We start from the raw sequence: 68,929 nt of genomic DNA on the forward strand, positions 1-68,929 counted from the left end.
CTACCTGTCCACTTGTCTGTCTCTCTTACCTCTCTTTATATGTTCAGGTCATACCTGGACATGATGAAGGTTATTATCTTCAGCTACATGTTCTGGTTTGTCCTCACCATCATCTTCATCACTGGGACCACCAGGTGAGTGGGTGGGGCCACACTTACCTGTAGAATTTTTAGTAGTAAAAGTAAAGTTTTACCGCTCCTGAAAAACTCTTGAGATTAAACCAGAGAAATTTGTGTTTAACTGTAAAATTCAGGTTCACAAAATATGTAATTAAACCTGAGGATAATTTCAGATTGTACCCAGGGATTTGTGCAGAATAAACAAACACAGGTGTGATTTGGTCCAGGATCAGTATCTTCTGTATGGGTTACCTGGTGGCCTGTTTCTACTTCCTGTTGGTGGGCGGAGAACTGCTCCTGAAACCAGTTAAATCCATCCTGGTGTACTGGGACTGTCTGATTGGCTACAACGTGTTTGTCATCACCATGAAGAATATTCTGTCGGTGAGATGCACCATCACCATCATCATCATCATCATCATCATCATCACACAATCATTCGTATTTACTAATATATTTAGTCACATGGTGGAGTCTCTCTTAATACCTGTCTCCCTACCTGTCTGTCTCCCTGCCTGTCTGACTGTCTATCAGATCCTGGCCTGTGGTTTCATTAAATCAGTGGTGCTGAATCACTGTTGGCTTATTCAGCTTTTCAGTCTGGCTTGCACCATCAAAGGATACACCAAACGTACGTAAAGTGTGTCTACCTGTCTGTCTCTCCATCTGTCTGTGTAACTGTTAGCCAACAGTTATATCAGTATTTGAATGATAACTTGAGGTCAATACTAGTTCAGTTCAGTAGAGATATCAAATGTGTACCTGTCTACAGTCAGAGACAAGTTTGAGTCAAAACTGGCTCAAGACCAGGATGTCAAAATCAAATTTGAGTCAACACGGAGACAACTTGGAGTCAGAACTGGTTCAATAATGAGATGAAGCCGAGTCAAAACGCCCTGGCTACTGAGTCAAGTCAGAGTCAAACGGACCCCAAGAGTCAGAGTCGAGTCAGAGACGAATCTAAGTAATTACAGGCTCCAGACCAAAAGTCAGAGTCAAACGGATTGAGAGTCAGAGATGAGTCAGAGATAAGTCAGTCAGAGATAAGTCAGAGATGAGTCAGAATTGAGTCAAAGACGAGACAGAATCGAGTCTGAGGTGAGTCGGAAACAAGTCAGAAACAAGTCAGAGACGAGTCAGAGTCAAGTCAGAGACGAGTCAGAATCGAGTCAGAGACTAGTCAGAGTCTCAACACAAAGACCAAGAGCAGTCCAAGTCAAAATGGACTGAAGATGAGTCTTAGTCAGTAAGGTGCAGAGAGCATGATCCAAACCATCTTTCTGTCTACCTGTCTCTCGGTGATCTCAGCGGAGCAGCAGAGCAGTAAACAGTGTGAGTTGCCAAGTGATGAGGCGGGGATCATCTGGGACGGCGTCTGTTTCTGTTTCCTGTTGCTGCAGAGGAGGGTCTTCAGGAGTCACTACTTCCTGTATGTGGTCCTGGACCTGCAAAATACTCAACTCTTGGCCTCCAGGTACACATTCACAACACTCATGTATGATAACACTCATTAACACACACACAGTGACATGATGTAAATATGTGTGTCACAGGGGGGCGGAACTCTTCGAGGCATCCACAGTGAAAGCCGTCAGAGCAAGACTGGAAGTGGAGAAGACTTCCATGGACCTGCTAAAGAGACAGTAAGACACAAACAGGGCTACAGTCAAGACTACCATGAGTCAAAGTCCAGCAGCTCAGAGACTCTGAGTCAAAATGTAGACAAGGAAAATCCAAGTAGTGATCCAAACAGGCTCAAAGCCCAGAACAGTCAAGGTAGAGACAAAACACCAAACCATCAAGATACCAAAACACAAAGACACCAAGACACTAAAACACCAAAACACCAAGATACCAAGACACTAAAACACCAAGATAACAACACACCAAGATACCAAGACACTAAAACACCAAGACACTAAAACATCAAGACACTGAAATACCAAAACACCAACACACTAAAACGCCAAGATAACAAAACACCAAGATACCAAGACATTAAAATACCAAGACACTAAAAAACCAAGACACTAAAACACCAAGATAACAAAACACCAAGACAATAAAACACCAAGATTATTCCAAGTCAAAACAGGTTTAAGACTGAGACAAGTCTGAGTCACAACACCAGAGAGGCAAACTCAAGTCTGACTCATGACATCCACGAGACAGGTTCAAGTTCAAAACAAAACTGTTTTGAAAAAGACTTGGACTCCACCGTCAGGCGTCAAGTCACTGCATCAGTTAATCATGTTTTGTCTGTCAAACCCTGGATCAGGTGATAATGGACACATCTGTACTATGTTCTAACCTGACACACTGACCCAGACCTGAATCAGTCTGACCTGTGAGTCACTTCCTCTCTGTATTTCCTTCAGGATGGAAAGGATCAAATCTCGACAGCAGAAGTTTCGCAGAGGAAAAGAGAAAATGTTGAGTTTGACCCAAGACAGCTTCCACACTGATGGTCTGTGAACAAACATCTGTTGTCACAGTAACAGACTGGGATACACAGCTGTCATTCAAAGAATCATGTGAGGTTCTTCTTTTTTAATGTTTTGTTTTGTAGGTCAGGAAAGCAAGAAGGGTCAGCAGCAGGAGTGGTGGAGACCCTGGGTAAACCATGCCTCCAGTAAGTCACATGACCTCTGACATCACCACTCTCACCTGTCAGACCCGTTCATTTTCATTATTTTGTCTCTCTGAGTAACTGTTTGTCTGCCCCCAGTGGTGAGGAGTGGTGACTACTACCTGTTTGAGACGGACAGTGAGGAGGAGGAGGAGGAGGAGGAGAAGAAGGAGGAAGAGGAGAAGAAAGAGGAGAAGCTTCCTGACAAATCAGCCTTTCAGGTGAGAATCTCCATGACTGTGTACCTGAACTCCAAATTTTGTAGCACAGTTAGAAGACTTCATGAATTGTCACATGTAAAACTGTCAGAAAGAGAACGTTTCCGTTTTAGTACATTTATGAGAGTCAATCAGAGAACCGATGAAGTGATTGATTTCTGCTGTCTATTTGCATGTCAGTTTGTCTACCACGCCTGGATCACTGATTCCAGAACAGCCATGAGAGCTCGCAACAACCAGGAGAAACTGTGGAAGAATACGTCCTCTGAAAGAAGGAGCAGGAAGGAGGAGAAGAGAGGAGGTGAGGAGGAGGTTTCACACCAGCATCAAACAGTAACATGGACAGGTCTCTTTGCTGAAGACAGGAAGTTTATTCATACAACACAGTCTTATATGAACAGATCCAAAGAATCTGTAAAATGACAACCCTGCAGAGGTTATAAGTGGAGTGACTACAGGGGCCACACTCAGTAGGGGCCTCTCAGTAGGGGCCCCTACTGAGCTAGACCACAGCAGTGGATGTCTGTCCCTGACAGACTGACGCTGACTGAGGGATGAAGTCACAGAGTAACATTAACTGTAAAATCAGGCTCAGCTGTGAAGTGGAGAGAAAATAGAAATTGAAAGAGGAGAGAGTTTAACTGCTCCTCTAACGTCTTCTTGTTCGCCTCAATGATGGAACTGATAATCAAATCCAATGTTACTGCTAGCACCAGCCTGACACTGGGACATAAATACTGACATAAACGTAGGTTTGCACCATGAAGCAGAGGTGAATGAAGTTTTAAAAAGAGAGTGTGATATGTGATGGAAAATACAAGTAGATCACAGCAGCTGAGTAGGAACAACAGTGAGTCAAACATCATTCGTTGTCTTTATTAACCCCTCAGGTCAGGAAAACCACTCGTCTAATTTAATTAATATTTCTTTGACAGATTTGATGTAGGGACTTTAAAAACTGTCCTGCAGCGTATGAGTCCTCATCTGTGATTGTCATCCTTCGTAATCCATCATAGAAACTGGCGTTTTTTTTTATATTTCCACAAAAAGACAAAAATCAATAAATCAATAAACCCTTGAGAATGCTCTGCCCCCTCTGTGCTGAGAGTCTAGCTCCGCCCACAGGTGAGGACTACCTATCAATCACCTTCAGTAGAAGATAATGAAGAATGTCAGCCTCCTCTCTCTGTAACTCCAGGAATGTTTGTGAGACTGATGTTTTCCAGAGTTAGTCAAATGTAGAGTTGTGTGTCGTCTGCATGTCAGTGTTGCCTGAACCAACTAGATACCTGACTCCCTCTCTTCAGCAGCTGGGGTCATAGAAGTGACAGAAGAGATGGAGGAGTACAGAGAGGAAGAGGAGGAGAGAGAGGAGGATCCAGGTAGGAGGTCTCAGATTTCACCCCCTGAAACAAATCAAACACCTTAACAGTCCCTTTGAAAGGTGTTGGTCAACAGAGAACAATGAGGACAACTATGTTGTGATGTTGTGTGTTTCAGACACTGTATTGCATCGGTTCTCCAACACACTGCGGTTCTGTTGGGTTCTGCTGTCGGCTCTTCTGGACTCTCTGACTGCCTGGCTCAGCAGCTTGTGTCAAGAACACATTGACATCTCCACTGTCCTCCGCATTGAGCGCTGTATGCTAACACAGCAGGCCAAACAGGTAAACAACCAAACACTAAGGACTACAGTTCCCTACTTGGGGCCATGTGTTAGAACTACAATAAAGATGGAGGATCTGCTTCATGTTTATTTTTGTTTTTGTTTGATCAGGGAAATTTGCCCACCAGAGAGGCAATCAACATTTACTACCAAGAACAGATGATGACAACATCCAGAGAGTTTGGTCTGGACTACAGTATCCATGAGGAAGAGGGGCAGTCCTCAGCAATGAGAGGAGAGGAGGAGGAAGAAGAGGGAGTAAGGCCTGGTACAGACAAAGAAGAAGCAGGAGGTCAAACAACAGATGACAAAGCAGAAGAGGACCCACTGTCATCAAACAAAGGTCCAGAAGATCCACATATTAAACCACAACCAGAGCCGCATTTAGGAGAGGATGATTCAACAGATCCACATACTGAAAGAGTATTAGGAGACGATCCTTGTGAACACACCAAAACACACATATTAGGAAGATGTTGTTCATGTAAAACAAAACCAGAAACTGTTCCAGGAATAGATCCACTTGATACAGAATCGGGGCCAGATGGTCCTCATGTACTAGATGAAACCTCAGGGGCAGCAGATGCTCCAGCTTCACGAGTTGAAGCAGAGACAGTACCAGTAAAAGGTGATCCAGCAGTGGAAGACTACCCAGAATGCATGGTTGCAAAAACTAGCCAAAAAGCACGACCCAAACTGTCCAGGATGGAGAGAGTCCAATCTTCATCTTCGTCTTCGTTTTCGGCCCCGGATGAAGAAAAGATCAGTGGAACACAAAGGTTGGTCCTCCTGAAGCGACATAATAACTTCATAAACACATATGATACTTCATGTTCATTATGTGCACGTGTCAGTGTTGTGTTTGTCCGACAGAAGCTCAACAATGACCTTTATCCAGTTTAAAGCATATTTTTAACAGATGAAGGAATTTAGTCATTGGACGTCTGGATCTTAAGTTATTAGAGAAACAAACTGAAATATATTAAATATTAGACAGCTCAGCTCCCAGCCGCTGAAGATGTCCTGTGTCACTGAAGAGCATCAGTGAATCACTGACTTTAAACATCAAACTGTTTCATTCAGTGTTTTACTGGTTTTAATCCCCTGGTGTGTTTGTTCTGGAGGATAATTCAGCTGCTGGTAAAAACCTCCTGAACCACTGACACTGAAGGAGTCCAGTGTTTACCTACATGCAGACCAAAGTGATGTAGCATTAAACTGTGTTTTTGTGAACAGCTACTTTTATCTGTCAGTAGTTTGTTGAGCCATGATGCTAGCTTGGCATTAGCTCAGCCGTCTGTGGTGTCAAATATGTCTTTGTCTGTCGAACAGTGATGAAGAATCGAACCAACAACTTCTTGTTGACACACAGCCAACTCACACCTTCACCAGCACCTCTCCCCCCACCTCCCCCTCCTACCTCCTCCTACCCCCCTCCTACAGCCTCGTTCTTGGGCTGGACCTCCAGGAGGAGGAGACAGGGGAGCATGAACAGGGGAGGAGGAGGAGGAGAAGGAGGGCAAAGGCGGAAACAGGATCCAGGAAGCGGCTGCTGGTTCAGATTCCAGGGAAGAGAGGCAACTTCCTGTCTGACTCAGCCTCCACTTCCTGTCCACCAGTGTCTCGCACTCAAGAGCTGACAGCGAGCGAGCTGCTGAGGAACAGGTGAGGAGAGGGGAGTCACAGAGATCACTCATATGTCATCTGCTGATGGTTCACACTTCACACTTCTCTGTTTCAGGACTTTCTACGACGAGGAGCTGGAGGAATCGGACCATTTCTATGGTAATCAGCCACAGCTGCTCCAGCTCTGCTACGCCCTCTATAACATCCTCGCAGCTAGGTAAAGTCTGCACACCCACAATTTTCCACTGCATAATTTAAACCACACCTATGAACCCCTCTACAATGCAGATGATACTTTTATCTGTCTATGCAGATTATACTTTTAGCTCTATATGCAGACAACACTTTTATCTCTCTATGCAGACGATACTTTTGTGCCACTGAGTGAATATCACTAAACGTCAGCTGAACAGACTGAGATAAAATGTTTGGTGTGGAGACTCAGAAGGAGCAGGTTTTCAGCACTGAGATCATATGAACATGCCTCCCCCAGGTCAGAAACGGTGTGTTACCTGGTAATTGTGTTGAACCACATGGTGTCGGCCAGCTGTCTGACATTGGTTCTTCCTGTTCTGGTGTTTCTCTGGGCAACGCTCTCCGTCCCTCGACCCAGTAAGACATTCTGGATGACGGCCATAATCTACACTGAGGTTCACACCACTCTTTTTATTTAACTTTAATTTATAACTATTTGTAGTTCATAACTATTTATAACAGACTTATCCATCTGGTCAATTGATGTTTAAGCTGTCTGTCTACATATCTGTCTCCTCAGGTTACTATCGTGATTAAGTATTTCTTCCAGTTTGGTTTCTTTCCATTCAACCAGAAGCTGGAGGTGGACCGATCCAAACCGTTCCATCCCCCAAACATCCTGGGGGTGGAGAAGAAGGAAGGCTACGTCCTGTATGACTTGCTGCAGCTGCTCACTTTATTCTATCACAGAGCCACACTCAAGGTACAAAACACTAAATTGTGCAACACCTATTTTTGATTCTATTTGTAAAGCATTTTACCTTAATCACTTCACCTCAGTCTCTTCAACTGCCTTTTCATATTCACTGGATGAGCGAGTTAATGAATTGCCTGCTTCTTGAAAAGATCAGATGTACATGACAGAGCAAGGCAGAGAAATTGAATTGTACAAGTCTAACTCACTCTCGACTACACCATGAACTCAAACCAATGTCATACAAACATCTAGAGATGTCATCTTCCCCATTTTTTATTTATTAATTTAACTAATTGATATATTTATTATTTTATTTTGTGTTAGGTGTGTATATTTCTCTGTTGTGATATTGTCTAATTCAGTTGTTGCTGTCTAGTGGGACATAGTGGGAGGGGGAGGGGGTTATATCACTTGTCTTTGACAATGAAAACAAAAAAAACAAAGTATGAAAAGAAATGATATAACAGCTAACTCCACCTTCCTCCTCTTCCTCTGCAGTGCCATGGACTCTGGGACCAGACTGTTACCACGGAGATTGACACGCTCCAACAAAACGACAACCAGGACAACTCCGCAGACGGTACCACCTCGATTGACATGGCTGACTCCGCCAATACACTGCGACGACGAGGCAGGAGACGGACACGCTCCAGCTCCACCCAGCTGCGCTCTCCTGCAGGTAGAATCAAACATACCCTAACACAACATCACTGAATGAAAGGTTCAGGACTGAAGAATCATAAAGAGTCAGAAGACTTTGTTCTCAGATGATTCTGGTCCCGGTCTGTAGGGTTCATTATAACACTGGGCCGACACTATATCAGGGAAAGTTCCCAATCGGTCTGATAACACAGCTGTTTGAAAGGTGAGGGGCCATCTCATAGTCAGGGTGGTCTTATATTATTTATTTATATATATATATATATATATATATATATATATATATTATTTATATACGTATATCTAAATCATAGTGGCCTACGTTGGGAGCCCTGGAGCACACCACACTGTGATCTAGGGCAACCTAGATCATTCAAACAAACTGTTCTGTTAGAAATATGCTGGATATTCTAAAGTTAAAGACTGAGCCACTGAGTCACACAAAAAAACATTTCTTAATAAAAGGACATTACTCACTTTGAAAAGGGGCTTGGTAAAAGTGAAAGACTATTGTAGAAATTAATGTAAGGTTGATGTTTTCTTCTTGTGTGTTCAGGCAGTGTGAGTTCCAGACCTCAGCAACCCAGCAGGTTTGATCTGCTCCTGGAGAAACTCAGAGAACTTTCCATCAGAGCCAAGAAGTACTCTGTTAGCAGGTTTGCTAACACTAAAGCTAACTGACCAGTGAATACTCTTTTTGTTGACAAACCAACTCACCAAAAGATCCCTCTCTCTGTCAGGTGTATGTCTGTTTACCATCCAGTATGTCAGTTCTTCAGAGCTCTCGTCCAACCAGAATACAGCGCTGTCACCGACGTTTATGTCCTCATGTTCCTTGCAGACACAGTCGACTTCATCATTATCGTGTTCGGGTTCTGGGCCTTTGGAGTAAAGTTTTATTTACTGACCTGGTTGTTTACATTTCACTCTGAGCTGAAACTTTATTCACATCTGCTGACTCTTATTATTTTATTCTAATGATTTTTAGAAACACTCTGCAGCTGCTGACATCACTTCTTCCCTCTCAGAAGATCAAGTTCCTGAAGCATTCTTGGTGATGGTCTTGATCCAGTTTGGTACGCCAACTGTCTGTCTAACTGTCTGATTGTTTACCTTTCAGTTTACCTGTTTACTGTTTACCTGTCTGCCTGTCTGTCTGTCTGCAGGTACCATGGTGATAGACAGGGCACTGTATTTGAGGAAGACTGTTTTGGGGAAGTTGGTATTCCAGGTGATTCTGGTTTTTGGGATTCACTTCTGGATGTTCTTTATACTGCCGACAGTCACAGAGAGGTAACTCACCTTTACCTGTCATTCATTAATATTATAAACACCTCTTTATCTGCTGTCAGCTGCATCTTAAATAGGGTTATTGGCCTGGCAGATTATTGGGTTTGACATTCAGGATTTTTACAATCATTGAAAATGTTATTTGTTTTACCAATTGCTAATTAAATAAATAAATTTTAAAATGCTCTACTTTGGCTCTGATTCAGCCGCCTGTCTATGTAGTCACCACTCTGTAGTCTGGAGCAGTGTCCCACCCACAACACCAACTGATTGGTTACATGTCATGAATAACAGCCTATCAGGCTGAAGTCTGATGTGTACACAGACAGACAGATTAGAACTGAGTGTCAAGGGACAGTCTGTTGAGCTGTATTATACAGAGAGGTGTTCAGTTATTGAACCTACTTTCATTGATATAAATGGGGTGGACAAAATATTAGAAAAACTTAGACACCACGGTGGGTGTCCATTTTATGTAGCTGTAGTTTTGTCTTGGTCTATCAGTTTCAGATATCGGTTATCAGTGTCTTTAATTACTAATTAGTATCAGAATTGGCCCTGACAAAAACCTTTTGGTCGACCCCTAATCTTAAATAGCTTGGTAACATAAATTGAGTTAATCAAACTGAGTCAAGGTATGTTAAGTTTGGATAAGTCAGTCTGAAACCCCACACTATTACACTAACACAGCTGTGTTGTTTCTCCAGGCGTTTCAATCAGAACCTGGTGGCTCAGCTATGGTACTTTGTGAAGTGTGTATACTTCGGTCTGTCGGCCTATCAGATTCGGTCTGGTTACCCAACACGTGTTCTGGGAAACTTCCTGACAAAGAGCCACAACTATCTCAACCTTTTCCTGTTCCAGGGGTGGGTCACCATCAGAGTCCAACACTGACACAAACACAACTGTCCAACTGTTAGCTTAGCACTAAGTATGGAAGCATGGGGAAACTGTTAGCCTTGCTTAGTGCTAAGACTGGAATCAGGAGGAAACTGTTAGCCTAGTTTAGCACTAGGACTAGAAGCAGGGGGAAGCTGTTAGCCTACCTTAGCACTAAGACTAGAAGCTGGGGAAACTATTAGCTTAGCTTAGGACTAACGATGGAATCAGGGGGAAATTGTTAGCGTAGCTTAGCACTAAGACTGGAATCAGGGGGAAACTGTTAACCTAGCTTAGCATCAAGACAGGAAGATGAGCTCTGTACCAAACTCATTGATATTTTAATCAAATAATTTTCCCAGAGATTACTATTGGCTCCCTACTTGTGTTACTGTCTCTGTCTGTCTCTCTACCTGCCTGTCTCTCTACCTGTCCATCTTCCTGTCCTCTTGTAGTTTCCGTCTGGTTCCCTTCCTGACAGAGCTAAGGGCAGTGATGGACTGGGTGTGGACTGACACCACCTTGTCTCTGTCCTCATGGATTTGTGTGGAGGACGTTTACGCCCACTGCTTCGTCTTAAAGTGCTGGAGGGAGTCTGAGAAGGTGTGAGTCCATCCATGTGTTTATGTGTATTCGTGTCATTGTGTGTGTATTTGTACACAGAGGTACCCATCAGCCTCAGGGTCAGAATAAGTGTGTGTATTTAAATGTGTGTATTTGTGTGTATTTGTACACAGAGATACCCTCAGCCCCGGGGTCAGAAGAAGAAGCGGGTTGTGAAGTACGGGATGGGTGGTCTGATTGTTCTGTTACTGATCTGTATCGTCTGGTTTCCACTGCTCTTCATGTCGCTCATAAAATCTGTCGCTGGAGTAGTTAACCGACCGCTTGACGTCTCTCTGACCATCACATTAGGAGGCTTCCAGGTAAACACACCTGTGCTGCAGACACCTCGACAGTGGCAGCAGAAGCAGTGGTAATATTGGTTAGAGTAGAAGTAGGAATAATATGGTTGAAGTACCATTAGCAGTATTAGCACTACTTAAATACGTTGTTGTTGACAGTATTAGAGGTAGTATTAGCAGTATTAGCAGTATTACAACATGTTTTTGACAGTATTAGCAGTAACATTAGCAGTATTAGCAGTACTATAACATGTTGATGTTAACAGCCCATCTTCACGATGAGTGCACAGCAGAATCAGCTCAAAGATCTGACTGAGGAAGACTTCAGCTCCTTCATCAGCTCCTATAGCTACACACCTGTAAGTTTTCTTCAGTACTTATACAGACAGTTCCTTGTATTAATTCTTGCAATAACTCTGTTGCCTGTGTTTCCCAGAGTGCTTTGCAGTTCCTGGAGGCATATAGTCGTGAGGATGTGACGGTGGCAGAGTTGCAGGGCAGCAGTAACTCTCTGTGGACCATCAGTCCTCCCAGCAGGCAGTACCTGAGTCAGGTTCTCAACCTGGACCATTTCCCCCTCACTGTGTCCTGGACTGTTCAGAGGTCAACTTATCCTCCTCATCAATAATCAATCATCATCACTTTAATTGATACTTCTAAATTACCTCTAATCAGAAGCAACAGTAGTAGTAGTAATTGCCACAGTAGTACAAATAGCAGTATTACTAGAAAGTGCAGTCATAGTAGTAGTATTAGGGATTTTAAGCAGCGGCAGTTGAAGGGATGATACAGTGTGGTACGCTGACGTAGATTCTAACCCTAGGGGTTAGGGTTCTAACCCTAACCCCATGATTTTCCAGTTTATTCATGGAGATGTCAGACAAACCTTTGTTAATGTCCATCCTCTGTTACTGAGGAAACCATGATGCTGTCTGTGGTGCTGAGGTCAGTTCTAAAGCAAATATCAAGAGCTCTCATCTCATTTTCAGAGACATGTAGCAACATTCAGAGAGACCTCGGTTTCCTGAAGTAGTGAAGTAACTGTTGTTAGAGTTAAATGTTGGTTGGCGATGTTTGATTTCCATCACTACGGCAACATGTTGGGATGTATATAGGCGCCGTAGTGTCACTTCAACTGTCGCTGCTTAAAGTCCCTATTAGGAGTTACTGTACTGCTACTGCTTCTATAGTTGTGTTAACAGTATTAGCAGAAGTGTCTGTCCAGAGTTCAGCAGCTTGACTTCACTGATCAATAATCAATCAATCATCAGTTAATTAAACAAATTAAAAATGTTTTTTTTAAACAGGAACCTAAGTCTGGGGGCGAAGGCGGAGCTTGCATCGGGTAAACATGTGACCTACCTGGACAATCAGACTCGTCTAGAGCTGATTGAGCTGCTGAATGGGACGAGGACTCTTCCTGTGTGAGTACAGGGGCCGGAGTTATCCGGGGTGGAAGGGGCTTGGGTTCTAAAGCGAACTGTAACCCAGTTATTAGCCAGCAGCTAGTGGAGACCAAAGGAAAGGTGAGTAGCCTGAGCTCCAGGCTACAGACTAAAAGACTACAAAAACATGTCCGCCACTGTTCTCGCTGCTCTCTGCTAGGCTAGCTATGTTAGCTTTGAGCCTTAGATAGGTGGAAACTTACAATAACATCAGACTCTATTGGATGGTTAATCAACATTACAGACACATAATTATATTTGTAAGAGTAGGTGTGTTAACTATGATTTAAATCACTATCTGACATTTTAGAACAAAAATAAATATATAATATATATATATATATATATATATATACATACATATATATAATATATACATTGTAAAATGAAGTAGTATTGTTAGATATATCAATGCTACTGATGCAACTCCTCATAATAACTGAGGGTGGTGTGCAGGTGTGTAGTTGTGTAGTTGTGTGTGTTTTTTTTCAGGGTGATACAGGAAGTGTTTCCATGTTTCATCCGAGCTCCCAGTGACTCCAACGCCAAACCCATCGAACAGCTTTACACAGGTTCAATATGAATATGATTTAATATTCACAGTCATGGAAACACGTTCATGTGTGTGTCTCAGTCATGGCTGAATATTTACTGTTGTTTATTTGTTTATGGTCCAGTTCTCTCTCCTTTCGTCCAATCAGACGACCAATACAAGGACATTCTGCTGGCTCTAGAAAGGTCAACCAATCAGAGCAGAGAGATCCAGGAGTGGTGGATCGTCGACCAACCGGCTGCCAGCCTGCTGCAGGTCGGAGCTTCCCTGAGTGACAGGAGGGAGGCAGGGCTTCAGCTGTTTGTGTTCAGTGATAAAGTCAGTCCTCCAAGTCTGGGCTTCCTGGCTGGATACGGGTAATCATCACCTCCAAGTACTGCAAGTTCTACTAGTACAGCTAGTATTTGCGGTTCTGCGAGCACTGCGAGTAATGTGAGTTCTGCAAGTACTTGGGGTTTGGCGAGTACTCCAGGTACTACAAGTTCTGCAAGTACTGCAAGTACTGCGATTACTGCGGGTTCTGCAAGTTCTGTGAGTACTGCAAGTAATGTGAGTACTGCGAGTACTGTGAGTTCTGTGAGTACTGCGAGTTCTGTGAGTTCTGCAAGTTTTGCGAGTACTTAGAGTACTATGAGATCTGCGAGTACTGCGAGTAATTCGAGTACTCCAAGTAATAACTACTAGTAACTACTGCAGTAACAGGAGTACAATCACATTATACTCACCGCAGTAACCATGACTACAGTAGTGAGTAACATGAATGAAGGTCATAGAGGAAGTGATATTAGTTTGACTAACAATTAGTAGATTACAAATAAAGTATTGTCCTTCCCCCCCAGCATCATGGGACTGTACGCCTCGGTGGTGCTGGTCATAGGGAAGTTTGTCAGAGAGTTCTTCAGTGGGATCAGTCACTCCATCATGTTTGAGGAGCTGCCGTGTGTTGACCGCATCCTCAAACTCTGCACAGACATCTTCCTGGTAACAGCTCCATCACCTTCATGATCAGATTAGTGGAATACTTTGATCATCTGATTAGTTTTAATGCTTAAATCTGATTGGCTGGCATTCTGTGATTTGATTGCCTATTTCTGTTTCAGGTGAGAGAGACAGGTGAGCTGGAGTTGGAGGAGGAGCTTTACGCCAAACTGATCTTCCTGTATCGATCACCAGAGACTCTGATCAAATGGACACGACGCTGACCTTATTGATCATCACATTCCTGATCAGAAACATCACACACCTGACAGTGAGCAGAGCATGTGTTTCCTTCGGCGTTCTCTAAATGTTACACAGGGAGCCTTCAGGGATTGTTCTCCAGACATTCTCCAGACGTTATTGTAAAGGACAAAGGGACATCAGTGATGATGGTTGTGGAGGATTCATTGAGAGAACATTAGTGGAACATTACCTGTTTGCTAGGTGACCAATAGGAGCAGCTGGGAGGCGGAGCTAAGGCTGACAACAACTATCTAATGAAATCCAAACTGATCTCCGTGGACAGTGGACAGTGTAATGGGAATATTGTAATATTAAGAATTGATTACTGATCATCAATAACTGCAGGGACATGTCGCTTCCTGGAAAACCTGGAATTATATAATGTGGTTTTCAGGTCATGGAAAAGTCCTGGAAAAAATTCGACCAAAAAGTCCTGCAAAATAAAGAAAGGACTGAAACTAGACTACAACTAAATTTACTTAATGTTATAAGAACGCGTATTCCAGGACCTTTTTCATGACTTGATGTTAGGGGACTCAATAAAGAGGGAGTGACATCTATAAAGACTGATGTGTGAATTGACAATAGAAGAAACCAAAGAGTGCCACAGCTGATTTCATTTATGTTTACAGGAGTATTTATCTTAGTACTATGTTTATTTTGGCTGTGACTAGCTCTGTGTTAACATCAGCTGTACTTTAAAGTTGTGTTTCTTAAGCTTCTGTATAGCCTGCTACTTCTCATTGTAAAATTAACCTTGGCCTCAACTACATCATGTTGGGTCCTTGATTTTGAGGGAATTTGGCCTGGAAAGTCTGAAAAGTCCTTGAATTTGATGTTTAAGAAGATGTGGGAACCCTGTTTCTGCATAAGGTCTATGGGTCCATTCTATGTTAGATCTATGTTAGCTTCACTTTAGATCTACATTAGCTCTATATCAGATCTATGTTAGTTCAATGTTCGTTCTATGTAAGTTCTGCAACAGATCTATGTTAGCTCTACATCAGACCTATGTTAGCTTTGCCTCAGATCTATGTTAGTTCCACGTTAGATCCATGTTAGCTCTACATTAGATCTATGTTAGCTCTACATCAGATCTATGTTAGTTCTATGTAAGTTCCACGTTAGCTCTATGTTAGCTCTACATTAGATCTATGTTAGCTCTACATCAGATCTATGTTAGTTCTACATCAGATCTATGTTAGTTCTATGTAAGTTCCACGTTAGCTCTATGTTAGCTCTACATCTACTAATGTTAGCTCTACATTAGATCTATTTTAGTTCTACATCAGATCTGTGTTAGTTCTACATTAGATCTGTGTTAGTTCTACGTTAGTTCTATGTTAGCTCTACGTTAGGTCTATGTTAGTTCTACATCAAATCTATGTTAGCTCTACATCAGACCTATGTGAGTTCTATGTTAGTTCCCCATTAGATCCATGTTAGCTCTACATTAGCTCTACATCAGATCTATGTTAGTTCTACATCAGATCTATGTTTGTCCTACATTAGATCTATGTTAGTTCTACATCAGATCTCTGTTCTACATTAGATGTAATGTTAGCTCTACATTAGATTTATGCTAGTTCTACATTAGATCTGTTAGTTCTACATCAGATCTGTTTGTTCTACATTAGATCTATGTTAGTTCTACATCAGATCTATGTTAGTTCCATGTTAGATCTGTTAGTTCTAGATTGGATCTACATCAGATCTATGTTAGTTCTACGTTAGATCTATGTTCTACATTAGATCTATGTTAGCTCTAGGCTAGCTCTACGTTAGCTCTATGTTAGTTCTACATAAGACTGTTAGTTCTACATTAGATCTATGTTAGTCCTACATCAGATCTATGTTTGTTCTACATTAGATCTTTTACATCAGATGTTAGTTCTACGTTAGATCTAAGTTAGTTCTACATTAGATCTATGTTAGCTCTATGTTAGCTCTACGTTAGGTCTGTTAGTTCTACATCAGATCTATGTTAGTTCTACATTAGATCTATTCTAGTTCTAAATTAGATCTATGTTAGCTCTATGTTAGATCTATGTTAGTCCTACATCAGAACTATGTTAGCTCTGTATTAAATCTATGTTAGCTCTATATTAGACCTGTGCACAGGTGGAAGATGAGCAGAGCTAACTCACTGAATCAGTAGGAATGATCAAGGTGCAAGACATCATGCCCTTACAGTAGGATACAGGGAGCTGTCAATCAACCCAGTGTCGACACAATGACCAATCATATGAAGATAAGTGGAAACAGCTGTTCAAGTCATCACATGACACTGGAATAACATACACACAAAGGCCCAATCCCAACGTCCCCCCTGAACCTTGAATCCTCCCAGACTTCACTGACGTCACTTGGTGAGTGATTGAGTGTGAGAGGCTGCAGGGCTCAGAGTGGTGTAAAGAGGAATGGGACAGCACTTATATCACATTACCTTGACAACACCAAAACATTTGCTTCCATTGTGGGTTTTGGGACTTTTGTTTTGTACATGGGACTGGGGCTTACACTTAGTTCACATTTCCTTCTGGTGACAGAAAACTGGAGGTAAATCATAGATGGAGAGGAAATACAATGAACCCTGTTGTTTTTGAAGGTTTTCTGACTGACATCAAATGTAAACTCAGTGTTTTCTGTGAAGATCTGAAACAAACAGTGAATATGTGAAAATAAAAGAGTTCTGTTGACCTGACTGAGTCAGCTGTTTGTTTGTTGACAGTCCACAACAACAACAACAACACCTGAGGCCTGTACTATGAAGCAGGATTTGAGGTTATCGAGGTAACTTCAGGTTTAACTCTGGGTTTTCAGTCCTACAACAGTGGTTCATTTGTTACCGAGATAAATCACCATGGTAACTTAGGCTGAACTCTTAACCTGCTCCGGCGCAGGTGTCAACCTGTCAACAGCCACACTACTGACCAATCAAATACCTGGAAAAACTGAGTCACAATAAAGTGATCAATAATAACGAGAAGTAGATATTGTATATAAAAAAATGTGGAATAGTTTTCCTGTTTGAGTCTTTCCATGTGTCCACTCTGGTTTTAAAACAAAGCTTCTAAATCAATGCACAGAAAGTTTATTAGGCTAAATAGCCTATATAATAAGTATTATAGCTTTATTTTAATTGATCAAATATTCTTTAATTCGACAGGATTCCTGACAGTGATGAAGCTTTTACTCTCCTCTTCATCACTGCAGCTCAGAACAACATGAGGAGACTCTGTGACCACAACTGGAAATAAAAACTAGACCTCTGATGTCTTTGATTAGAACAATTAGCCTCACACTGTTAATTATTTCATGATTATAAATGAACATTTTAGTCAGACTGACTCATCAGACATCAACAACTCCTCTCTTCTTTTCTTTCTCTCATCTCTGCAGCAGAAACAGTCTGACATTAACTGTTATATCTGCATCACATGTTCATAAGTTTGTTCATCACCAGACTGAAGAGCGAAAATACTCAAACATAATGATAATTCATTCATTTATTTACAATATATCTTTAGCCTGAATTTAATATAAATTATATTTAGACATGGAAATACATTTTTTTTATTCCAGTCATGTGATCATATTATTTACATGTCACCTTGTTGAATGTCACTGTTGGACGTTGCTATAACAGAACTTACCGGCAAGTATCAGAGTTTCTTCTCATATCATATCAAGAACTTAATTCATGGTTCAGACGATGTTGCTTATAATTAACAAGTCCACCTCTTTCACATGAACGTGCTTGTATCTGGACAGGTAGACCCAGGGTTAACTGAGCCAGTAGATAACCAGTTTAATAGTACAGGTTATCAGGACGGCCAATGTTAGGTTCAGTCAAGCCTGTTAACTAAAAGTTATCCTGGGTATATTGAACTTGCTTTGTAGTACAGGCCTCTGGGGTCCGTGCCATCATTGTCGCTCAGGTAATCTGCTCTTACTTGAAAAAGTCTGGTCAGAATTAACGTCCACTTTCACTTCAGGCTCGTACAACATGCGCACGCACAGACTATACAAGCAGTCCAGAATAATCAATCGTGGAAAACAAGATGACATCACAGAAAGAAGGAAAACAAGAGCCGCAGAGCAGCTCTGTGTTAGAGTCACCGTCCTGTATAATACTTATCAGTAAGCGGTAACTGTGTGAGAAAATACACCTGTGCTCACCTTCTTCATGTGAGGGAAGTGGTACAGCGCTTTGATAGCTCACCTGTCAGAGGACACATCATCAGTTTACTCATAACTGCAATGTTACAGGTTCATGGTCCTTCCTGCATGTCATCCTCTCTCTTACTGTGGCCATCAGAATGAAGAAGTATGTCATTAGTAGTATATTGCCAACTGCAGCCTATATAATAGTCTATGTTAGCCTATATTATACAACAACCATTATAGGTAACAAGGAAATAGTCAGCAGATTGATCATGCTAATATTCCATCCATTCACTTAGATTTGGGGCTGAAGGTTAAGATAGTTATTCATTTTATAATTCATAAATATGATTGATAGCCTACATTATTAATATGACACTGTATCTACATAAATATTCATATCAATTTGTCCTGTATAATTGCATATAAATGCAGGGTTGACCCATGTATATCAATCCCACTGTTAAACACAACCTAAGTTATAACAGAGCTGGTTGTGCACAGAATCCTTAACCTTAACCTTGAAGAATTCATTATAAAAAATAAAATTATTGTTATTTTGTCTTATTAGCACATGAAAGGGGGGGGTCGACCCAATTTTCCGAACACGAACAAGAAAAAAGTGATGCGAGTGCAAAACACTCTTTGACTGTCTTCTGGGATTCTGTTTGCGGCCAGCCTGCTACGGCTAACAGGCTAGTTCAGCTGTATCAGTTAGCATGGTTACTGAGGAGGGAAACCTATAAACCACAGTGATGTAACGGAACTGTGACTTACATTAGCGAGACTTAAATCAATCAGGACTTTCCTTTATCTGCCTTAATGGAACAGAATCCTGTTCTCAGATCAGTTTTGAACTAAATAGTGAAGCTACAACAACAGAGGAAACTGGACAAAGAAACAACAACAACACAGAAGTGAATGTGCTTTATTGGGATTCACTGATGAAACAGAGGAAGCAGATCAGAGTGAAACTGTCTCTCTGTCTTTCAATCGTCTGATGGTTTTTGTTTTTGTGCTGTTCAGACGAAGCCCCCCCACCCCCATCCCCATCACATTATATTAACAGTTACATTCCAAAAGTAATTTCATGATTTCATTCAAATTTACAAATGATAAACTGATAAATTCAGCTCTTCAACAACTGCTTTGTTTTGGGGGGTAAAGGTCAAGTGAAGGACTTTTTATTACTAAATTTTATAGTCTATAGACTGCTTTTAACGCCCCCCACCCCCCATCCATGTCATGATTCCATATAAAAACATTTCCAGTCTGTGTGATCATTTGATTAATGCAAATTAAAAGAATTAATCAGTTCATTACTGTTGTGCTGTCATTCATTCATTCATCTGGAAGACTCTTATTGCTACATGTCAACGACTTCCTGTAATGTCCGTGGTCCAGCAGCATTTTTATCATCATCTTCATCATCTCACTGTCTTCATCATCATCTTCATCAGCGCAGTCTAAATAAAGGATCTTTACCATCGGTGACTGTTTTGAACATCCTTCAAGTTTAAAGTGAATCTGTGATGTAACGCTGATGTCATTAAAAAGTCATATGACCTGTGAGTTGTGCTGTCACTCACTGAGTCAGTTCTGATTGGTTATCCCACTTCCTCATCCCTCCTCCTCCTGCCTTAGACCAGAATCCACCTGTGAAATAATCCTCAGCTTCTCCCTGTTCGAGTACTTCCTCTGTGATGTCACTTCCTCTGACCTCAGCCTGCTGGCCTGTGATGTCACATGTGATGACGTAATCTCAGTCGACTCAAATGATTCGTCCTCTCCATGCGTCAGTTTGCTGTAACCTGTGATGACGCTGCCGGTCGGCAGGCTCCGCCTCCTACAGGGGGGTGGTGGCATGGATGAGGAGGAGAGGAGGTGAGACAGGGAGGAGAGAGACAGGTGTGAGTGGGTGAGGGAGGAGGAGGAGAGGAGGAGTAGGGCCTGGGAGCCTCCTGATGTCACCTCCTGGAAGGATCTAGGTGGGGGCGGGTTGGAGAAGCACAGAGGATGTGGCATACATGAATCCTCCTGTATGCTGCCTCCCCCGACCCTCCCCTTCACCTCTCCTCCCCCACCGTCCCTCCAGCTCCGGCCCATCCCAGCTCGAGCTGAGTGCCTCCTGCGGGGGGCAGGAGGGCGGGGGCGGCGCAGGGGTAAGGTGAATGAGCTGAGCTCCTCCTTCTGCAGGGAGGTCCAGCAGGTGGAGAGGAGGGGTGGGCTGAAGCTCGGGGGGAGGGACAGTCTGTGGGAAGTGGAGGAGGAAAGGGGAGGGGGTACATCTGGATGCTCCTGATAGATACTGAATACTGTGTCTCCTCCTCTATCACTGCCCCCACCTCCATCTCTGCTGCTGACATGCAACTGTTGTCTTGACAACACCCCACCTCCTTCCTCCCACCTCCCTCCCTCCCTCCTATTCATCAGGGAGGTGGGGTAAACCCTGGGTTTAGACTCCAGGCTCTTTGATTGGATGTAGTTAACGAGGCCATTGAGTGGATTGGTTGAGGAGCGGCGGGCGGAGCAGGAGGTGGAGCTGTTGGGTCTGCGGAGGCTGTGGAGGTCGATGACAGTGGAGTAAATGTCCCGCAGGTTTATGACCTTCGTCTTCTTGTCCCGGTTCTCGTGCAGGACGGCGTTTGCACAGATGAACAGGAAGATACCAATGCCCATGATGAGAGGACCAAAGACCTTCAGCCTATCAGAGTACAGATACCTGCAGAGACATTTAATACAGCCAATCAGAGATTATCTGTGCACACAAAGAAAAAAGTAACTGCTGCCACTATGACCTCCAAAAGAACCATGATAACTTCCTATAGGTCTTCTAAAACCTCCCAAAACACTACTAGAACCTCTTAAAGACCATCAGAACCTCCAACATAACAACTAGAACATCATCAGGGCCACTAGAACTTTCCTGCAGACCATTTCAATTACCACAAGAACCTAGGATTGCCGAATGTACTATGAGGCCAATACAACTAGAATCACTTGATATACCACTGGAACCACCTAAAGGGCCACTATAATGCACTAAAAACTAGCTGAATGATGTTCACTACAGCTTCCTTAAGGATCCCACCAAGAACACAACTAGAACTTCTCAAAAAGCACTAGAGCTACCAAAATGAGCACTAGAACTTGAATGATTCTTAGAACAACTTCAGCTACAAGAGGCTAATGGAACCCTCACTACAACCTCCAAAAGACCACCTCACTTTCTACAAGAACCACCTAAAGGACCACAAGGACATCCTAGGCTCACTAGAACCACCTAAAGGACCACTATGTCTCTCTCGCTAGTAGAACCTCACAATAATCATGGTAATCTCCTACAGGATATTTAGGACTACCTTAATTAAAACAAGAACCTACAGAACCAGTAGAACCACCTACAGGAACTCCTGAAGGACGATTACATCCCACCAAGGGAATACAGACCACTACAACCTCTTTCATGACACTTCAGAACTTCAGGGCCCCTCGGTTACAAGAACCTTAAGAACCAGTAGAACCTCCTACAGGAACTGTGCTGAATTTACTGTCATGTGTAGATGAGATTGTAACAGAGTTTACCTGTCCAGAAAATCCTCCAGAAATCCTCGTGAAGGTCGTCTGGTTGTCTCGTTGAGAGTTTCTGTGTGGTTAAACATGTCATCACCTCCTCCTCCTCCTTCATCCCCTCCCCCTCTGTCGTCTCCTCCATCTTCTTCATCTCCTCCTCCTCCTTTGTCTCCTCCCCCTCTGTCATCTCCTTCTTCTCCTTGGCGTTCCTCCCCCCTTTCTCCTCCCTGGAAACAGATGGACATTCACCAATCAAATTCAGAATTCAGCGAAGCAGCCATCAATGATGATGATGATGATGTCACTGTGATGAACCAATGTGGTCCACTCATCTGCCCCCCTGCTCTGTTGTGTTGAGCTCTACATGTGCACCTTCCCAGGTAAATAACTAACTGCCGATTGGCCACACACCTGATGGTCTGACAGATCTGAGTCCTCTGTTCTGTAAGGTGTCTGTGTCTGGAGCTCACCTGAGTGCCAGCAGGTGCAGGTGTGGAGCTGATGGATGACACTGAGGCCATCGCAGCGCCCTCCTGTGGCTGAGACCTGAAGAACAGTCCATCTCGAGGCCAGTAGCCCAGAGCCGCCATGACCACACCAACGAGCAGGACCAGGATACCGAGCGCCGCCACGAGACCCGAGACTGAGCACAGCTTCAACTTCCCCTTGACCACCACCACCTCACTCCTTCTGGGGGGGGGGGGGGGGGGGGGGTGTAACGTGTAAGTTCAGACTGACATGGTACATCATTACATTTTGTGGGTGTGGGTGTGCAAGTGGGTGTGTGTGTGTGTGCGTGTGCGTGCGCGTGCGCGTGTGCGTGTGCGTGCGTGTGTGTGTGTGTGTGTGTGTGCGCATGCGCGCATGTATGTGTATGTGTGTGTTACCTCTTTTTGCTCTTCTTCTTGTGTGTGTGTGGTTTCTGAGGTTTGGACCTCAGTGAGTCTTGTCGCCGGGCGTTGATTCGCAGGAGGCCGCCAGTCGCGATCATCACCACCCACTAATCACACTGTGGCTCAGCAGACTAAGCCCAGCCCAACGCCACCTCACCTGGACTCATACACCAACTTCCTGTAAGAGAGACAGGTTGAGAGACAGACATTTCCAATACTCCCATTATCTGCTGATGAAGACTCTGCAATAAAGTCAAAAGTTCTGGAACAGGAGGAGTCAGATTTTGATCCAGATCCCCAAGAACCAGGTCCTGAAACATCACATCATAATACATGAACTGCCACAATTGACTGCTCCCCCTCTGACAGACAGTGGTGACCTCTGTCTTGGTTCAGTGTTTCCAGTCAGAACTGCAGGAACTACATCCCCCATCATGCACTGCAGTTCCAACACAGCAGAGCCTGACTGGATTCTACTCTGAGTCTGTTCTGTCTGTCCAGACTCTCATCTCTGCTTCCTCTATCAATACTGATCAATACTGATCCATACAATGATCACTTTGCTGTGCAATACTCATCAATACAGTTTGTTATTGATCATTTCTGTTCAATACCACCAGTCCGTTTAAGTATGACAAACACTGATCAATACTGAGAGTTTATCAATCACTAATGTAGAATACTGAGCAATCCTTGATTAATACTGCTATCTATTAATCCATACACACAATACAATCAATACTCAAACACCAAACTGTTCACTTAGTCAATCACTACTGCTTCATACTAATCAATACACTTCAGTTCTAATCACTGCTGTCCATCCTGTTCAGTATTGATCATCAATAATGTCAGCATAGGCCAATACTATTGATCATTAACCATCAGTATTGATCAGTATCTGTCAGTATTGATCAATGTTGTTATCCTGTTCAGAGCAAATTGATCAGTACTGCAGAATACAAACCAATACTGATCAATAACACCACACAGAGACCATGGCACCACAACACACAACAGAGCAGAGGAGAACACAGTAGAACACAACAGAACATAATAGAAAACAGTACATCAGAATGGAAGGTATTGTTCTCACAGTTGGAGCTCCTGTCGGTTCATGTTTCTTGTCTTTTCTCCTCATCTTCATCGTCCTCCTCCTCCTCCTCCTCCTCCTCCTGCTGCTCCGATGTTTAAATCTCCTCCCCTCCCCCCTCTGCTCCTCCCTCCTCTCTCTCTGTCTCTCTTTGTCGGTTTAAACCTCTCTCACCCCCTCTATGTTTCTGCAGTGATGTGGAGTAAATGAATCTCCTCCTACAAGAAGGACAGACAGGCAGAGAGAGAGACAGGTCCCTCCCACTGACGCTGCTGAAAACACCTCACACTACCTGTCTGTTTGATCCTGTCTCACTATTCTCCTGTCTGTCTCTCTGAACCTGTCTGACTGTCTACCTGTCTGTCTGACAGTACAGTAATCCGGTAAAGACAGTCTTAGACCTCCTCTGTCCTCTGATCCTGGACCAGCAGTGATGGTGATTCTGGGATGTTGCTGTTGCTAGGAGACAGAGGCAGAGCAGCTCAGCAGCATCTAAACAATTAGTGTCTGTAGAAACTGAGGAAGTTTGTCCCTGCTGAGAGCCCATACGTCCAACATCAGAAACTCTTCATCATCAGAGACTCTTCGTCATCCTCACTCACACTCACCTGCTGTGAATTATGGGTAAATTATAGGGAGATTGCTCTGTAAAAGTCATTTATGGTTAAAACCTTCCTGCTTCAATCATCAGAACAAAAGAGTGAGGAAATACAAACTCAACTACATCTCCCAGGGTGCATTTCACTGACACAGCTTCACTTACTTTGCTCAGGTTGTACTGAAGTACTGTAAATGAAGTACACTAAATGATGAAGATGATGAGGTCATTAAAGATCAAGTCAGAGATCAGACAATGGAAACATGATGCAGTCTGATGTTTCTGTTGGTTTCATGTTGTTGGAGCTGTGGGATTTTCACACAGGTGTAAACAGGTGAACAGACTTTTCAACTGGGTGCAAATACACTGTATTATTAATTACTATTATTAATTATTGTTTAAATGGAAATCAAAATATATTCAAATATTCAAACTTGGTTTTGTTTGCCGGTGTGTGTGTGTGTAGTGGGAGTGGGGGGGTTGGTGTTGTGTTTGTGGTTTCAACCACTGCTGATTGTTGATTATTGTGAAATGTTATATAACTAATGTTAAATAACTATTGGAATCAGTCAATCAATTAAGGCCTGTGTGACTCACCTGGTTAACAAAAGAACCAATAACTGATCAGATCAGAAACTTTATTGATCTCATCAAACACTGACAGAAGCAAATATAAATATCAGCAGGTTGTTGAAAACATTAAAACAATCTGGAGGCTTAAATTCATCAGCTGTTACCGTGGAAACCTGAGGGAAACATATGCCCCGCCCCTTGCAGTGACATCCCAGAGGAGGAGGTGTCCAATTCCTGTCAGACTGTCTGAGTAAACTACAAATATAGATTTTTGATTTAACTTTAAAATAGACTTTTATAGATACAGTAGATAACAATAGATACTCTTCAGAACACAAGAATAAAATTATAAATATAAAACTAATGTACAACCACAGCAGAAGGGGCGGGACTTATCACGTCACTGTTTATGGTTAAAACCTGAAGGGGAGTTCACCTGACAGGTCTGAAATATTAAATCCTCAAAGACTGCAGTGGGGGCGGAGCCACAGTGTGATGTCATCCTGTGGTAATTTCACAGAAATTCATAAAAACAAAATCAAACTTTGATAGTCACAGAATATTCACCAAAGAGAAATTATCACATCTGAATTCATGACACTTATATGTTTTATGTATAAATATTCGTGTGCTTTTAATTGACACTTTTTATGGAAATTAATAGACTGTTACTTTTTTTTTTTAATATGTCATTTTAAAACTTTTCATCACAGTTATAGAATGTCTCATAATTTTCTTGTTTGTAGTGGTTAGAAAATCTTGAAATCAAAGATCTTTTTCATAATGGTGAAATTACAAAATGTTATCAGTGTTTTCACATCATGAGAAGAAATATTCTTCTTTGATTTGACAAAATCTTCTCTTGCAGTTATGAATTTTTCATAATTACAAGCAGAATCTTTGGTGAATGTGGATCTGTCCATGCGTCCTGCTTTCACTGACATTTTATTAATGTACTTGTGTCGTTTTATTGACAGGAATTAAGAGTCACTTGTGAATATAAAGAAGTTTATAAAAATACATCTGAAGAAAGACAAACACAGAAAAACATCAGCTCATCAGCTCAGGAGTTCTCAGTTTTTTCCATGATGAACATCACGACTGACTTCTACATGCAGACAGAAACACACCTGAGATCATTGTTGTGACATCATAAAGTTAAATTTGATTAATGATTGGATGGAAAACATTCCCTTAGATTGGGGGAGGGGCTTCTGACATGGGGGTGGAGTTTACAAGTAGGTGTTTCTGGATTGTCTCAGTCATGAGCTGCAGGTGTCAGTGGCATGTGACTCATGCCTGTCCTCAGCATGTGATTGGTTCCCATCCTCATCGTGTGATTGGCTCCTGTCCTCAGTGTGTGATTGGCTCCTGTCCTCATCGTGTGATTGGCGTGTGTCCTCACCGTGCGATTTGCTCCTGTCCTCAAGGTTTGATTTGTTCCTGTCCTCAGTGTGTGATTGGTTACTGTCCTCAGAATGTAATTGGCTCCTATTCTCAGCGTCTGATTGGCTACTGTCCTCGGCATGTTTGAACATCAGGATGGAGTTGTAAATCTTGAGGGCAGGACCAAGTTTGATTGACATAATCCTCACAATGTCCCGCTGGGTGAGAAGGAGGAGGGCTCGCCCATCAATTTGCTAAAAGGCAGGCAGACAGAAACAAAAACCAATCAGATCACAGCAGGTTCAATGTGATGTCATCAAATCTACAGCAGCTGATTGGTCATCTCACCTCATCTCTGAACTGCTTCGCCTGTTCCTCACATCCGGGGAGAGACTCAATGAAATCTGATACCTGCAGAGAGACAGACAGGTCAGAGATAGAGAAAGGTCAGAGGTAGAGACAGTGTGACAAAATATATTTATCAACAAGACGAGGCGTTGACGAGACATTGATGAGAAGTTGACGAGACACTGACGAGATGTTAATGAGATGAAACAAACATTGAGGACACATTGAGGAGATGTTGAGGAGATGTTGAAGAGAAGTTGACGAGACATTGACAAGATGTTAACAAGATGAAACAGATGTTGATGAGACGTTGATGAGATGTTGACAAGGAGCCGACAAGATGGACCAACATGACCACCATGTCTACAACATCACAGAATCATCATCAACAGATTTATGAGACAATCCTGTTATCACCTCCTGAAACTAGACTCTAGTCTCTGATCCGTCTCTCTCTCTGACTCGTCTCTCTCTTTCTCTCTCTGATCTGTGTCTCTCTCTCTGACCCGTTTCTCTCTCTCTCTGACCTGTGGTACTGGCCTTTCTCTCTCTCTGACCTGTCTCTCTCACTCTCTGACCTGTCGTACTGACATGTCTCTCTCTCTCTCTAAACTGTGGTACTGAGCTGTCTCTATCTCTCTCTGACCTGTCTCTCTCTCTAACCTGTGGTACTGACCTCTCTCTCTCTCTGTCTCTACCTCTCTCTGACCTGTCTCTTTCTCTCTAACCTGTGGTACTGACCTGTCTCTCTCTCTCTGACCTGTCGTACTGACCTATCTCTCTCTCTCTCTCTGACTTGTCTCTTTCTCTTTGACCTGTCGTACTGATCTGTCTCTCTCTAACCTGTCTATCTCTAACCTGTGGTACTGACCTGTCTCTCTCTCTCTCTCTCTCTGACCTGTCTCTATCTCTATCCTGTGGTACTGACCTGTCTGTCTCACTCTCTCTCTCACTCTCTCTGACTTGTCGTACTGATCTGTCTCTCTCTAACCTGTCTATCTCTAACCTGTGGTACTGACCTGTCTCTCTCTCTCTCTGACCTGCCATACTGACTTGTCTATCTCTGACTTGTCTCTTTCTCTTTGACCTGTCGTACTGATCTGTCTCTCTCTCTAACCTTTGGTACTGACCTGTCCCTCTCTCTCTCTGACCTCTGTCTCTCTCTCTGACTTATCGTATTGACCTGTCCCTCTCTCTGACTTGTCTCTTTCTTTTTGACCTGTTGTACTGACCTGTCCCTCTCTCTCTCTCTGACCTGTCTCTCTCTCTGACCTATCGTACTGACCTGTCTCTCTCTCTCTGACTTGTCTCTTTGTTTTTGACCTGTTGTACTGACCTGTCCCTCTCTCTCTCTCTCTGACCTATCGTACTGACCTGTCTCTCTCTCTCTCTCTGACCTGTCGTACTGACCTGTCTCTCTCTCTGACTTGTCTCTTTCTCTTTGACCTGTTGTACTGCTCTCTCTCTCTCTCTCTCTCTCTGACCTGTCTCTATCTCTATCCTGTGGTACTGACCTGTCTCTCTCTCTTTCTCTCTCTCTCTCTCTGACCTGTCTCTATCTCTATCCTGTGGTACTGACCTGTCTCTCTCTCTCTCTCTCTCTCTGACCTGTCTCTCTCTCTCTGACTTGTCGTACTGATCTGTCTCTCTCTCTCTCTCTAACCTGTGGTACTGACCTCTCTCTCTCTCTCTCTCTCTCTCTCTCTCTCTCTCTCTGACCTGTCTCTCTCTCTCTGACTTGTCGTACTGACCTGTCCCTCTCTCTCTCTCTCTCTCTGACCTATCGTACTGACCTGTTGGACACTCCAGTGTTGGACGGTCTCGGCGTGGACCCCTGCGACCCCTGGCAGCAGTTTGCGGTGTTGCTCCCAGCAGAGCGACAGGTCTCGGCCGGGCTGCGCTGACATTGCCGACAGGAAGACAGACTGGTGGAGGGCAGCCTGCAGACTGGACTCTGCTGCCGGAAATACAGGCAGGTTAAAGAGAAACAGACACGTCAGAGAGAGACAGGTTAGAGACAGAAGACATTATCATACAGAGAGGGTCTGAGCTGGATCTGATCTCAGTGTAGACACACCGATACCAGGACTCGGTGGAGGACTGTGGTCCAGTCCTGGTCCAGTCCTGGTTCAGAACAGGTTCAGACACACTCTGTTTTCAGACCTGTCTGTAGACTGACCTGTCTCACCCAACTGAGCAGTGAGACAGGCGTCACGTGATCAGAAACAGGAGGAGCTGACAGCCTGCAGTCCCTTAGACTATAAAGCACAGAGAGCACAACCAACACGGCTGTTACCATAGTGAGCTGTTTCCATGGAAACAGCCACTTCATCTGCCTGCTGTTTCTATGGAAACACACTGAGGCTGGAGAGGGAGGAGGCTGAGAGAGACAGTGGTGCAGCAGAATTTACACAGGCTGTGTTTTCATGTAAGTGACCATTTAAAGGCCTCTGCTCACTTTAACCCATCACTCGAAAGCTCTGGTTAACGCTGAAGCTGAATCCAAGCTCAGGATATGTGATGGCAGATAAGTGACTGAGTGACTGTTTATGATCCAGGTGTTTATGATGCTGGTGTTTATGATGCAGGTGTTTATAATGCCAGTGTTTACAATGCCAGTGTTTATGATCCAGGTGTTTATGATGCAGGTGTTTATGATCCAGGTGTTCATGATTCAGGTGTTTATGCTGCCGGTGTTTATGATGCAGGTGTTTATGATGCCGGTGTTTATGATGCACATGTTTATGATGCCGTTGTTTATGATCCAGGTGTTTACAATGCCAGTGTTTATGGTGCAGGTGTTTATGATGTCGTTGTTTATGATCCAGGTGTTTATGGTGCAGGTGTTTATGATGCCGGTGTTTATGATCCAGGTGTTTATGATGCAGGTGTTTATGATCCAGGTGTTTATGATGCTGTTGTTTATGATCCAGGTGTTTATGATGCTAGTGTTTATGATGCAGGTGTTTACAATGCCAGTGTTTACAATGCCAGTGTTTATGATCCAGGTGTTTATGGTGCAGGTGTTTATGATGGAGGTGTTTATGATCCATATGGTTATGGTGCAGGTGTTTATGATCCAGGTGTTTATTATACATATGTTTATGATGCAGGTGTTTATGATCCAGATGGTTATGGTGCAGGTGTTTATGATACATATGTTTATGATGCAGGTGTTCATGATACATGTGTTTATGATGCAGGTGTTTATGATCAAGGTGTTTATGATACATATGTTTATGATGCAGGTGTTCATGATACATGTGTTTATGATGCAGGTGTTTATGATCAAGGTGTTTATGATACATATGTTTATGATGCAGGTGTTCATGATACATGTGTTTATGATGCAGGTGTTTATGATCAAGGTGTTTATGACAGTGACGATCATGGTGATGAATATAAGTGGCTGCTGAGCTCAACAAACATCAGGTGTGTTCACTCTGACATCATGAACCTGCTTCTATGGAAACCATCAGGTAGCACACTGTACCTGGTCCCAGGGGTCTCAGGTGAAGCTCCTCCTCTTCCTGTTTCACACAGAGGAATTTGGTTGGCTGAGACAGTCTGGGGGTGGAGCCAAAAGAGAGGAGGAGGAAAAGTGAGGTCAGACATTTACACATGGAAACTAGTCTAGTCTAGTCTAATCTAGTCTGTCTGTCTGTCTGTCTGTCTGTCTGTCTGTCTGTCTGTCTGTCTGTCTGTCTGTCTGTCTGTCTGTCTAAGCTGCTGTCGGTCAATCTGATGTTTCTTCTTCTTCCAGCAGCATTCAACAGCACTGTGATTTGAGTCAAATGTTCCCACCAACATGCCTGTTTTTATGACACTATCAACACACATCGGCCTGTTTGTGTGTGTGTGTGTGTGTGTGTGTGTGTGTGTGTGTGTGTGTGTGTGTGTGTGTGCGTGTGTTCATGTGTGTGTGTTATATAATCCAGTTTTATATAACATCCAGAGATAATCTACTCTCAAAAAACACCCACACACACTTCACATCATCCTGTACTTTATTCTGAAAATCTGTCAGCTGAGAGACAGACAGGCAGAGAGAGAGACGGATCCGACTGTACTGATTCAAACCTACAGAGGTTGTAGTGAGGAAGACCATGTTTGATGGTCGAGAGTTTTAACTTTGAACAGTCTGACACCTAATCAGAGTTAAAGAGCAACAAGCCAATCATAGAGCTTCTTCACCCATAGACACTCAACAGGTATTTATAACTGTCTGTCTGTCTGTCTGTCTGTCTGTCTGTCTGTCTGTCTGTATGTCTGTCTGTATGTCTGTATGTCTCACCTGTCTGTCAGTCTTCTTCTCTTCCCCAGTGGAAGCAGCAGAGTCTCGTCTCTCGGCTCCGTCTTCAGCTGAATACCTCTCCTGTTCAGCAGACAGACAGGTAGAGTTAGTGAGAGACAGACAGGTAGTGTTAGTCACAGACAGACAGGTAGAGTTAGGTAGAGACAGACAAGTAGAGTTAGTGAGAGACGGACAGGTAGAGTTAGTGAGAGACAGATAGGTAGAGTTAGTGAGAGACTGACAGGTAGAGTTAGTGAGACAGACAGGTGGATGGGTAGAGATAGACAGGTAGAGTTAGTGAGACACTGACAGGTAGAGTTAGTGAGAGACAGACAGGTAGAGTTAGTGAGAGACTGACAAGTTGATGGGTAGAGATAGACAGATAGAGTTAGTCAGAGACAGACAGGTAGAGTTAGTGAGACACAGACAGGTGGATGGGTAGAGATAGACAGGTTGACAGACAGATGATGAAAACAACCAGCAATATAAAATATACTGAGTCTGTGTTCATAAATAATAAACTGATAAATGTTAAGAAAGTAATTTAAAAAGACAAGTGTGAAACCTTCTTTCCACCTGTCTGTCTTTACCTGTCTGACTGATGCACGGTGACAGGTACGAGGGTGACCACTCTCTCTCCTCCTAGCCTATCAGGGAGCACCACCTCCTTACGCATATTAATATCCGAGTATGGACAGCCAAAGGCACTGGACGAGAGACACAGAAGGAGATAAAGAGACAAGGAGAGAGAGATTTGAAAAACACAAAACACTAGTGAAGACGAGAAAGAAACAGAGACATGACTCAACAGAAAGACATGACTGAGTAGAAAGAAATAGAGACATAACTCAGCAGAAAGAAACAGCGATATGACTCAGCAGAATTAAGACATGACTCAGCAGAAAGATATGACTCAACAGAAAGACATGACTCACTAGAAAGAAATAAAGACATGACTCAGCAGAATTAAGACATGACTCAGCAGAAAGAAATAGAGACATGACTCAGCAGAATTAAGACATGACTCAGCAGAAAGAAATAGAGACATGACTCAGCAGAATTAAGACATGACTCAGCAGAAAGGAACAGAGACATGACTCAGCAGAATTAAGACATGACTCAGCAGAAAGAAAACATGACTCAGCAGAAAAAACAGACACGACTCAGCAGGAAGAAGATATGACTCAACAGAAAGAAAACATGACTCAGCAGAAATAAGACATGACTCAGAAAGAAACAGAGACATGACTCAGCAGAAAAAAAACAGACACGACTCAGCAGAAAGAAGACATGAGCCAGCAGAAAGAAACAGTGATGACTCAGCAGAAAGAAACAGAGACATGACTCAGCAGATATAAAGCTTGACTCATCAGACAGGAAAACAAGACTCAGCAGGTAAATTTATCAAATTGGTCTGTATGAGACAGGTGTGTGTACCTGTGGTGTCCGGTGTATTTGGCTCCTTTGATGTGTCCGACTCCTCTGCAGCCTGGAGTGGGACATACACCCTGAGAGGGAGAGGAGAGGGGGGAGGAACCTGTCTCACACACAAGGAAAATGATAAACAAAGTTAAGATAATTAGTGATACTTCTACAGTATAGCTGTCTGTCTCTCTCTGACCTGTCTGTCTCTAACCTGTCTCTCTGACCTGTCTGTCCGATGTGTCCCTCTCTCTCTCTGACCTGTCTGTCCAACCTGTCTCTCTCTGACCTGTTTGTCTGACCTGGGGGAGGTTCCAGTGGGTGTCCTGTGCGTTGACACCAGCCGACAGGATGAAGGTCACAGAGGTCGCTGTCACACCAGACGTCAAACTGCTGTGACCAGCCGTCATAATGAACCTGCAGGTACAGACACCTTTATGACATCACACAGGCATAAAGACTATTACATAGAGACAGGTAGATGGGCAGGTAGACAATACCTTCACCCTGTAGTCTTCTGTATCTGTTACTGTGGCAACGCGGATCAACATAGGGTTCCTCCTGTCGACAGCCTCCAGCCTGTGGTTCACCTGGAAACCATGTGGAGCTCTCTGATTGGACAGAGGCACAAAGACAATTCTTAATCATTTTATCCAGCCTTCTGACTGGACATGACAGCTGTCAGTTACACCCTTCCTAAACTACCTCCTTCTCTACCTCCTCCTCTCCTCCTCTACCTCGTTTCCTTCTCTACCTCCTCCTCTCCTCTTCTACCTCCTTGTTTCCTCACCAGTGTGAAGGCTGAACTGGGAGCAGCAGTGGAACCGGTTTCCTGCAGGTATTCTTCCCACAGGAAGTTCTCTGGGTTTGGATGACCTGAAAAACAAAGTACTGATTACCAAAATACTACAGGTTAAATACTGCGTGTATAAATACTGTGTACAATAAATACTGTCTGTATAAATACTGTGTGTACCCTGGGGGGCGGTCAGAGGTCGTCCCTGTTCTTCACACCAGCCGACAGGATGGATGTACGGACTGCTGCTGTCACACCTGATCAATAAATACAACCATCAGTTCATCAATACTGACATGCAGCAGTTCATCAAGTTAATCAATAAACATCTGATCACATTGAGTCAACCAGATTGATAGAAATACGGTGAAAGCAGCTCCACCTGCTGCTCAACATCACAACATGATTTACTGCAAATACTACACTGTACTGTAGTATTACTAATAATACTGATAGTACTGCTATTACAGCAACTGATACTGCCACTGCTGCTCTAATTAATACTGATACTACTACTGCTACTGCTTCTACCGCTGTTCATAGTACTGCTGGTGCTGCTGCTACTCCCGATTGAAACAGAAACATCGGCTGCTACTACTACTTACACTACCGATACTACTGACACTACCAGTGTTGTTCATTGAACACTGATTCATATTTTTAGTGAACGCTGAACTGAACGAATCAGTTTACAAATGATCACGAGCAGCGCTTTACATTTTACAACAGTTTAACAGCATATGGCCGATATACTACTACTGATACTACTGATACTACTCCTGATACTGCTATTGATACTATTGATACAAGTGATACTACTCCTGATACTACTATTGATACTACTGATACTACTTCTGATACTACTACTGACACTAGTAAAATTACTCCTGATACTACTCTTGATACTACTACTGATACTACTGATATTACTGATATTACTCCTGATACTACTCCTGATACTACTACTGATACAACTCCTGATACTACTCCTGATACTACTAATGATACTACTAATGATACTACTGATATAACTGATATTACTCCTGATACTACTATTGATACTATTGATACTAGTGATACTACTCTTGATACTACTGCTGACAGTAGTGATATTACTCCTGATACTACTCCTGATACTACTACTGATACTACTCCAGATACTACTATTGATACTACTGATACCACTCCTGATACTACTACTGACACTACTCCTGATACGACTATTGATACTACTGATACTACTCCTGATACTACTACTGATACTACTATTGGTACTACTCCTCATACTGCTAATATTACTCCTTGTACTGCTTATCTGTCACCTGTCTGTCTGTGACCTGTCTGTCTCACCAGTAGTCGTACGTGTCGTCCCAGTTGTCAAAGTGAACAAGGAAATGATCTTCGATGACATCGGCGACGGAGGCGACGCAGACAAGTCCGGGGTTCTTCTTGTCGACAGCCTCCATCTTCATCCCCAGCCTGAATCCACAGCCCTGAGAGACAAACAGGCGGAGAGACAGACAGGTGGAACAGGTGTATACTGACTGCAGTGCAACAGGTGAGCGGACAACAGGTGAGACAGGTGTTTAATGGCTGCAGTGCGACAGGTGAGCAGACAGACAGGTTAGGCAGGTGTATACTGACTGTAGTGCGACAGGTGAACAGGGATGGAGGCGCCGCATGAGAGCCTGTGGACTGAAGGTAGAGCTGCCATTCAAACTGTGTCTCACTTTGACCTTTAAAGAGAGAGACAGACAGGTAGAATGATGTCATCTGTGTCAGGTGATTACCTGAGAGGGTGTCAGGCTACTTGTGCTCACCTTTAGGTGGGTGGAGCTTGTGGTTGTGGTCTCTACACCAGCCTGCCGGTCTGATGTCTGCTGAGTCAGCGTTTACCCAGAAGTCATAGCACTCTGAGTAGCCATCAATATGGAGACGCAGCCGATATCCGATCACCTGACAGAGGGACAGGTGAGTCCTCTGACCCACCTCAGACAGTTATGTGTGCCTGTGTGTGTGTGAGCGTTACCTCGGCAACCGTCAGCACACAGAACATGGAGGGGTGCAGTGGGTCGACGCCTTCCAGCTTCATCCCAACTTTAAAAGCAGTTCTCCTACTGGGAAAGGACTGAGACTGAGAGACAGAAGGGTGAGAGAGAGACAGGTGAGAGAGAGACAGGTCAGAGATAGAAACAGGTCAGAGAGAGACATGTTAGAGACAGAGACAGGTGAGAGAGAGAGACAGGTCAGAGAGAGAGACATGTCAGAGAGAGACAAGTCACAGAGAGAGACAGGTGAGAGAGAGACAGATCAGAGAGAGACACATGTCAGAGAGAGAGAGACGGGTCGGAGAGAGACAGTTCAGATTCATATTCATGATTGTATGTTAATAAACTTTTAGTGTCTGAAAGTTTTACACAGGACAAATACCTTTTTTAACTAGTGTGTGTGTGTTACCTGTGTAAAGAGTGTCAGTGGAGCAGCTTCAGCTTTCTGTTCATTCAGGTACTGCTGCCAGGACCAGGACCATCGCTTTACACTCACTGAACAGCCACAGCCACAGCCACAGCCACAGCCACACACACACACACACACACACACACACACACACACACACACACACACACACACACACACTGTTGGTACCACGGTTACTACACTGTTCTGACCTACATTCGGTCACGCAAAGACTATCACAGACCTGCAGGTTTCATGTTTCTGATCTAGACTCCAGTCTATATTTTATATCCTGTATCAGTTCACATGTAGTGAGACTGAATCAGCTGTAATCAGCTGTGATCACTTCCTGTATGCAGTGTTCTACAGACTCTGTTTCTCTTGAGCTTTATGGTCAGAAGTGATGACATCATCAGGAAGCAAACTGAACCAGATCAACATGTTCAGGTTCATGTCAGAGGATTCAGACAGAGCCTCTCCTCACGGACAGCTAGAGGACTCTGAGACTGAGAGAAACCAGATTCTGGTCTGATGAGACCATGGCTGAACTGTCTGGTCTCAGGTCTCAGAGTCAGGTCTGGATGAAAGCAGATATCACCTGAACAATACTGAAGCCTGGTGGAGGCAGCATCAGGCTGTGGGGGGACGGGGACACTTACCTTGAGTGCTGCTGACTTTGTTCTTCATCTTATTCTTCTTTGGTTCTTTTCTGTTGAGACAGGAAATAAACAAACATGAAGGTACAGCGGCACTGCCGCATCAATCTGTTCAAAACTAATCACTGATCAATCTGTTGTAATGGGGTCATTGAGACAATCTCTGTGGTGACTCATCTTCTCATTTATAATCACAACAACATCAGTTCTTCCACTGGATCAATAAAATAACTGATCAATACTGATCAATAACAATCATCTGATGTCAAATAATCAATAACTGCATCAGTACTCATCAGAACAGCTGTTAAACACAAACAAACACTCTTCATCATCTTCATCATGGCAGGAAACGACTCCATTACAACACAAAGACACACACACAGGAAGTCCACATGAGTCTACCTTCAAAATAAAAGTCTTCCTGCAGCAAGTTTGGGATCAAATCACTGAGCTGTCTCTCTTTTATTGTGCCAGGAGGACGCTGCTAATAAGGGTCAAAGGTCACGATGATCCACAGAGATGGAAGAAGTACTCAGACACCCCACTGCAGTAAAAGTACTGTGAAGATGTTCAATACAATGAGGAAAATATACTTCAAGTATTAAAAGTGTCCATGCAATAAAACGAGTGTGTACTGTGTACACATCTATGTGTCATTTGATTGTTACTGTTGCTTTGTAGAACTGCAACTATTGACCATTATAAACTGATCAGCTGATCAGTTTCTCAGACTCAATTCATGAATCATGGAGAAAATGATCAGAAGATTAATCCATAATGAAAATGATCATTGATCACAACCTGATATAAAACAGCAATTGAATGATATTATGATCTGAACTCTGCTGCTCATCAACCTGTTTACACCTGGTGCTGCCTTCAGAGTCAACGCTGGGTCTGAACCATCTATCTGAACTCACCCAGACTTATACTGTGCTCCTCTGACATCACCTTCCTGCAGTTCAGACTGTTCTGGTCTGTGGTTCTATCAGAGCAGAACATGTTGTAGACTCCTCTCCTCAGAGAGCACCTCCTCTCCTGACTTCTATAACATATATATGTCTGACAACATGTCTGACCAGCTCTGACTGTGAACTTCACCTTATCTCCTTCACTTCTTAAAGTCATGTAGAAGTGACACCAAGGTCGTCCTTCACTCTCTCACATTACAGCAGCACTTTTACTTGTACCAGAGTATTTTACAGTGTTTATTAGTAGCCTACTTTTACTGCAGCACAATTACAATACTTCCTCCACCTCTGGGTTCAGTCGGATCCTAATCAACATCTGTTAAAAACTGATTTTACAATGAAAGAAAAGCGTTGTTTTGTTGGTTGGGATTAAAAATCTTTCGGACTCAGTGTGTGTGTTTGTGTGTGTGTGTGCGTTTGTGCGTGTGTGCGTGTGTGTGTGTGTGTCTGTACAATCTCTTCAGACTAAAGTTGCACATGAATCAAAATGAGCTATCTGGCACTCGATCCAGACTCTTATTGTGAAGATCTGAGCGGAATTGCGCTGCCCGCACCTGTGTGAATTGACGCAGGTTCAATCAGGAAACAACAAACAGCTCAGACCCGCCGGTGATCCTCGGCGCTCTCCGCCGGACTCTGAGCTCCTGAGAGCGGCTGCAGCTGCTGCGGAGAGCCGCTGAGAGGAGCCGGGGACCCGGACAGAGGTAAACAAGAGGATCCGGTACCGGTACTAAGAGTTTAGACAGAAACTTACCGTGTGTGGTGTTCCGCCTCAGACTGCTGACAGCTCCACTACACGGAAATGCTGAGAGGTCACTGCGCATGCGCCTCCAGAGGACTGGCGGGGGTGGGGGGAAATAAACATGTAAATAAAATCAGCTTGTGAAATAAATAAAGTTATTGTTTTAAATAAAGTTTTGAGGTTTATAATGAGGTCATTTATTAATGTTCAAATTCCTGTGTTAGGATGCGTTTAACCTTCATTAAAATGTGATTTAATCCTGTTCACTGCTTTAATGCTTCATGTGTTTGATACCTGTCACATGGCCCGAACAGGTGCAACACGTCACTTACAGGTGGACCAATAACATCCTTTAACAAACATCAGACACCTCTGTATTATAGTATAGAGACTAGTGGCCTGCAGCACCACCGTGTGGTCTGACTGACAGCAGCAAGACGTTACCTGAAATCTCTTCTTCACTGATTTATTTTAGACACAACAACAACGACATATGAAATATTATCTAAATCTAAAACTTCATCAATAACACACACTGTCTTAAAAGGATAAAACAAACACACTAGAGCTAGCACAAAGCTAAGTGCTAAAAGCTGCTTTATTCTCCACTGCCTTCATCTAATCATTAATCATTAAATCAGATAGATAGATAGATAGATAGATAGATAGATAGATAGATAGATAGATAGATAGATAGATACTTTATTTATCCCCAAGTGGAAATTTATGCAATCATTTAATCAATTAATTATTAAAATTTGCACTTTAATTAGATATAACCTGTTTATAATCAGTGTGTTTATACAGTTTACTTCTTTTTTATGCTTATTTTGTTTCTGTTAACTGAAGAATTTCTATGATAATGAGCTTTCTGCCAAAGCTAAGCTAACAGTTTCCCTCTGCTCCCAGTCTTTGTGCTAAGCTAAGCTCACCAAAGATGTCAGTGTTGTCAGTGTTAACTTCAACACTCCCAGTCTGAGCTGCTCTCCAGCTGCTGGTCTAAACTGGGGGACCAGAATGTTCCCTCCCCCCTCCCTCTCTGGCCCTTCACAACTCCTCCCCCTCGTCTTCTCACAGAGAGGATCAGCAGCCGGACATATCAGGGGTGAGTTGGATTCTTGTCTTTATGCCTTGATTGATCACTAATCATACACTGATAGGGACCAAATGGATAACATATGGATAATTTATTGATAACATATTGATGAGATATCGATTGCAATGGCACTGATGCTACTGAAGGGAACGAGAGAGTGGTAGAGAGAGGTAGAAACTGACACAAGATCAATAAGAAGACGAGGAAAGATAGTGAAATTAGATTGTTCAACAAAAACATGTTAAAACGACCAGACCAGGACTCAGACCAAGACTGGACATAGTCAGAGTCTGGTCAGAGTTTAGATTGATGACCTGCTGTGTTTAATGGATCTGGATCAGAACAACAGATGAGGACTAAGCTGCCTGGCGAAGACCAGATTTAAACCACATCACATACTTTGGATAACTAGAAACCTAGTCTATGAGTCAAGCTGGTCTGGACCACTGGACTGCTACACTGGAGGGGCAGGGTGACAAGAGCAGACACAGTGGACCCAAATCTGGTCTGAATCCAGTATTCCAAGATGTGGACCAGAAAAACCAGTTTCAGCAACAGATCCAGACCAGGTTCACATCCACCGAGAGACACAGGCATTAGAAGAGGCAAAGAAGGCAACAGAATTCAGACTGACTCAGACCTGCAACACGACCCGGTCCAAAGTCTCTGGACCAGGTCTGGTGATCCTCTGATCTGGATCCAGACAGTTTTTTTCACTTGTGAATTGATTTTTAACTGTAAGTTTTTAAGTCAACTTCTTTTTAAAAATCTATGATTATTATTATTATTATCATTGTTATTGATATTATTATTGTTGTTGTTCTGTTCAGTTTCCTCTCTTGAACTAAACTCTGAAAACTAAACAATAAGATAAAATGAAGCTGCAGAGGTCCGAGTGTTTCTCAGATGATTTAACGTCAGGAGGAATAACCAGGTCAGATTACTGTCTAAGGACCTGAGTGAAAACACTTATCCCTGACGCTTTGATTGGATGACAGCATCCATTTCCTCCTAATGGACATACAGCTGCAGTTATCATTAGTCTGCGCACCCCACTCCCCTCCCCTGAGAACCAAAAGCATTAGACCGAGGTTCCCCTACCACACACACTGTAACACACGCATGCACGCACACACACACATACACACACAGGTTTGGGGATATTACCTGGAGACCTTGACTAATGTCAGCTTTTGTCCACAGTTGACTGGTCTGAAATGTGTCCCCTAAAGGAGTCTATGAAAGACACACACACACACATCAATATTTCATCTGAGCTAGTTTTTATACAGTAGTTTTATACAGTGGTTTATATAGTAGTTTATACAGTACTTTATGTACAGCAGTTTATACAGTGGTTCATACATTGGTTTATATACAGTGGTTTATATACAGTAGTTTATACAGTACTTTATATACAGTAGTTTATACAGTGGTTTATACAGTGGTTTATACAGTAGTTTATATACAGCAGTTTATACAGTAGTTTATACAGTGGTTTATACAGTAGTTTATATACAGTGGTTTATATAGGTGTTTATATACAGTGGTTTATATACAGTGGTTCATACATTGGTTTATATACAGTAGTTTATATACAGTAGTTTATACAGTGGTTTATATACAGTAGTTTATACAGTAGTTCCTACAGTGGTTTAAATAATGTAGTTTATACTGTAGTTTATACAGTGGTTTATATACAGTAGTTTATACAGTACTTTATATACAGCAGTTTATACAATAGTTTATACAGTGGTTCATACATTGGTTTATATACAGTAGTTTTTATACAGTGGTTTATACAGTGGTTTATACAGTAGTTTATATACAGTAGTTTATACAGTAGTTTATATACAGTGGTTTATACAGTAGTTCCTACAGTGGTTTAAATAATGTAGTTTATACTGTAGTTTATACAGTGGTTTATATACAGTAGTTTATACAGTACTTTATATACAGCAGTTTATACAATAGTTTATACAGTGGTTCATACATTGGTTTATATACAGTAGTTTTTATACAGTGGTTTATACAGTGGTTTATACAGTAGTTTATATACAGTAGTTTATACAGTAGTTTATATACAGTGGTTTATACAGTGGTTCATACATTGGTTTATATACAGTAGTTTATATACAGTAGTTTATACAGTGGTTTATATACAGTAGTTTATACAGTAGTTCCTACAGTGGTTTAAATAATGTAGTTTATACAGTAATTTATATACAGTAGTTCCTACAGTGGTTTAAATACTGTAGTTTATAAAGTGGTTTATATACAGTAGTTTATACAGTAGTTTATACAGTGGTTTAAATACTGTAGTTTATACAGTGGTTTATATACAGTAGTTTATACCATGGTTTATATACTGTAGTTTATATACAGTATTTTATATACTGTAGTTTATATAGTAGTTTATATTCAGTAGTTTATACAGTGGTTTATATAAAGTAGTTTATATACAGTAGTATAGTAGTATATGTATCATATATAAGTGATGTTTGACTCTGAGCTCTGTTTGTCTCTGACACTGTGATTGACTGACCGGATCCATTAATCTGACAGAATCGTTTGTCTCTGTCTCTACAGGATGTTATCGTGTCCACCTACCACCTCCCCCTCCCCCTCCCCCCCTCCACCCACCAACACAATGACCTCTGACCCCCGCCATGCTGCCATGGAAACCTACTGGAGGGAAGTGCAGAGCATCGAGGAGGAGAAGGAGGGAGAAGATGAAGATGAGGAAGAGGAGGAGAGGAAGAGTATGGACGGTAAGTCAAACTTACAGCAAAGTGAGACATTCGCTCCGTGTCTCATCTCTACCTGTCTTTGTTTACCTGCAGAGGTGGAGCTGGAGGAGGCGTGGCTGACAGAGGCGGGGTTATCCTCCCTGGTGACAGGCTCGTCGGAGGACGAGGCGCCGCCGCCGGCTGAGGCAGTGCTGTCCACGTTGACACGGCAACAAACCGCCACAGTGAGGAGGAGGCTGGACATATACAATGAGACGCTGAAGAAGAGAAACAAGCAGCCAATCAGAGATGTCCGGGACATCTTCACTCAGGTGGGTCAAATATATACACTGACATACACACAGAGTGTAACAAAGGTAAACACAAGGTGTAACACAAAAATAAACACGGGGTGTAACACATGTAACAGCTGATTGTGTTTTGTTTTCGTCCATGTGTTATGAATAAAGCTGGTTTGAAGCCTGCTGTGAGAGCAGTCACATTCTCTCTGGCTGTTTTCAGATAAACTGTAATCATATAAAAATCAGCCATTATGTTTTAATGTGTCATTATGTATCTGAACACAGATCTTGAAGGGAATTCTGGGAGTTGTAGTGCATTAGAAAAAGTCATGACTCAGTGTTTTCTGTTTCAGTCTGACAATGACTCAGCTGACAGATGCCCCTCCCCCTTCTCTCACCACTCTGCGTCACCACCGAGTCGATACCACACCACCACCAAAACCATCCGCCGCAGCACTCACAGAGGTACCTGTCTCTCTGCTCAAAGACCTACCCAATCACAGGCCTGTTGGATCCTGTACTGGGTTCTAGAGTTCCTCTTGTCTGTAGGAGTACGTGGTAGTCAATGAGGAGGTTTGAGTAGTCCGTTAGAGGTTCTAGAGGTAGTTCTGGATGATCCATGAGTCCTCTAGGTGGTTCTGGGGGTCCCTTAGGTCTGCTATTGGTCACTTAGGAGATTCTAGAGGTCCTTTAGATGGTTCTAGTTTTCTTCTACGTCGTTCTAGAGATTAGACTGTTTACTGTTGATGTTTGTGTTTACAGTTCGATCAACTCTTCCCACGTTTCTGTTTGAGGATCAGCTTCCTGAACACCCATCATCCCCCACAAACACACACTCTCCGTCAAACACACACTCTCTGACACTCACTCCCTCCCCTCCTCACACTCACTCACCACCCGTCAGTCAGTCAAGACGAGCTGATTGGCTGTTGCGAGACTCTACGTATTCAGAGGGTGTGGCTGAGCACAAACGGGGCGGGACTTGTTGGGACTGCCTGCATTTCATTGAGGATGACAACAGTGACCTGTCAGTGAGTCTGATCTGTGACATTCACCTGTTTGTTACCATGGAGACCAACAACAACATTTTAGTAATTTCTGAGATGATCCTGCTGTTTACTTTGGAACTACAGCTCCCATAATGCTTTGGGGAGTGTAAACACAAAGTATAATGTTGCCATGGATTTAGTGAGTTAACTGTGAGCTACAACTTTAGCCTTCAGTTTCCATGTAGTCAGACTGTCTCATTAACAGCAGCTGATCACAGCTGAGATCGATTGTGATCAGCTGTGATCACTTCCTGTCCGCAGTGTATCATGATGTTTTACTGTCATTTATGAAGGAAACTTAAAAACAGGAGGATTCTCTATGAAGTTCTACAGACTCCATTTCTCTGGAGCTTTATTCTGGGTTAGGAAGTGATGTCACACTGAACCAGATCAACATGTGGTTCAGGTCTGATCAGGATTCTAAGTGTTTTAAAGGAAATGAATATGCTCCTTGAATGATCACAGTGTGTGTGTGTGTGTGTGTGTGTGTGTGTGTGTGTGTGTGTGTGTGTGTGTGTGTGTGTGTGTGTAGTTTGTACCTGTCTGTCCCTCTCAGGATCTCACCTGGGCAGATGACCTGTCATCATGTGACCTCACCCAGCTCTGCTTCATCTCTCACATCGAGCTCTCCACCTTCCTGGTCGCTCTAGGTGTCCAAACCAAACATACCCGTCCACCACGCCACAGAACCCGGGGTGAGCTTCATTTTTACAAAAAACAAACACTGTCAAAGATTTAAGTTGATCATCTCTCAGTTGATCTCTACACATCTATGACTTTATGACATCACAATGTTTGAACAGGGCTCATATTATTACAGATGAGATAACTGATGATGACGTCATTAACACTGATTAATATAAAACATTTCATCTGTTACTGAATCTGAAAACACAATGACACTATGACTCTGTCTCTCTCTCTCTGTTGATCAGACGGCGGTGTATTCGGTGTTCCTCTGAACTCATTGTTGGAGAATGACAGGAAAAAGTTTCCTGGAATCAAAGTTCCTGTCGTCTTCCAGAAGGTGAAGAACCCGTCTGTCTGTCTGTCTCTCTCTCTGTCTGTCTGCAGGTCAGTGTTGTTTCAGCTGACATTCATGTTAGCTTTCTGCTGAGCTAACGTGCTACAGCTGAACATTCCTGTGATGCAGTGTGTGGTTAGCATTTAGCTTCAAGTTAAATGTGTTGAAGTTTAATTTAGATCAGAGCAGCTGCAGCTGTTCTCTGACAGAACTGAGGTTCTAATGTTCTACAGAGAACATATGACCTCAGATCAGCTGTTGGACCCTGACACTGAGTCTCCAACACTTCTACAAACACATCGACCTCTGATGATTATGAACAGGAAGTGGTTTACCTGGTTTCAGGTCTGTGATGTCATCAGATTTAAATTTGAGCTGTTACAACAACAAACAACCATAAACACTAGTACTGCTGTCTTTGTGAGAACCATCACAGAGGCTGTGATGTCTGTAATGTCAGTGATGATGCCAGTGACGAGAAAGATTCTGTGGCTGCTGGAGACGGAGCTGAGCTCAGATGAAATATTGATAATGTGTGAGAGGAGTCAGCCTTTTCCATTGTATTGATCTGTCTGTGTGTGTGTGTGTGTGTGCGTGCGTGTGTAGTTGCTGTGTATCTTAGAGCAGACCGGCCTGCAGACTGAGGGGATTCTCAGAGTACCAGGATCAGCTGCCAGACTGAAGGTAACAAACTGTCTCACCAAATTAAAATACATTTAAATTGAATAATATGATGGTATTTTTTTGAAGGACATGAGGGAATCTGTCTGTCTGTCTGTCTGTCTGTCTCTCTGTCTGTCTGTCTGTCTCTCTGTCTGTAGTACCTGCGTAGAGAGTTAGACAGGTGTGGTGGAGACTTGGACTGGTCTGCAGTCAGACAGGTGGACGCTGCAGGTCTTCTGAAGCTTTTCATCAGAGAGCTGCCGACACCTCTGCTGACACACACACACCTGTCCACCTACCGCTCTGTGCTGGGTACACACACACACACGCACACCGTACAGACAACTGGTGGGGGGGGGGGCTAGCCTCCCACTGAATGAATGAACTGTGTTGACCTGTTTGTCTCTGCAGGTGTGTCATCTGTTCTCCACCAGGTTCAGGCTCTGCAGCTGCTGTCGTTGTTACTTCCTGAAGTCAACAGAGACACACTCAGAGTAAACAACAACAACACAGCAAATACACAACAACAAAAAGAACTACACAACAGCAACACACAAAAACAAAACATCAAATCAGCTCAACAGGTGTTAGGGTCAAAGACTCAGCAGGTGGTCAAAGGTGTAACTACTGTTCACACTGACAGACAGGTTAAACACCTGGCTGCAGTGATTACAGGTGAAACTCTCCTGACTCCACACACACACACACACACACACACACACACACACACACACACACACAAAACCTGGATCTGTTTCCATAATTGCAGGTAAACCTACCTGGACCTGTTTCTATGGTTACAGGTAAACCTGGATCTGTTTCCATAGTTACAGGTTAATCTGGATCTGTTTCCATGGTTACAGGCCCTGCTAGTCTTCCTGCGTAAGGTGGTCTCTCATCAGGACCAAAACCGGATGTCTCTGTGGAATGTCTCCATGGTAATGGCACCCAACCTGTTCTCCTGCCGTCACCATGGTAACAAGCTATCCATCACCAAGCAACGGGAGGAGATGGAGGAGGCAGTAGGTGGAGCTCAACTGATCCGGCTGATGATCACACACCAGGACCTGTTGTGGATCGTGAGTCTGAGGACACACCTGTACAGTCCCAGTTTCTATGGCAACTTAAGATCCGTCTCCACCCAGTTACAGGTTACACCTGTCTGTGACATCACCTGTCTTTCTCTGATAGGTTCCAAGCTTCCTGTTGTCTCAGGTGAGACGGATGAACCAGGCAACCAATCAAAAACAGTCTGGCCTGACGAGGACAGGGAGACGACTCCTGAGGAGGAAGAGTGACAAGAATGACAGAAACCAGGTGAGACCAATACCAGAACGGGGCCATATTAAATGAACCTGTTCACCTGTTTGTCCTCTGATGTCAACAGTGTGACATCACACCTTTGTGTGTGTGCAGATCACAGAGGTTTGTGAAGGTGTGATCAGGGTCTGTGCCCCCCTACACACCAAGGTCTCCATGGCGATACAACTTGACGGACAAATGAGAGCCAAAGACGTCACCGCCCGCTTCGAGTTTGAGAACAGGTAACACACACACACTTCTGTACTTGTAAGGACCACCCCCCACCTAACTCTGAACCTGAACCATAAAACCAGGTCTGAACCTTTTAACACACAGACACAATCTGTCATTTATCCTGTCTCTCTTGCTCTCTCTCTCTCTCTGTCTGTCTCTCTCAAATTTAAATTCAAATTCAAATAAGCTTTATTGGCATGAGAGATCAGAAACCTATATTTCCAGAGCAGTACAGAAAATTATAAATATTGACGGATGATTAATGATTATACAATAGTATATATATATAAATTATATATTCTCTCTGTCTCTCTCTCTGTCTCTCAACCACCAGTCCTGTTCAGAGTCTGTACGAAGTCGGAGGAAACATCTGTGAGTCTCATTATGACATTGTCAAATAACTACCTGCTGCACAGGTATTCAAAGATATTAACACCTGTCTGTCTCTCAGGTGAGCGTCGTCTCCATCCAGACTGCATCCTGTTGGATGTTTACAGAGCGAATCCTCACTGTGATTGGCTGATCAAACCCTGACACACAATCTTTCTCACCTGTGTCACAACTTGTTCTACCTGTCTCATTGCCTCTGGCAACCTGTTGAACCACTCTCCCCCGTCTCACCGCTTCCAAAACTAGTTCCAACCTGTCTCACAACGTGCCTTACCACCCGACAGTCTCATAACTCGTCTTACCTCCTGCCCCACAAGTCTCCAGCTGTCTCACCACTAGTCTGAACCTGTCTCACCACTCTCAACAACTTACACCTATAACCAACACTTGACATCACAGCGGTGACATCACATCCCATCATTCATCAGATGGTATAAACATAAGGCTCCTAAACTTCAGTGTTCAAACATCAATGGAGATCAATAGAAACAGTTTCTATTGATATTTACTTTGTATTTTGTACATATTGATTATTGATAGCAAAGCAGAGAATCAATCGGTCTCTTCCTGTTCTGTTGTTTGTAATAAACTAAAATGTGGATGTAAAAACTTGCTCATACTAAAATCAAAGATGTGCTGAAGGTGTTGTCTCTCCTCCTGCTGGTCAGAGTCTGTACCTACAGCTGTGTGTCAGTGTGACGAACATGAATAGAACAACAGAACACATCAGTAAACCTAGAGAATATGTTGAGAATGTAATGATCCTGGTTTGAATTAAAATGGTTTATTTCATGTAAACAGAGCCCTTTGAGTTTATGTGTCCACTCTGGGCTCCTGTAGTTTAGTGACAGTAATGAAACAATAAAATAAAAGTCGTGGTTTAAACACAGCAGCTCTGCTCATTGAACTGAACAGATTCATATACAACAGTTTTCTGTACAGAGTCCTGTCATTTACAAAGGGAGAAGTATTTACAGATCATACAAGAAGCCAGAGGAACGTCAGCCACGTTTAACATGTTCACCACATGATCGTTGAGGTTATCAGTTCATGTTAAAGGAGCTATTTGTAAGTTCTGCTATTGCCACATAGCATTAGCATCTGTTTACTTACCAGTCTAGAAGAAACTAACATCATCTTTTACTCACCAACAGCTGTCTCCAAACACCAATGTAACTTCTGGTCTCTTCTCTTCTACTGAAGTTAGCATGCTAACCAGCTAGCTGCAGCCTGGTCAGATCGTCTCCTCACTTTCTGATACTGAGTCACTGTAGCCTGCAGTCTGTCCTGAAGCTGCTCAGTGGACGGATTATAACCTGCTGTAAACACAACGATGACTAAAGATCCTGGTGAGTGACAATCTTCATCACCATCGTCATCATCGGCTCCAGAATAAAACCAGGTTCAGCAGCAGAGGAAACTTACAAACAGCCCCTTTAAAGTCAGTTCATGTTCACTGATGCAGAGAAAACTACATTAAAATCAATCAACAGATACAGTCAAAATATTCTTATTCATACAGTGATAAGGAGCAGCTGATGTTGTCCAGATGTGAGGAGTAGCTGATATTGTCCAGATGTTAGGAGCAGCTGATGTTAGGAGCAGCTGATGTCCAGATGTGAGGAGCAGCTGATATTGTCCAGATGTGAGGAGTCGCTGATGTTGTCCAGATGTTAGGAGCAGCTGATGTTGTCCAGATGTTGCTCCTCTGCAGCCATGGCAGCAGCCTGCAGTGTCTCTGTGTCGCTCTGCAGTGGATTCAGCTGTTTCCTCTCACTGTGCATGTTGTTTTCATGACGCTTCAGATCTGACGCCTGAAAGTACAAAGACAGTGAACTCACCACGTGACAGACAGACAGCAGGTGTACTGAGTGTTCAGATATAATAGGTACCTTGGCGAAGGCCTTGGTGCAGGACGGACAGACGAATGGTTTCTCTCCTCTGTGTCTCCTCTCATGATCCTTCAGGTGAGACTTGTGTTTAAACGCCTGCAGACAGGTGAGCCGACAGACAGGTGAGCAGACAGAAAGGTATGAAACAGGAGAGGCAGACAGGTGAGACAGAGACAGATGAGCTCACCTTGTCACACATCTGGCAGGCGAACGGTCTCTCGTTGCTGTGAACTCGTTCGTGTTTCTTCAGGTCTGGAGCTCGAATGAACGATTTACCACAAACGTCACACCTGTACGGTTTGAAGCCTGTGTGGATCTTCAGGTGCTCTGGAACACACAGGTGAAGGCGGAGCCAAACACGTTACCTTAGAGTAAAAACACAGTCCCACAGTAATCTGATGGTATCTGGTTACACCTGAGTACAGGTGTGTTTGTACCTTTCAGGTGAGCATGTGTGGTGAAAGCTTTGGTGCAGATCTCACAGGCAAACGGACGCTCTGCTGAGTGAAGCTTCTCATGTTTCCTACAAACAGAGAGACGGTGACTAGGTGTGTTATCCAAGTGTGTTGACCGGGTGTGTGATCCAGATGTGTGGTACGTACCTGAGTCTGCTCTCGTCCAAGAAGGTCTTGCCACACACCTGGCAGGCGAGCTGTTCTCGGTGTCCATATAGCAGGTATTCAAACTTCATGTCTGTTGTTGCTGTCGACCAACCAGGTGGCTGTTCGTCCTTCACCTCCCCCATACTGTCAGCAAATGTCAGCGTCTGGGTGGCATGATGCTCTGCCCCCAGCTCTTTAGGCTCTGCCTCCATCTCTGTCACCACATCCTGGTCGTAGCAGGTCACCTGGAGAGGTCACACAGGTGTAGTGACAGGTGCGGTTTACCGGCCTGTACATGCATCAGCACGTCTTCGCAGAGGTTCCTGTTCTTAGACTGAACTTTGTAACTGCCTCTCTAACTCGTCAGTTCACCGTGGTCGTGTCTGGAGAGACGGCAAACAGCTGATGGCACACGGCGAGCTGAGGAGGAAGAGACAGGGGAGCAGTGGCGGAGCGTCATACTATGAGGAGACGTTATGAACCAGCCCCCCCCCCCCCCTGAATCAGACGGATGAGCTAATGGCTCTAACACAGCATCAAAGGGAAGGTAGCATTCCGCTGGAGACATGGTTAACGACGCTAATCGTGCTAACTCTGGACACTAACGCCACACTGGGTGGTTTCCAGCTGCTGTGGGCGACAGGACACAGGGCACTCTGTGTGTGTGTGTGTGTGTGTGTGTGTGTGTGTGTGTGTGTGTGTGTGTGTGTGTGTGTGTGTACCTTGTGTACATCCTCATTGGTCAGTTCTTTCAGGATGGCTTCCTGGACACGCAGTGCTGCACTGGGAGATTTATCTAGCTCTTGATTGGCTGATGCCTCAACAAGGTCATCTGTGGCAGGTGTGTTATGTTCACCCAGCACCTGAACACAGTTACCATCATCATGACAAGATAACGTGGCAGATGTTTGATAAGTGATCAGTACTGATTAGTTTACCTCAGACTCAGCGGCCAGCTGAGCCTCGGGCGGCAGCGCCATCTTCACGATGTCATAGGGAAACTTCTCTTTATCTTCTGACGACACGTCTCGTTTCTGAGCACACATGAATGCATCATCAGGTCTGCTCCTCCTCCTCACCATCATCATCAGCAAACTGCTGAGTCGGAGGCTGACTGATGGGAATGTGTGTTACCTGTGTATTATGTCACCTGTGTGTGTTACCTGTGAGCAGAGCTTGTCGAGGAAGCGGATGCCAAGGATCTGTCCAGACGACATCATGAGGTTGACGTCTCTCTTCTTCACAGAGATCTTTGCAGTGTACATGTAGTTCAACACCTCCTCAAAGATATCAGAGCGGATGAAGTCGATCTCAATCACAGACGAGTTGTCCACCTGACACACACACACAGTTTTAAAAAAAAAGGTATTTAAAGAGTCCAGGAGGACAGACCTTTCACCAGATTGATGAAGTTCATGAGTCACCTCGTGTTTCTTGAACAGTTTTTTGAAGTAGTTGGAGCAGGCGGCAAGCACACAGCGGTGAGCGCGGAACTTGACGTCTTCGACAACCACAGCGATGTCACAGTGTTCGCCCTCCAGTCGCTGCTCATTCAGCAGCTTCAGGAAGATGCTTTTGTGTTCGTCGTCCACGTACTTCACTGTCTCCGCCATCTGCACACAGATCAGGTGACAACATTAAATTGCAGGCTCAGTGGTATAAAACCTGCAGTCTGGGTTTGATGAGTCCATGTTACTGCTTCAGTGAACAGCTACATATAAGTTACAACCTGATTACTAACAAGAAAAGAAATCAGAAATCAACACTAACTGGGGGGGGGGGTGTCTGGTGTGAACGCGTGAACATATACGGGTTAGGGCCAAAGATGATTTAACTGATCTCTGGATGTTTTTACTTAACACTTAAAACTAGTCATTGTTAATGAGTGTAAAGCTGCAGTCACCTGGACAGGTGTTCTGTTAACAAATCAAATGCTGCCCTCCTGTCTTTCACAAGTCAGGGTTTCTTTGATGACTTGTTTCAGTTGTTTACGCCCCCTCAGTGACAAACATGGACTGGAAAAAATCTTAGAAACACCTGTTGTATAAGTCCAACATGGGCCTCACCTATGAAACAGGAGTATTTGTTACAGCAAGTTGGAGACAATTGGACCTAATAAAGTTGACACTCAGTATTAGCATGAAGTCAGTTGGTTAGCTGTGAGGTAACACTGGAGGCTGTATCATTTCGCATGTGGTCAGACTGTCTCATTGACAGCAGCTGAATCAGCTGAGTTTTGAGTTTTGAGACAAACTGTGGAAACTGTATTTTTTAACCGCCGCCCCCCATCCGTTTTACCTGAAGAAAAATTAAAAAAAAATCAATGTTTTCATGCATCTTTACTCTGACACCTGAGCAGCGCGGTGTCAGTGCCTTGCTCAGAGGTAAAGACAGACAAACACGCCCCCCCCCCCCCCCCCGCACTTTTGCAGTAAGTAGTTCATGTACCTCTCATACCGCGGACACGCGCACCTCAGCGTGTGCACGCTTCACGATGCCTTTAGCTGAACGGAGCGGACTGACAGGCTAGCTGTTGTCACCGAGCTCACACACGTTATTTTATTCACATGGCTTTACTTTCCTGAACCGACCGAGTTTTATCTGAAAACCACCACAGACTGGGTCTAAACCTGGACCCGCACGGTTAACCGACACCGAGTCCAGTTTCTACTCAGACCACAGTTCATTTGAATCGGGCTGAAGCGGCTTAAGCTAACGCGCCGACGGCTGCCTAGCTAGCGTTAATTTAACGGTCATAAAATCGGAACCAAACCGTTTGAACAGTAAATCAGAAAGCGTGATAGCGGGAATTTGACTGTGTAACGGGGTTTTCAGATGGTACCGGCCGCTGTTTATCAGTGAGGCTAACATTAGCTTTCAACTTAATAGAGCTAACATGCTAGTTTAACGTTCAACAATCTAAACGTTACCGGCGGATAAACCGGGCTCCCGGAGCCCGCTGCAGCTGACTTGTGTGTACCGGGAAGTGACAGGCGGTGTTTAATACCGTCGGTGTTTCACGGGAGTTTTGGTGTTTGTGGTGAAACTCGGTGTTTGTGTTAAATGGCGGACAGTCCGGCCTGCGGCTCCGCTCTCACACAAAATGGCGTTTATCTAGTAACTCTCCGCCACGGACAGTCTCCGGTAAAACTGCTGACCCGACACCATCACCGGGCGTACGGGGAGCGGGCCGCGTGCTCAGCCGTCCCCGGGACCGACACACAGGCACGCGAGCAGCGGCGGCGCCGCGGCCTCGGCGACACGAACGAGTCGGAGCTCGAGCGGCCATGAACGGCTCGAGAGCGCGCAGACATCCCCGCGGAAACAGAGCCGGAACGGGGAACGAGGAGAGCGCGGGGCCGTTGGAGCGGGCTCTTACCGTCACAGAGTCCCGGGGTGAGTGTGTCTCTCTGGGTGTGTCAGCGCACCGGGAGCCGGGAAACACTTTATCCGGTGGTTGTTGTTGTTGTTGATGAGGACGAGCACCGAGCGGAAGGCCGCGCTTTGCGCTAGCACGCACACACTGCAGGAGCACGCAGGCAGCGCGCCAAACATCCTCTGAGCGCGACGGAGAAAAACCTCTCACGCATGCGCCCTCCTCAAGTGACCCTGCCTTCTATGAGTGTTCACATTCTCACCTGTCTGCCCCCCGCCCCCCAATAATGTGATTAATCAGAAACCTGGTCCTCTGAAGCAGAACATGAACTATATCGTAGTAGAGGATTCTGGTTTTCAGACCTGAATGGTGTTTTCTTGTCCAATAAAGAAATAAAATGTGAGGAGAAGCCGCCGCCATATTTATAGCTGACTGTTAAACATAGTCATCAGACCTGATTCTGGTTCTCCAGTGATTTAGGTCTTGAGGGAATAGTGGACTTAAAAAAAAAAAAAAGAAGAAACCCCAACAGATCATCTGCAGGGTTTTAAAGCAAACATTAAAGTGCTGTCTGAACTTAAAGGAGCTCCGTTTAACTGTGATGTGACAATAAACTGACGAACACCATCCTTTCAGTTATTACAGTTAATCATTATTACGCACATGAGAATTAATTGTTCTGAGTCATTCTCTCTGGTTTCAGCTTTAACATGATGAGTTTGTTTTTTCAAAGTGAACTGAACCTGATCAATGTCAGATTTCGTTTTAATTTCATTTTCATTTAATTTATTTATTTATTTATTTGAAAAGGACAGTGCACATTAATTAACCTTTCTGTAAATGTGCCAGTGTTAGCCAACAGGCTTTTTTTTTTCAACTGCAGTCCTCTGGCAGGATGTCTAAAAACCACATATTGACCAGATGTTCATTCTTAACTGAATTCAGTGTTTTTAAGACTTTTAAGACCTTCAGATATAAAACGCCATATTTGTTTACATTAAGGTGAAAATGAGTAAAATGCTTTTACTTACAGCATAAAATAAAAATAATTAAATTTACCTGCAGTTTTAAAACTGACGTGCAGATTCATCCATTAGTTAATCATTATTTTCATTATTATTATTATTATAACCCATTAACTGACTCTAAATCAGGACTGAATGCCTGAATCTGCTTAATTAAGAAATTAATCTTTTAATGGTTAAGACAGTTAGACAGTTTTTCTACCATTGAAATCCTGTGTGTGGAAGGAGAGTTTCAGTCTGAGCAGAAACAGCACTTCACTGACATCTGCTGGTTTTGGCAGGAACCAGCTTCATCTGTGCTGTTTAGTGAGTTGCTGTCCTGCATTATTGATGAATATCCTCTCATCAATAATCAAATGTAATGATTGGTCCTCACACTGTTGTTGATCTGTTTCCACTCTTTCTTTGTGAAGCAGCAGTTTGATTGACACAGATTCTAACTGAGCACTACAGGAGTTACAACATGTGTAAGACTGTTGTTACAACATGTGTGAGACTGTTACAACATGTTTAAGACTGTTGTTACAATATGTGTGAGACTGTTACAACATGTGTAAGACTGTTTTTACAACATGTATGACGTTGTTCGGTTGTAACATGTTCACCTGAAAAACAGTCAATCAGAACTTTGACATAAAAACTCTTTAATGTCACATTTTAACAACAAGGAAAATATGTTCACTTTCATGTTGAAGGAAAGTTAAAAATCTTGTTTTTAAAATCTAGCTGCTAACTCTAAAGAGATAAATCTACAGTTCTTTTGAACCCGATCTTCCAGGTATAAATACAGAGATGTAAAATCACATCATAGTCTGAAACAGCCAATCAGGGAGAAGATCATGATAATATACTCTAAATTCAGAATCATGAAAAAATATATTTAGATTCCATCTTTAAGGTTTTCTACAAGTCTAAACTAGTTTTCTATACTGCCCCCTCTCATATGACAGCCAGACTGCAACAACATCAAAAATACACTACCCACAATCCCCTGCGTCAGGCAGAGGTATAGAAACAAAAGAAAGGCACAGATACTTCCAATCTGTCCTGATAATTAATCAATAACACCCCATTTGAACTGATAACAGCTGTGTGATACAAGTCTGTGATATAACGGATCATATAAGGTATAAATATATCAGATCTATTAGTATTGATCAGCTATCAGCATTGATTAGATATCAGATTAGCCTCTGGATTAGCTGCATGTCTCTGTCCATGAGCAGAAGCGGGGCCAGGTGAGCTCTCAGCAGCCAATCAGAGCAGCTCGTACTGCCGCAGGTGCATGCGCTGGATGATGTCACGGCAGTCGTTGAAGACGCGGCGAATGTTCTCGGTGTCAATGGCGCAGGTGAAGTGAGGATAACAGTAATGTTTCCCATCACCGCTCGCTGTGCTGATCCTCTGAGAAACAGAGTCAAATCGTCAGTGTCAGCATGTCGCAGTGATCATGATGATGATGATGATTACTGCATTATCATGAGCAAGACTGGAAACTTGTTTTTACCAGAAACTCGTCCCTGATGAAGAACTTGGCTTGGGTCACTCTGGGGTCTTCATCAGCATCTGGAATAGCTGGAAACACATCGAAATGTTTTTATACACAGAGGTCAGAGGTCATCACTTCTTTTACTTCAGTCAAAACTCATACAGAGGAAAGAAGAAGAATCACAGTTTGATCACGTTTTCTTATGTAACTACAGCTGTAATAAATGTTGTCAAGCAGAAGTATAAAGGAGCAGAAAATGGAAATACTCTAGTACCAATACCTCAAACTGTACTTCAGTACAACACCTCCGTGTGTAAATATAGTATCTGTATCGTACCATCAACAGGGACCTGGTAGTTGTTGTATTCTGGGAAATAATCCTCCAGTTTAGATTTTCCAGCCAGAATCTTGTCAGCCAGCACATCCTGTTTGTTTAGGAACAAGATCACTGAGATGGTCTTCAGAAACCTGCAGCCAATCAGAGCGCAGAGAGGGTTAACAACAGCCAATCAGAGAGCACAGAGAGGGTTAACTACAGCCAATCAGAGCACAGAGAGGGTTAACCTCAGCCAATGAGAGCACAGAGGGGGTTAAGTACAGCCAATCACAGAGCACAGAGGGTGAAGTGAAGAACCTGTTGGTCCAGATGGATCTGAAGAGGTCTAGGGACTCTCGAAGCCGGTTGGTGGAGTTGTCCTCTCTGATCACCATGTTGTAGCTGCTGCTGGCTGCAACGAAGATGATGGCCGTCACATCTGAACAGAGAAGACAAACACACTGATCTCAGGTCAGCTCCTCTCATTTTCTTCAATGTGTCTGTTTGTTTTCTCACCGTTGAAGCACTGGATCCACTTCCTGCGCTCGTCCCTCTGTCCTCCTACATCAAACATACTGACAGACAAAGGACAGTCAGTGACAGTCAAGACCTGCCCCCTCTCTGCTGACAAACCAGGGTCTGAATACTATAACACCCAGCAGCCTTGGCCACGTTTCCTGTGGAGACACAGCCAATCAGCATCTGAACTCTGTCAGAACTGATCCAGGATTCATCAGTGATCAACAACAACCAGCCGCTGACCATGAACCAGAAGAGCCAATCAGAGGCAGAGATACAGGAAGCAGTGATGATCCAAAGAGCACCAGAGGGTGGAAGGGGTTTGTGTGGACAGGTTGTCCTGGGTTACGGTCACCAAGGCTCCCAGGTCCCAGAGGAGGGGCCAGACTAAACCTGATGAACAGCCATTTTTGGAATCGTGTCACTTCACCTGCACCAGGGACACCAGGGGCCCCTTCTAGAGCCAGACCTGGGAGGGGAACAGCCCCAATCAATTACATGGGGTCCTCACCCTGTCTGCCCCCACCCTGTTGGCCCTCCACTCTCACCCTGTTGACTCCCCAGCTGCAGGGACAGGAGTCGGGTCACGTGCTACCTGGAAGGTGACCCCTGATCTAATCAACAGGTTCTACAGAGACCAACCGCTAATTTCACCTGACAACACAGCCTGAAGCTCTCTGATTGGGCGGTCCTTACAGCAGTGCTCTCTGGGAGTTGTAGTTTAACATTGTCAGACTGTGACCTTTGACTTTTTCTTTTAATCAAGAACTTTTAATTTGGACTCAACCTTCAAAAGCAGCAGTTACATAGAAGAGACAGGTGAGCGGTGCAGTTGGACACAGAGGGCGGGGCTTAAGGCACTCACTGGAAGTTGACTTTGTCCACTTGGAACCTGGTTTCAAAAATCCCTGAAGTCAAAACTCTGCAACGCAACAAATCCTGCAGGAGAAGAAGAAAATGTTTTTACCATCAGCCTGGTAACAGATGAGTCATCATGGATGCTGCAAGCTGATCAGCCAGTTTGTTACCTGGTCATTAGGTGTGTAATCCGTCCTCCTAACTGAGTCCAACCTGTCCAGGAAGCTGCAACACACAGACACACAGGTGGTCATGTGACATCACAGGCCTTTTCAGCCAAGCACATGCCGCTGCCAACACCCCCAGTCCTGCATCCCACCCCCTCCTCCACCCTGAGCTGTGATTGGTCCGCTGGGATATAAATGTCGTAGTTGCTCCGTGTTGATGTTTATTGTTTGTTGTGTGTTTTCTTACTACTGAGCACAGTCGATCAGCTGATATTCATTGGAGCGTTCGAAACACGCCTTCACGCCGTCATCTTCCCACAGCTTCTGAGCATGTTCAAAGAACTCCTGACAGATAGACAGACAGAGAGACAGACAGTTAGTCCTCTACATTCTGCAGACTTCACAAGGACAAACACATATTGAACCAGCTCCAGACCTGGGTGTAGATTCTGGTCTTTGGAGACTCGCTGTGTTCACTGTATCTGCATGGGTCACATGTTTCTCCAGGTAAACGCTTCAGTGTGACATCATCTGATTGGACAGCAGTGACAGCACTTTAAAGTGTGTGCATCCTGTTGACCAATCAGACAACAGAAGAAAAAGGCAGAAAGACGCTTGTTTTGTCTCTTCATCGTCCTCAGAGACCGGAGACGTCTGGATAATGAGGCCTCAGGTGAGACACACACACAGGTAGGTGTGTGTGTGTGTTTCAGTCCCAGGTTAACTCGTTACATCATGTCATTAACATCATTAAAACAAACAAGCTCTTAACCAACTCTCCAGGTGCAACTTTAAAGGAACAGTTCACCTGTTTTATTTCAGCTCACTGACAATGACTGACAACAGGTGAGACAGAGCTGCACCTGCAGCAGCTCAGTCAGGATACACACAAGCCTGAGCACAACTACACTGTAACACAGGTGTACTCACAGGTGTGCGTGTGTGTGTGTGTGTGCGTGTGTGTGCGTGCGTGCGTGTGTGCATGCATCTGTGTGTGTGTGTGTGTGTGTGTGTGTGTGCGTGAGTGTGTGTGCGTGTGTGAGTGAGTGTGTGTGTGTGTGTGTGCGTGCGTGTGTGTGTGTTACCTCAGTGTATTCAAAGTCAGACAGTGGTGCAATGCTCTTGATGTAGTCGACTCTGAACTGGTTTCCAGGGTTACCGATAGGAATGGGTGGAGTCAACATACTCATAGCCGACACGATGGTCTGGAACACATACACACACACACACACACACACACATATACACATCTCTGTGATTGGCTGCTGTGGGTGTTGATAGTGGTGACCATCAGTCATGTGACCTACCACGATGGCGTCCTTCACATTTTTCCTGATGTCCTGAATCTTCTGCTGCTTCTCTCTGGAAAACAGTTTGAACTCCATCACTTTGACGACATCAGTCAAACGCAGTGACAAAACTCTACGTCTGAACTTTGATTTTCATAGACGACAAGAAAACACGGTCTCATGATTCAAAGGTCAGGACTTGTCTAAAGATTAAATCCTCTTTAACATTTAACCTCTGAATGAATACTTTATCACATATTGATGTTTCCTCTGTGACCAGGAGGAAACCGACTCTGATCAGGGTCAGGACCGTCACCTGTCTCACCTGTCACACAGGTACAGGGCCAGGTATCTAACCTGTGTGTCAGTCAGTTTGACTCACTCAGCGTTGAAGCCGTCCACATGAAGAATCCTCATCTGCTTCACTATGGTGCTTTTACCTGATTCTCCTGCACCTGCAGACAGACAGGCAGTTAGACAGACAGGTGTACAGACAGACAGACAGGTGTGCAGTCAGGCAGGTGTACAGACAGACAGGTGTCTCACCCAGCAGTAACAGTCTGTGTGTAGCTTTATAAGCCTGTCTTTCTTTCTGCAGCTGTCTCTCAATCTTCTTGTTCGCTTCTCTCTTCGCTTTTTCATCCAGTCGTTCTTCCTCCGTCTTCCCTCCCAGACAGCCCATCTCACCTGGAACCACATAAACCAGCAAACAACCACCTGAAACCAGTAAACAACCAACTGAAACCAGTAAACGACCAACTCAAACCAGTAAACAACCACCTGAAACCAGTAAACAAACAACTCAAACCATTAAACAACCAACTGAAGTTTACTTAGGTTTAGAATCGGTATTTTTCATTCAGTCCAGATAAAACATAGTTTTGGTTAATTAAACACTCATTTAGGTTTATATTAACTTTAATCCAGTTTTAGTTTCGGGTTTTCATTCACTCCAGATAAGATGGAGATTTGGTTTAGATAAGGTTTAGATTAGGGTTTATATAGGGGTCCTTAAATCACTGGTCATACCTGAACCTGTTCTCCTGACTGTGGGAAAACTACAAATCTTCTGCATGTAATTTAATATTTTAATGATGTAACATTTTGAAAACATCGTTAGAAAGTTGTGCACCGAAAAAGGATTAGAAAGAAAAAACAGAAACACAAGGAAAAAAGAAATAGAAATAACCACAAACTGAGAGAGAAGAAATTCACACATTACAGCTGAACCTGAAGCAGCAACATTTACTGTTCACAAAATCATCAGTCGAACTTTTTACCTAAACACAACTTTGAATTTTACTGTAACAGAGTATTTTTACATCCCAGTACTCAAACACTTCTGCCACCACTTCTGAAACCAGTAAACCCAGTATGTAAGCAGCTGGTCCCAGTTCATTCTGGGTTCAACTGACCTGTAGCTGTTGGTGATCACCGACTCAGCAGGTCAAGATAAGTCTGTCTTTCTGCCCGTCCATCAAAGTCCAACAAGAACAAAAAACGTAACAGCAGCTCCTCAACCAATCAGCATCCTCCGTCTGTCCTGCAGCTGTCCAGTTCAGTCCAGTTAAAGTCCAGTTCAGTCCAGTTCAGGTCCAGAAACAGAGCCAGTTCTTCTGGTGGTTTTCTTTCTTCTCTTGAACTGAGAGGGAACACCTGAGCCTGTCTCTCTCTCTCTCTCTTTCTTTCTCTCTCTCCTGTCTATCTCTAACCCCACCCACACCCCCCACCCCAGTCTGTAATAGCGCCTCATTAGTTGACACACTGTGTTTTCTTTGGGGGATTTTGCTTGTTTTCCTCCAGTGTTAGTTTGCTGCCTGACAACCAGCAGCTGGATCCACAAACACAATCCTCCTCTGCTGGTTTCTCCTGGTTTCAGTCTGGACTCTGCTGGACCAGAACTGACTCTGGACCAGCAGACAGTAGGTCAGTGGAAACACTGACAGATATAGAGTCACATGTTCTGTAGTTAGATCTGATAGTGTCTAAAGATTCTGAGCCACTCAGGGTGGATTTATTATCTTTGGTTCAGACAAGTAACATTTCACTACTCTACATTTAGTTTCACTATAATTATTATTATTATTCAGTTGCTTTACAGAAATGATTTGCATCAATATAATTCATCTACAATCATTTGAAGAGAAACTTTAAATTTCAGAGATGATTTCTTTTCTTATTATGTTGATGTATTTTCTGAGTGACATAATCTGTACAGCGTTACAGGGTTAGGGTCCCATATGTACTATATATATGACACAGTCAGTGAGGCCTGCCCAATGGCCAGGACACAACTGAACTAGTCTGTTCACCTCTGAATACAGAGCTAGCTTCTCAGCTGCAGACACATCGTGACTGACTGTTCAGCTGCTCTACTGTGATCATGTAAGCAGAAATAAATCAGACAAATGTCCTGGTCATGTCTGTTCTCAGACTGACTGACTGGTTTCCGACTGACTGGCTCCCAGTCAAATTCCGTATCACGTTCAAAATCCTTCTCTATACTTTCAAAGCCATCCATAACCTCGCCCCCCCCTATCTGGCTGATCTCCTCCGCATTACCACCCCCTCTCGTTCCCTCCGGTCTTCCTCCTCCCTTCACCTCTTTATGCCATCCGCCCGCCCCAGCACCATGGGGAGCAGAGCGGCTGAAAGCTCTGCTCCCCAACTCTGGAACTCTCTCCCACCAGACATCCGTAACATTGTTTCTTTACCCCAGTTCAAATCAAGACTCAAAACTCATCTGTTTCAATCTGCATATTCGCTATAATTTTATTGTTTTCTTTTTAACTGTCTGTTGTTTTTATTATTTTTATTGTGTTTTTAATCTTCTGTAAAGTGTCCTTGGGTGCTGTGAAAGGCACTGCCAAATAAAATGTATTATTATTATTATGATGTGAGGACGAAGACTGAGAGCATGAAAAGTTTGTTCGACTGAATATCTTCTTCTTTTCAGTTTTAGTTTCAGCTGTGGATCTTGATCATCATCATCTAATCGGTGTCAATCATATTCACATGACAGTTCAGATTGTTAGTAAGGGTTAAACACTGAGACGCTCCTCTTCCTGGAATGAAGTTAAACCTGAAAACTTCCTCAGCTGCTCTTAAACACAGCAAGCACAACACTGGGATGAAGAGGATCAGGAGAAGTCCGCAACTGTCCTCAGTGCAGAAAGAACTGCACCTCCATCCTCATTATGAATCCCCAAAACACAAGCCGGCCGAGGCCTCAGCAAAGCTGCAGGAGAAGGAGGAAGGAGAAGGAGCTCAGAGATAAACTACAGGACCTTCTTAGTGACAAATGGACCAAAATCCCACTGACTGTAACTAAAGTGAATGTTTTACTGCCACCAGCAGAGCCTAAGACCAGAGCTGAGTTCTTACAGAACTCATGTCAGATCACACTGGATCCAAACACAGTGAACTCAAAGCTGTTGTTATCTAAGGGGAGGAGAAAGGTCACAGATATGGGTTCTTCATTTCCTCACAATCCAGACCAGTTCACTGGGCATCCTCGGGTTCTGAGTACAGAGAGTCTGACTGGAGCATGTTACTGGGAGTTGAAGTGGACAGGGACTGTTTCAGTGGCTGTCGCATACAAGAGCATCAGAAGAACAGGAAGTGACAGTATATTTGGAAAGAATGAGTCTTTGGCATTATGGTGTCCCAACAACGAGTTCAGACACAACAGGATCAGCATTTCCCTCTCAGGCCCTCAGTCCTGTAGGATAGGAGTAAACCTGGATCACAGGGCAGGTGTTCTGTCCTTCTACAGTGTCTCTGAAACCATGACCCACCTCCACAGAGGCCTCGTTCACTCAGCCCTTACATGCTGGACTTTGGGTTTGTTCAGGATCTGCTGAGTTGTGTGATCTGCAGGAGACAAGAGATATTGAAGCAGCAACATGTGATTTTCTGATCCATTTCTAATTTCACTTGATTTTCTCTTGTTGCTCATTGCTCAGCTGTTTCTGCACTTCCTGTCAATCAAAGCGTTTGGGGGCAGGGATTTGGATTCTCTGTCAGTGCAGTTTGAGTTTCTGTAAGTGACGCATCACTTCCTGTGTTTAGAGCAACCCATAGAAACGCTGATGAACTGGACTGTTGGGTCACATCAGTTAGTAAGAACAGAGGCTATACAGATGAAGACACAACCTGTTGTGTGTGTTTTTGTGTAGTTGGGTTGTTGTGTAGTTGTGTGTTCTTTGAGTGTGTCTACTTTTTCTGTTTCACTGCAGAAGAAGTTAGTTTCTATATCAAGGCTGAAAACTTTGATAAAAGTTCAGAGAGAGATGATGGTGATGGTGATGATGAAGATGGTGATGATGATGATGATGATGATGATGGTGATGATGATGATCAAGATGACGAGGATGATGAAGATGATGATGATGATGATGATGATGATGATGATGATGATGATGATGATGAAGATGATGGTGATGGTGATGATGATAATGATGGTGATAATGATGGTGATGTTGATGAAGAAAATGAGGATGATGATGATGATGATGGTGGTGATGATGATGAAGATGGTGATGATGGTGATGATAATGATGGTGATGATGATGAAGATGGTGATGATGATGATGGTGATGATGATGATCAAGATGACGAGGATGATGAAGATGATGATGATGATGATGATGATGATGATGATGAATATGTTGATGATGATGATGATGATGAAGATGACGAAGATGGTGATGATGATGATGGTGATGATGATGATGATGATGATGATGGTGATGATGGTGATGGTGATGGTTGACTGACATAAAGAAGGATTATTGATAGATACTCTGATTAATTATTTGTTATAACTGCATTTCGGAATGTATTATTGATTATCAACCTTGTATCTATTGATTATTGTTTGTTTTACATGATTTAAAACAGTTGAAGCCTGTCAGTCACTTTCATTCTACTGCTCTGCTTCAGCCTTCAGTTACAGTCTCTGTCTGCATTTCTGTGGATCGTTGCTGTTCACCAGCTGACCACCAGGTAGCCTCAGAGCTCTCCTTTAAACATAGTTTGATGTTGTTGGAGGAAGTGATCAGTGTAAAAACAGTGTTATTTCTCAGGTTTGGAATTGATCCTCACAGCTGTGTGTGGTTTGACCAGCAGGTGGAGCTGCTGCACCAACAACCACAGGGGGACCAGTCACACCTGCCGCTGTCAGGTAAGAGAGTGGACACATGAGTTAAGTACATTGTGGCCAAAAGTATGTGGACACATTTCCAATGTGCAGGATATCATACATAAATATGTGGACACTGAATAATGGATATGAACCCATAACACATGACGAAAGTTTATCATAGGGAGACAAATATTGTGAGTGACCATAATAATTTACATTAATTGACCAAAAGTATGTGGACAGAGATGAATGTAAATTATACTGTAAGTATGTAGCTTAACTTAGAGGTATAAATATATGTAAATATAGTATGAGGAGATAAAAGAGATGATTTGTCACAGATTCATCAATCATGAGAGAGTAGTCAGAAGGTTTCACTCAGACAAAGAGACGTCTGCGCAAGGGGGGGGGGGGGGGGGCAATGTAAGTGGACTGATGAAGATGAGGATGAAGAATCAGTTTTTCAGTGGCTGAGTGATTTTAGTGATGTTAAACCAGAGCAACCAGCTGGTGTCCATGACTCTTCACCTCCATCACTCTGCTGCTTTCATCTCAACCTGAGGGGGGAGGCTCATGAGGTTAAAAGGCTTTAATGTTTAATGTAAACTAATTTTGACATATATATATATATATGAGTGTATAATAATAATAATAATATATAATAATAATGTAATGAAAATAATTAAAATTAAAGAAGGAAAAACATTTGATTTTTGAAATAAAATACTGAAAAAAAACTTAATATAATGACAAGGCATTACATATGAAATAACGTGGTAGTAGTGACAGTGTAGCGACCGTGTTGTAGTAACGGTATAGTAGTGACGGTGTAGCAGTGACGGTGTAGCAGTGATGGTGTAGTGACAGTGTAATAGTGACGGTGTAGTATTGACAGTGTAGCAGTGATTGTGTAGTAGTGACGGTGTAGTAGTGACAGTGTAGTGACAGTGTAGTAGTGATAGTGTAGTGATGGTATAGTAGTGATAGTGTAGCAGTGATAGTGTAATAGTGACGGTGTAGTAGTGATAGTGTAGTGATGGTGTAGTAGTGATAGTGTAGCAGTGATAATGTAATAGTGACAGTGTAGCAGTGACAGTGTGACTCTTGGTTCAGACTCACATCAGTGAGGCCTGCTCCTGTCACTGGTTTTATTGGCTCTGTACTTGAGCTCCTCTTGTCTCCTCCTCCTCTCTGCTCCTTTCATCTTTCAGCTCCTCCACTTTCCTCTGCCTTCCTAATGCGCTCTTGTTTTGTCTCAGTGGTTAAACCCCACCTGCTCACCTCCTTTCCACCTTTTCATCTGATTCCTTTCTGTCATGTTTGACTCCTGACAGCAGACAGACTCATGTATCAGGGCTCAGTGTCAGTGTTTCAATGTCTGAACGAGGATAAACTTAACGACTCACTTTCAAATGTCTAATTAAATAAAATCCTGTTCCGTCTTCTCTATACCAGAGTGATGCCTTATGTATTTTCATGTTTTACATGTTTTATATGTTTTATATGTTTTATCTTTATTTAATATGTTCGGTTCAGGGCCTCAGAGTTTCCTCTGGTATTTGTAGATGACGTGGATCTGTTGGTCCTGTCAGAACAGGACCTTCAGGACACACTAGGAGAATTTGCAGCTGAGTGTGATTTGGTTGGGATGAAGGTCAGAACCTCCAGGTCTGAGACTATGGTCCTCTGCTGGGACACAGTGGACTGTTCTCTACAGGTCGTGATGGAGTCTCAGTATTTCAGGGTCTTGTTCACAGTGAGGGGAGACCCTCACATGTGGTCCTGAGCTCTGAGTAGTTCAGCCTCAGAAACAGAGTAGAGCTCTGATCATTACCTGGGTTCATCATCAGTAGAACACGTCATCAATTATGAATCATTCATGTCTAATAACAGAGACTAATGATCATCATGTGAAGCGCAGTGCACCATGATAATTTTTTTTCTCACCTAACAGACTTTGACAAACGAATCAATCAGATCAATATCAATATCAAACACTATCAAAAAACTACCTGCTCAATACATGAGTCATTCATAGTAATAACCACAGTCTGACTGATGTGGAGGAGAAAGTGACTCTGTGTTCACACCTCACAGGTGAATGTCCAGGTGTGTGAGAGGCTCTCAGGTTACCTGTGTGTGTGTGTGTGTGTGTGTGTGTGTGTGTGCGTGCGTGCGTGCATGTGTGTGACCTGTCTTGTTTGGATCAAACACTCTCTGCTTGTTGTGTGTTTTCATCGGCTCATTAACTCCAACAACAGACAGAGAGAGAGACAAAGAGAGAGACACAGGAGGAGAGAGAAAGAGACGGAGAGACAAAGAGAGAGGTAAAGAGACAGGTAGAGACAGACAGGTCCTCTACCTGCTGGTCTGTGGGTGGAGTCCAGACTTAAAGGTGAGTCTCACAGTCCAGGTCCACCTGTCTCACATCCTGCTGGTCTATGTCTGACTCTGTAGTCCTCTCTATAGCGGACTCATAGTATCCCACAATGCATCATGAGATTCAGTGTTCAAACACATAGACCATCATGCATTGCCCACACTGAAACAATGACCTGAGTGGTGTGTGGACACCCCTCTACATAGAGGTCTAGAGGAACCCTGGACTCTACAGGCCCTTCACAGGCGCCTCATGGTGTCATCAGAGAAACCTCCTCCTTTCATCTCTTCTTCTCTGTTTGTGACCATGGTTTCTTCTTCTGTGGTTCTAATAGGGTTTTCAGCACCCCCATGTTGCCGTCGTGCCCCCATCCACCCGCCATATTGTTTACTAACAGTCAGTTGATCAGTGAGCTGATTATCAGACGATCCTCAAAGAGACGTCTTCAAACGTCCTGAGAAATCACATGATGACATCACCAGATAACACGACCAGGTAGTTACTCACTCCAGTTTAAAAGACTCTGGTTTACATGTTGAACCAGGATCCACCTGAGACCTCATCTCACATCTGTGGGACCAGGAAGTCTCTGATCCAGAGGTAAACCCTCTGGAACCAGGAAGTCTCCAGGTAAACCTTCTCGGACCAGGAAGTCTTAAGGTAAACCCTCTCAGACCAGGAAGTCTCCAGGTAAACCCTCTGGGACCAGGAAGCGGAGCTGTGGTTAGTGTGTTCCTCCTGTGGAGCAGATTGATACTGAACAGGTGATGAACTGATGAGATCAGGTGACCTCGGACAGTCATGTGATCCCAGCTGTACGTGTAGCAGTATGCTAGCAGCATGCCACAGTGGAGCTGTGGTGTTAGCATAGCTAGCGTAGCTGACATTCCTGCTGCGGATCAGTGACAAGGACAAAGAAACAGCATCCATCATGTGACAGCTTCACAGAGGTAACACAGGTAACACACCTGAACCTGCTCACAGTTACCTGACACCTGGATTCTAACACATTCTCCCTGTCAGTCTCACCTGCACTCAGCACTTCACCATCTCTCATTTGATTGGATTATTTTAACAGTGTTCAGACAGGTAGATGGACGGACAGACAGACAGACAGACAGATGGACAGACAGACAGTTAGACAGACATACAGACTGGTAGACAGGTAGTCAGTGAGGGAGCAAATCTGGGGTCAGATCAGCTACTTCATGATCAACAGGTGAGTCAGAGATCTCAGGCGATTAGAAGGTGAACAGTCTATATTTTCTGCTGATGTGTCATCACAGCTACACAACAACGTCTTCATCTCTTCCTCCTGAACATGACTCACACCTGCGGCTCAGGTGTAATGGAGTTTACACACAGGAACTACCATCGACATCATCATCCAATCAGATGACTCGTTATTTAAAGGAACATACACCTGTCATGCACACAACACAGATACTACAGTACTACAGCACTGATGAGTGATGATGGACTGCACCAGGACCAACTCACACACTCACACATACTGGTCTGACAGAATCTGTTTATGTGTTGATGTAAAATATTGTTTATATTTTATTTTATTTTAGATCAACTCAGAGATATGATATCACAACTCCTGGTGTGTGTGTGTGTGTGTGTGTGTGTGTGTGTGTGTGTGTGTGTGTGATCCCTCATGTCCTCTCCAGTCTAATCTCTAAATGTTTCTGTCTCTGTTTACTGAATCTGGTTTAAATCTTTAATCTGTTTGTTGAAAACAAATGAAACTTGTTTCTGCTGCTGGAGATTAAAGCTACATATTTTACACTGTTTGATCCATAAGAAGATATATCTCCTCTCTCAGGCTTCTCTCTGAGGAGGCTCTGAGCCTCTCTTCTGATTGGCTGACTGTTTTCTGAGTGATCCAATAAAATAAAGCAGATTTCAGGTAAAACACTCAGAGAAAACAAATCCTGCAAGGTTTGGATGGTGGGTCCAGGTGGGCGGGGCTTGGTGACTGCTTTGTTGTGACATCACAAAGTTCCAGAAGTCCTGATGGCTGGTTTTAAGGCTCAGTTTCTGAATACAGGCTGTGTGCATTTCTCTGTGGACTGAGGCTTTGATACTTTCACAGTATTAATATAGAACTTAGACCTGATCTATAATCACACTACACATGGACAGAGACCTTTACACTGGATGGATCAGACCAGGTCTGACCAGGTCAGACCAGGTCACAAAGACCCAAAGATTGTTAGACCTGAACCAAACAGTACCTTAAACTTAAAAAGGGGGCCTAAATGGACCTGAGAATAATTATTCGCAATCCAGCAGGGATCCAAGGACAGGTAGACCTGATCCTAATGGGAGTCAAGAAAAACCAGCGGTATCCATCCAAAAGGTCTCCAGGGTTAGTCAGACCTGATCCAGAGAGATCCAGATAGATCAAAGACAGTTAGATCAGATACTGAGATATTTATGGTTTAAAGGATTTGAATCATTTCTCCTTCAACAAAAAAGTTTCAGGTGATCTGACCTTGAATGACCTCTGGTTCATCTGTGGGACTTCACCATTATCTGATCTATGCTCTCTCTCTCTCTCTCTCTCTTCTCTCTCCATGTGTAGAGGGTGTCTCTCGCCCTCAGGTCCAGACTCGTTCTGTCAGTCTGGTTCTCGTCTCTTCAAAGATAAACTTCAACGTAAACCGACTTCATTCTTCTTCACTCAACCAGAAACACTTCCTGTTCTGTCAAAACAGAAGAAGAAGAAACAGCCGCAGCTCCCAGCAGTTAGGAAACTCTCAGACCTCACACTGTACCTGGTCCTGGTCCTGGTCCTGGTCCTGGTCCTGGTCCTGGTCCTGGTCCTGGTCCTGGTCCTGGCCTCACAATGTACTGACCTAGACTTGATGAAGGACCCTGTTCTTGTTTTGTTGATTTTTAAGTTCATTTAGTCCTTGATTGTGGACTTGGACTTCA

General features: G+C 43.5%; 6 protein-coding genes across 11 annotated transcripts in view; 2 read left to right on the forward strand and 4 right to left on the reverse strand.

Annotated features, from left to right (window-relative positions):
* LOC111236875 (piezo-type mechanosensitive ion channel component 2-like) overlaps positions 1-15,348 on the forward strand; it is a 33,127-nt gene extending 17,779 nt beyond the window's left edge. Inside the window, exons 25-55 of the mRNA XM_022765773.1 lie at positions 48-134; positions 347-503; positions 654-750; positions 1,428-1,593; positions 1,673-1,762; positions 2,498-2,586; positions 2,689-2,751; positions 2,848-2,969; positions 3,147-3,267; positions 4,274-4,348; positions 4,467-4,633; positions 4,744-5,411; positions 5,965-6,297; positions 6,374-6,475; positions 6,752-6,908; positions 7,034-7,216; positions 7,709-7,889; positions 8,427-8,526; positions 8,611-8,758; positions 8,859-8,946; positions 9,037-9,163; positions 9,868-10,026; positions 10,495-10,642; positions 10,777-10,965; positions 11,211-11,303; positions 11,381-11,547; positions 12,252-12,368; positions 12,882-12,961; positions 13,091-13,298; positions 13,782-13,923; positions 14,043-15,348. Of these exons, the coding sequence (XP_022621494.1) occupies positions 48-134; positions 347-503; positions 654-750; positions 1,428-1,593; positions 1,673-1,762; positions 2,498-2,586; positions 2,689-2,751; positions 2,848-2,969; positions 3,147-3,267; positions 4,274-4,348; positions 4,467-4,633; positions 4,744-5,411; positions 5,965-6,297; positions 6,374-6,475; positions 6,752-6,908; positions 7,034-7,216; positions 7,709-7,889; positions 8,427-8,526; positions 8,611-8,758; positions 8,859-8,946; positions 9,037-9,163; positions 9,868-10,026; positions 10,495-10,642; positions 10,777-10,965; positions 11,211-11,303; positions 11,381-11,547; positions 12,252-12,368; positions 12,882-12,961; positions 13,091-13,298; positions 13,782-13,923; positions 14,043-14,144 (4,726 nt within the window). The 3' untranslated portion in view covers positions 14,145-15,348. The remainder of the gene's footprint in view (positions 1-47; positions 135-346; positions 504-653; positions 751-1,427; positions 1,594-1,672; positions 1,763-2,497; positions 2,587-2,688; positions 2,752-2,847; positions 2,970-3,146; positions 3,268-4,273; positions 4,349-4,466; positions 4,634-4,743; positions 5,412-5,964; positions 6,298-6,373; positions 6,476-6,751; positions 6,909-7,033; positions 7,217-7,708; positions 7,890-8,426; positions 8,527-8,610; positions 8,759-8,858; positions 8,947-9,036; positions 9,164-9,867; positions 10,027-10,494; positions 10,643-10,776; positions 10,966-11,210; positions 11,304-11,380; positions 11,548-12,251; positions 12,369-12,881; positions 12,962-13,090; positions 13,299-13,781; positions 13,924-14,042) is intronic.
* A 4,602-nt stretch (positions 15,349-19,950) lies between these two features.
* On the reverse strand, positions 19,951-22,894 carry LOC111236876 (transmembrane protein 200C-like). Its single transcript, XM_022765774.1, has 7 exons — positions 22,791-22,894; positions 22,374-22,593; positions 22,085-22,130; positions 21,916-21,976; positions 20,779-21,052; positions 20,415-20,581; positions 19,951-20,176 (listed from the first exon to the last, which is right to left on the reverse strand). The coding sequence occupies exons 1-7, from the start codon at positions 22,892-22,894 to the stop codon at positions 19,951-19,953; spliced, it is 1,098 nt and encodes a 365-aa protein (XP_022621495.1).
* Positions 22,895-25,171: 2,277 nt separating this feature from the next.
* Positions 25,172-38,205, reverse strand: LOC111236866 (lethal(3)malignant brain tumor-like protein 4). Of its 5 annotated transcripts, none has more exons than XM_022765746.1 (18): positions 37,948-38,205; positions 36,423-36,472; positions 35,764-35,849; positions 35,336-35,440; positions 35,127-35,262; positions 34,951-35,042; positions 34,657-34,799; positions 33,487-33,563; positions 33,265-33,386; positions 33,011-33,121; positions 32,813-32,927; positions 32,526-32,625; positions 31,679-31,795; positions 31,089-31,169; positions 30,288-30,361; positions 28,588-28,751; positions 26,795-26,857; positions 25,172-26,700 (listed from the first exon to the last, which is right to left on the reverse strand). In XM_022765746.1, the coding sequence occupies exons 2-18, from the start codon at positions 36,448-36,450 to the stop codon at positions 26,323-26,325; spliced, it is 1,992 nt and encodes a 663-aa protein (XP_022621467.1). In that variant the 5' UTR covers positions 36,451-36,472; positions 37,948-38,205; the 3' UTR covers positions 25,172-26,322. The 5 variants fall into 5 exon arrangements, with proteins under 5 accessions (XP_022621467.1, XP_022621469.1, XP_022621468.1 ...); XM_022765748.1 differs by having other exon boundaries at positions 33,301-33,386; positions 38,148-38,195; XM_022765747.1 differs by having other exon boundaries at positions 28,588-28,748; positions 38,148-38,195.
* A 3,790-nt stretch (positions 38,206-41,995) lies between these two features.
* LOC111236877 (rho GTPase-activating protein 28-like) lies at positions 41,996-47,813 on the forward strand. Its single transcript, XM_022765775.1, has 14 exons — positions 41,996-42,002; positions 42,075-42,292; positions 42,616-42,727; positions 43,025-43,293; positions 43,868-44,006; positions 44,247-44,338; positions 44,942-45,019; positions 45,157-45,310; positions 45,410-45,492; positions 45,862-46,077; positions 46,190-46,315; positions 46,415-46,542; positions 46,869-46,906; positions 46,986-47,813. The coding sequence occupies exons 1-14, from the start codon at positions 41,996-41,998 to the stop codon at positions 47,066-47,068; spliced, it is 1,743 nt and encodes a 580-aa protein (XP_022621496.1). The 3' UTR covers positions 47,069-47,813.
* LOC111236864 (zinc finger and BTB domain-containing protein 14-like) lies at positions 47,710-52,949 on the reverse strand. The gene is made up of 10 exons (XM_022765742.1): positions 52,798-52,949; positions 50,843-51,031; positions 50,582-50,752; positions 50,357-50,452; positions 50,141-50,281; positions 49,419-49,663; positions 49,254-49,339; positions 49,004-49,143; positions 48,817-48,912; positions 47,710-48,738 (listed from the first exon to the last, which is right to left on the reverse strand). Exons 2-10 carry the CDS (start codon positions 51,029-51,031, stop codon positions 48,598-48,600), a joined length of 1,305 nt encoding a protein of 434 aa, XP_022621463.1. The 5' UTR covers positions 52,798-52,949; the 3' UTR covers positions 47,710-48,597.
* Positions 52,950-55,076: 2,127 nt separating this feature from the next.
* Positions 55,077-59,139, reverse strand: LOC111236865 (guanine nucleotide-binding protein G(olf) subunit alpha-like). Of its 2 annotated transcripts, XM_022765744.1 has the most exons (13): positions 59,004-59,139; positions 58,840-58,912; positions 58,595-58,601; positions 58,476-58,526; positions 58,254-58,373; positions 57,416-57,513; positions 57,172-57,226; positions 57,009-57,082; positions 56,141-56,199; positions 55,943-56,063; positions 55,646-55,776; positions 55,327-55,394; positions 55,077-55,223 (listed from the first exon to the last, which is right to left on the reverse strand). In XM_022765744.1, the coding sequence occupies exons 1-13, from the start codon at positions 59,137-59,139 to the stop codon at positions 55,077-55,079; spliced, it is 1,140 nt and encodes a 379-aa protein (XP_022621465.1). The 2 variants fall into 2 exon arrangements, with proteins under 2 accessions (XP_022621465.1, XP_022621464.1); XM_022765743.1 differs by lacking the exon at positions 58,595-58,601 and having other exon boundaries at positions 58,476-58,530.
* Positions 59,140-68,929: the final 9,790 nt, after the last annotated feature.

This window comes from Seriola dumerili, unplaced genomic scaffold, assembly GCF_002260705.1.
Source record: "Seriola dumerili isolate Sdu_G_001 unplaced genomic scaffold, Sdu_1.0 BDQW01000741.1, whole genome shotgun sequence".
NCBI classification, from domain to species: domain Eukaryota; kingdom Metazoa; phylum Chordata; class Actinopteri; order Carangiformes; family Carangidae; genus Seriola; species Seriola dumerili.

Bases quoted from the DNA above. Each gene is read 5' to 3' on its own strand.
- LOC111236864 (XM_022765742.1), bottom strand. From the start codon at position 51,031: ATGGCGGAGACAGTGAAGTACGTGGACGACGAACACAAAAGCATCTTC. The intron at 50,282-50,356 runs GTAAACTAATCA...AACTGTGTTCAG, and splicing joins AGCTGGCCGCTGAGTCTGAG to GTGCTGGGTGAACATAACAC. The intron at 48,913-49,003 runs GTGAGCTCATCT...ACCTGTCTGCAG, and splicing joins CCTGCCAGATGTGTGACAAG to GCGTTTAAACACAAGTCTCA.
- LOC111236876 (XM_022765774.1), bottom strand. From the start codon at position 22,894: ATGATCGCGACTGGCGGCCTCCTGCGAATCAACGCCCGGCGACAAGAC. The intron at 21,977-22,084 runs GAGGGGGAGGAG...TTAACCACACAG, and splicing joins AGGAGAAGAAGGAGATGACA to AAACTCTCAACGAGACAACC. The intron at 20,582-20,778 runs GTTTACCCCACC...CACTTCCCACAG, and splicing joins GCCTGGAGTCTAAACCCAGG to ACTGTCCCTCCCCCCGAGCT.
- LOC111236865 (XM_022765744.1), bottom strand. From the start codon at position 59,139: ATGGGCTGTCTGGGAGGGAAGACGGAGGAAGAACGACTGGATGAAAAA. The intron at 57,514-58,253 runs GTAACACACACA...TCTATCTGTCAG, and splicing joins CTGACTTTGAATACACTGAG to GAGTTCTTTGAACATGCTCA. The intron at 55,224-55,326 runs GTAAAAACAAGT...TCTGTTTCTCAG, and splicing joins TCATCAGGGACGAGTTTCTG to AGGATCAGCACAGCGAGCGG.
- LOC111236866 (XM_022765746.1), bottom strand. From the start codon at position 36,450: ATGAAGAACAAAGTCAGCAGCACTCAAG. The intron at 34,800-34,950 runs GTCAGTATACAC...TTTGTCTCTCAG, and splicing joins TGTTCACCTGTCGCACTACA to GGCTGTGGATTCAGGCTGGG. The intron at 33,122-33,264 runs GTAGAGAAGGAA...CTGTCCAATCAG, and splicing joins GTAGAAGAGGAGAGGAGGAG to AGAGCTCCACATGGTTTCCA.
- LOC111236877 (XM_022765775.1), top strand. The intron at 42,293-42,615 runs GTGGGTCAAATA...TTTCTGTTTCAG, and splicing joins TCCGGGACATCTTCACTCAG to TCTGACAATGACTCAGCTGA. The intron at 42,728-43,024 runs GTACCTGTCTCT...TTGTGTTTACAG, and splicing joins CCGCCGCAGCACTCACAGAG to TTCGATCAACTCTTCCCACG.